We start from the raw sequence: 72,089 nt of genomic DNA, 5'->3' as shown, positions 1-72,089 counted from the left end.
AAACGTCAGACAGAAAAAGACAAGTATCACATGATTATCACTTATATGTGGAATCTAAAAAATGAGACAAATGAACTTATTTACAAAACAGAAACAGACTCACAGACAGAAAACAAACTTATGGTAACAAAGGGGAAAGAGGGGTGAGGGATAAATTAGGAGTTTGGTATTAGCAGATACAAACTCCTATACATAAAATAGATAAACAACAAGTCATATAGTATATCACAGGGAACTATATTCAATATCTCGTAATAATCTATAATGAAAAAGAATATGTATATGTATGACTGAATCACTGTGCTGTATACCAGAAAGTAACACAGCACTGTAAATCAACTATACTTCAATAAAAAAGAAAAAGAAAAAAAGAAGTACAAATCTACTCCATTGAAAAGTATACACATTATTGAAAGAAATTAAAGGAAATCTAAATAAATGAAGAGACATCCCACGCTGATGGATCAGAAGACTTTACTGTTAAGATATTTAGATTCAACACAATTCAACACAAATCAATAAGATCTATAGATTTGATACAATCTGTATCGAAATCACAATGGCAGCTAAGCATTTTGCAGAAATTAGTGAGGCGATCCTAAAATTTACATGGAAATGGAAGGGACTCAGCTTAGTCATAACAATCTTGAGAAAAAACAAAGTTAAAAGACTCACTTCAAATTTCAAAACTTAATTTCTGAATTAGGATTTTCATTTCCTTCAGGTATATACCCAGGAATGGAATTACTGGATCATATAGTAGTTCTATTTTTAACTTTTTGAGGAACTTCCATGCTATTTTCCATAGTGGCTGTACCAATTTACATTCCCACCCAAGGATGTAATGTACAGGGAATATAGCCAACATTTTTTTAAATTGAAGTATAGTCAGTTACAATGTGCCAATTTCTAGTGTACAGCATAATGTTTCAGTCACACATATACATACATATATTCTTTTTCATTATAGGTTACTACAAGATACTGAATGTAGTTCCCTGTGCTATACAGAAGAAATTTGTCTTTTATCTATCTTATATATAGTAGTTCATATTTTAGAACAATTTTATGCGGAGTATAATCTAGAAAAATATTGAATCACTACGCTTTACGCCTGAAACTAATATAATACTGTAAGTCAACTATACTTCCAAAAAAAAAAAAATCTTACTACAAAGCTACAGTAATCAAGATAGTGTGGACCTGACATATGCATATGTGGCAGACAGAAAAACAGCCTCTCCAGAGATGTCCATGCCCTAAATTCCTCAACCTGGGAATACATTACCTAACATGGCAAAAGACAATTTGCATATGTGATTAAATTAAGAATCTTGTGATGGGGAGAGCATCCTGGATTATACAAATGGGCCCACTGTAGTCACAAGGATCCTTACACATGAAAGAGGACAGCAGAAGAGTAAGAGTCGGAGGAGGTATGGTGATGGAAGTGGAGGTCTGAGCAATGTGACTACTGACTTGGAAGGTGGAAGAAGGCAGCAAGCGAAGGTGAAGGAATACATGCAGTCCCTAGAAGCTGGAAAAAGCAAGACTCTCTCCTAGAGCCTCCAGAAAGAACACAGCCCTGGAAACAGGTCGGTTTTAGCCCAGTGAGGCCATTTCAAATTTCTGTCCTCCAGAACTGCAGAGCTGTAAGATTATAAATTGTGCTTTAAGTCATTAAGTTTGTGCTAAGTTTGTGGTTACAGCAAAAATAGGAAACTAATAAAATAAACAGATAAATGGAATAAATTGAGAGTCCAGAAATAAACCTTATCAATTTATTTTCAACAAGGTGCCAAGACAATTCAGTGAGGAAAGAATAGTATTTTCAAAAAATGGTTTTTGGGTATCTGTATATCCAAATACATAAGAATGAACTGAGATGCCTACCTCACTCAGACACACAGATTGACTCACAATATATCATACCATAAATGTAAGAGCTAAAACTATAAAGCTCTTAGAAGAAAACAAAGGAATGAATTTTTGTGACCTTGAATTAATCAATAGTTTCTTAGATATGACATCAAAAGCACAAGAAACAAAAAAATCAGATTTAAAAAAATTTAAACCTTTTTTTATTCAGAGAATACAACCTAGAAAATAAAAAGACCACTCACAGATGACACAAAATACTTACAAGTCATAAATCTGATTAAGGATTTGTCACCAGAATACGTAGAGAATTTCTACAGTTCAAAAATAAAAAATAAATAACCATAATGCTAAAATGGGCAAAAGGCCTAAATAAGACAGTTTTTTCAAGATATATAAATAGCAAAAAACCCCACATGAACTGGTGCCCAACACCATTAATCATTTAGGAAATGAAAATAAGAATCACAATGGGACACCACTTTACATACTCGTTTAGGATGACTATAATCAAAAAGATAGACAATAACAGCTGTTGGCATGGATGTAAAGAAATTGGGATACTCATACACTATTGGTGGGATTGTGAAATGATGTAACCACTTCAGAAACCAGTTTGAGTGATCCTCAGAACATTAGACATAGAGTCTCCATATTATCCAGAAATTTCATTATTTCCTTATTCAGCAATCCATTTCCTTACTCAACAATAAAAAGAAACAATGTCCTGAGACATGCCACAGTGATGAAAGATAAACCTTGAAAACATGCTAACTGAAAGTAAGCCACTCACAAAAGACTACGTATTATATGATTCCATTTGGCAAATCTCGAAGGACCTGAGAAAGGAAGCTTATGAAAGCTATAGGTAAAAATTATGGACAGTGCTAAGTTCACAAAATTGAGCAAGACCAAATTGCACGGATGTATGGTTTAAACTACTAGCCTTCAACCATTCACGTAGAGGTCTCAAGAACAGGGATTTGGGTTCTGATTTTGGATTGAGTTACTAATTAGTATGGTGGAAGGATAGGGACACATGGGAATTAGGTACTTAGAGGGAAAATAGGTCATATGCTATTCCCTCCAAGGAGTGAGACTGAGTAAGAAAAGTGAAGTGCCCTGGAGAAGGTTGGATGATGGGAAAGAATGGGAGAAATTAAAGACTAGCGTGTCCTATGAGCAGCTATAGTGGTAGCAAGTGTAAGGAAGCTTAACAGGTAAGAGATCTTTGGTCACGGTGAGATAAATGAAATTATAATTTTCAAATATCTGTCTATTGAAAAAAATTTATGTTGTAGTTATAGGAATGAGTGGCTCCAAAATATCAGATAAAATTAACTGGAGAAAAGGAAGACCAGAATTTTAAAACCTGATTGTTTTTTACAAGTGAAACGAAACATTCAACTCTGGCAGGAGATGAGTAGAGAGGACGATCATGAATGTTGTCTCAAAAGTTGCCAAAGACTTCAGTGAGTGAAGGGAAATGATTAGGAAATCAGTAAATAACATCAGAGAATGGTACAGCCTGCTGGTATGAGACTTAAAAGGAAATGTGCTTTTATCAAAAGACTGGAAGGGAGATGCTCTGACAGCTGCAGTGAGGAGGCCGGTGGTTTACAGAAGGGTAGTGAGAGCTCTATTTGAGACATGGGAACTCTCATAGTGTTTTGAACCTGCACAGAGCCTTATTATGAAGAGAAACATCTCACAGTTTTTAAAAAATGTTTACTTGAAGAGTTTGTAGAATTTTGATAGGGAAAAAATTGTTAGTGAGTATAACCCGAAAAAATCAGACTTGGAAGTGAGAAGCAGTCTTTCGTTTTTGTTTTGTTTTGTTTTGTTTTGTTTAGAAAATAGTGAGGGGAACAACAAGATCTGAGTGGATCTTTTATTAGTGATAAACTTGATTGAATAAATTGGGTGAAGCCAGATTTTGTAGATCTTTGCTTTGAAAGCTAGTAAGTTTTATTTTATCCTGAGGTCAAAATAGTCATCGAAGATTTTTTATCAGGGAGGTAATGTACTGAAACTAGTGTTGAAACTTGGTTTGAATGGAAAGGAGGTATGAACAAACCACTTCACTGGTTTCCAAATCTGTTCAACCAGAACAAACCTAAAACATCAAAATATTCACTAAAATAAACTAACACTGCTTTCGACTCATTCATTCATCTGGTTGCCATCTATTGAGCACCTACTGTGTGCAAAGTTATCTGCTCAATTCATTTTTCCATTATCCGGCAAATTACTGGTGACGTATAATTTCACTGTTCCTTAACTGAGAGTCATCAAATCCTAGTCTCAACACTCTAGGTGAGAACTGTGGAAGAACCTCTCTATATTTATGGCAGTCATTTTTAAAATTGAGTAATAATGGGTAACTGTTAATGGGCATCAACTGCCTTTGTTCACAGAAAACAAATTGAAGATGACAGTAGCATCTCATTGTAATCTTGTTCAGTGCATTTGTTTTCCTCATTCAATTTTCATCCCTTGATCAATTATAGAATTTACTCTAAGAAATGATGATCTGTAAAACTAAATCAAAAAGGCAAGTTTGGGGATGTTCTTTAAAGCTCTTCTTACTCAAAACCCAGCAGATTTATTTTATCAAATAATTTTGCCTCTAGGGTAAAAGTGAGTATTGTTTTGTTCTTTGTCAGTATATAATTCTTCAGCAGAATCAAGCTGTTTCTGTAATTAAACAAGCAAAAGACATAAGCAATAGAATGAAGAAATTATACTTTAGAATAGAAACTAGTAAGTGACTTAGAATTCTTAGGTATTCTAGTCATCAACTACAAAAGATTCAAATGGATTCAGTTAGAAATCAAAGATCTGGCCTCCAGCCTAACAACTGGAGCATTAAAAAGAATTCTGATGACTTTATAAATTGTAAATATATCTGCTTTCCATAATTCCCGTACTCCATTCTCATGAAACTTTAAATAAATATTTCAGTCTAGCAAAATCCACTAGAGAAAATCATAAGCTAATATTCAATTCGATTCTAATTAGATCCTAAGATTCAAGATGAGTTTTTGCTTCAAAGTACATTTCCCATCCAAAAATAGAGTTTTCCTTTAAGGGGTCTTCTCCCACCTGGACAGCAGTTGGTATTCTAGTGTAAATCTCTTGCTACAGAAATCTTAAGTGCTATTTCATTCTCCTTTACCTCATCCTCAAGCGGGAAAATCTACTCTGAATCCAAAGGTCAGGAAACAGAGAGAACTACACTGGATGCAGTCAACTTTAACTTCATGATTGCATCTGTTATTTAATAGCCAATACTGACTTCATCATCCACTGTAGTTCTTGACCCAGAATGGCTCTCTAGATACTCACAATTTTGTTTCTAGTATCTGTTTTAGGATGCAAATGAAAAAGACAATGAACACTTGATCATATGGCATGGTAAAGGAATGGGATGTTTCACTTAATTAAATGACTAAGCTAATATAGCACTGCAATATGTACTAATAAGTGCAATGACATAGAATATACGCTAAAAATTAATATTGATCTAAAGATTTAAAGGGCATTTAAAAATCTTTCAATAATGTTACAGTTATTGGACAAATCATTAATCACTTAAAGATAGACTGCAAGATCAAAAGAAAAAGAAAACCTTTTACTACAGTGTTTGCCTACTGCTGACAAGGCAAATTTCTGAGCAACAACTAGAACTTGTGAGGGCAGAGTACACGCAAGTATATCAGTGTGATTGGAGTAAAGGCCAGAAGGTTGGATATCATTGTGGATAAATTATTAAAGTACAGCCAAAACATTATTGGCCTTGCCTCTACTTACTTCAAGAAAGACCCTAACTCCTTCCTTCCAGGAAGGCTCCTGAAGATTCCAGGAGGTACACCCAAGAAATACACGTTGATATTCAATATTATGACTTCTCTGCTTGTGACAGTTGTCACGGCCCTTCCTTTAAGTGTAAGATTTTTTTCCTCCCAATGTTTCTCTAGGTTAAGGTAAAATACGGAGTAATAACTGCTTGATTCCTTTGCCAGCTTTCTCAAAGCCTCTAAAAGATTTCCTCATTCTATGGTGTCAGATGCTTGTAAATGATCCTCAAATCAAACAAGCGCCATAAGCTACATAGTGATTGGAGTATGGCACCCTCCTGCATTGCTGAGATGGAACCAGGTCTTGTCACGCCTTCTCTAAGACCAGTGCAGTGAGTTGCACTGACCTGCTAGGTTTCTCTTCACAAGAGAATAAATGTCTTATGTACTTGGAAACCATGGTGACTGAGTTCTGGAGAAGGGTCACACTTAAGAAAAATTAGTCCTAACTCTAAGAAATTTAGAAACAACTTCAAAAATTTTAAATTAAGACTATACCCAAACATATAGTACATGTATTAAAATTCTTTTCATTTTCCTCTTTAATTCTCTGCCCTAAATTTTCCAGAGGCTAAAACTCCCCCAATATGGAAAATTTATCTGCTCCATTTCTTCTCCACTATCATATCTCCACTGTTCATGCCCATAGACAATCTTTATTCATCATGTGCCTACTAAATGTGGCACTCCCCTCCCACACAGCCTATTAAACATGCACTTGGGCCTCCATTAGCACAGTTCTCTTGAGAATAAGTCACAATTTCAACCCCAGTCAACCCTCTCTTCTCTCCATCCTAGAATCTGAACAATCACAGCTTAATATTATTTCAATAATTGGATATATTAGTAATACACTCAATGTGGCAGACTTTGGCCACATTGATGAACATAACCTTTCATACTCATTACTAAGAATCCAAGCTTTTCCAAAATGATTGAATCAATAATTGGTGTGATCACATATTCAGGAATAACAACATGTGCCTATATCCACTTTACCACAACTGCTCTTTTTAATGCTAACTCAGAGGCCACAGGAAAAGGAATTTATTTGAAACCTGCTTCATTTAAAACATCTTTTAAAAACTCTTTAAAATGTCCCTTTTCAAGATGTATAGGGAAGGGGAAGGGGGTCATTTAATCTGCGGCATGAAGAATTTGTCGTGCTGAGAAGATGAAAACGATCTCTGCTTTTCTCAGTATCGTCCATGCATGCAGCTGACTGGCCATCTCCCTCAAAGTAGTTGATTTGCATGATGAAGTACTTACTTGGCTTTGGTGGGGTTTTTTGAAACTCAAAGGACTTCTTATGTTGAAAAGCTATTTTGTTTGCTTTTGAGTGGAATGCATTTATTTGAGGGATGTAAACTTCTGGGAATTGTGGTAAGTTTGAAATCTTAATTCTGCTACATGCTCTTCAATGGGTTGTTTAGTTGGATGATTATATTTAGTTTGAGAGTTAATCACCTCAATTGTAACAATTTTTTGAGTACTAATTTCAAATCTAAACTGTTGGTGCATAGTCCAGATATCTGAACACCTCAGGGACTGCACATAGGGTAATTAGTATGGATTCGTTTTTAGGGATGGAATAGTTTCATTTCTTGCTTGAAGCTATTCATTGGCAGTCATTAGATCCATGGGAATGATGTCTGTGTACATTTTAATTTTTATCAAATGCTTTTATGTCATTTATTTTAAGATTACTCATTTACATTGCTAACAATATAATAGTTCGATATAATTGTACATCTTCCGATGATATCCAAATAGATAACAGATTCTTTACTATGTTATTCAGCAAGAGCAGCTGATTAATGAGTTGGTTCAAGATTTCAGAGAATGATCTTGATGAGCTCAACTTTATCATTTAATATTTATTTCAAGAAAGAGAATGATAACAAAGTATTTTAGTTGTCTTTGGAATTTTTTACTATAGTATTTGTTGCACTAGATTCACTTTTTAAAGAACATCTGATATTCAAAAGTAAAAGTGAACCTTCATTTAGTCATGTGCTGAAGCGGAGAAGGGAAGTGCTGGCAGGTGACGGGCACAGAATATTCTGAGCTGAATCCTGAACTGTTTGTTTAACCAGAGGCTATTGATTCCTTGAGAGTCTATCAGAACCTTTTCATGTGTCTTGCCACTTGGATGTATCTCTACCTTCCAACTGTACCCAGGGTCTGCAGCTCATAAACAAGAAGTCTAGGGAAGAGTGTTCAGAAATAAGGATAAAAAACTGACCTGGACCTGGACCAGACTTGACACTAAAGGATGGTATCTGTGGCATGGAATAGGCAGATTCTAAACACTGAACTTCATCCACCACTTTTGCATCAATAGCCATAAAAGATCTTCCTATAATTTCCTTACATCAGCATTTCTTCTTGCTTTAGAAGAGTTTAGCATTATCTGCAGATTTGAGATCTTATCGTTAACATATTTTGCGGTTGTTCCAGCACTGTTTATTGAAAAATCAACCATTGTTCAGGGATCTGTGATGAAATCTGTTCCATATTAGCATAGGATTCTTTGGGAGCTCTCTATTCTGTCCTGTTGGTTAATTGTCTCTCCCTGGGACAGTGCTACACTATCTTAATTATTGTTACTGGATAATATGGATAATAACTTATAGTACATGATAGAGCAAGTCTTCTTGCCTTGTTATACTTCCTCAGCACTGTCTTGACTATTCTTGGGCCTTTTTCCTTCCATACAAATTACAGAATCAATGTGTCAAATATTTGAACTATAATTGCACTTGTATATTAGTTTAAACCTTTGGCATTGACATTAAACTGTTTTTAGCTGACAAAGATGATACATGGTTCTACCTAACAGACTGAAAGTGAAAGAAGTAACAGCCTTCTGATAAAGTCTGTACTCATGAACATGATGTATGCTATGGTCTGAAAGTTGGTGTCCCTCCCAAAATGTGTATGTTGAAATCTTAGGAAGTGGGGCCTTTGGTTGGACAAGGTTGGAACCCTCATAAATGGGATTAGTGCCTTATAGAAGAGACCTCACAGAGATCCTTAGGCCCTTCCACCACATGAGGACACAGTGAGAAGGCAAATCAGGAAGAGTAACCTTGCCAGAACACAATCATGTTGACTCCTTGATCTTGGACTCCCAGCCTCTAGAACTGTGAGAAATAAGTTTCTGTTGTTTATAAGCTGATCAGTCTATGGATAAGCTACACAGTCTATTCTGTTACAGTAGTCCAAACAAACTAAGACATGTATCTGTCCATTTACTTGGGTCTTCTTTAGTATATTTTCAAGAAACTCCTAATTTTTCCATGCAGGACTTGAACATACAAGATTTACTCTTGGACATCTTTTTCTTTTTTTCTTGTTGCTGTTGTAAATGGTATCTTTTTCTTATTACAGTTTCAGTTTATGCATATGTATAAAAATGCAAATTGATATTTGAATGCTGGCCTTCTGATCACTTCTTAACCACTTAATGTTCATAATAATTAATCTGCAAATCATTTGTGGTTTTCTCTATAGATAATTACATCATCTATGAAAAAAATATATCATTTATCTTTGATGTAAAAATTGATACATGATTTTCGGGGAGGAGGAGAGATTACTATTCCTGGTAAATTGATGTGACATTTTATCTTAAATTAGAAGCCCAGAGGTTTGAGGGTTGTTTTTGTTTTTTCATTTACAATCAACCTTTTTAATGCAAATGCCTGACTTTTACAAACCAGAAACTTTATGATTCATTTTTAACCCAGTCTGATCATCTCTGCATATCATCAGGCAGGTTTAATTGTTTACAGTTCTCTTTGGACTTATTTTGACCATCTATTTTAAATATTTAACTTTTGTCTTTATCCATTTATTACTATTACTGGTTTCATCCAATTTTCTTCATTTTATTTTTTCTACTCTATATTTTGAAGTTACATATTTTTATTTCTACTAAATCAGCATTTCTATTGGATTCATCCAATTTTCTTTCATCTACTTTATTCCTAGTGGTTCTGAGTCACATACCTTCTTCCATTTCAATGCAAGGCCCTTGGAATGTTTTATTTTAACCATTGCCTCCCAAATTTCATATTATTGTCATTTAGTATTTTAGTTCCATGTTTTAAAATCTCCCCACTAGTTAGACATTATTTTATTACATTCTTGTCAATGTTTACTTGGATTACAAATTTCTTTACATGACATGGTTCTTAGTATTCTACTTCTTTATTGATTTCATTCAGAATGAAGATACTTTAGTAGACTTTCAGAAGGTCTACTACAAACCTTCTCATAAAATTAAATGTGCTTATTTTGCTCCCAGTCTTGAATGATAGTTCGTATGGTTGAGAATTCTAGCTTGTTGATTGCTTCACCTCAGGACTTCAGACATGTAATTGAATGCTCATCTAATGACCATTGTTAGTATTGTTAATGAGAAATCTGTTGTCAGACTAATTGTATTCTTTCTAGAAGAAATCTCTTTATCTCTCTGGATTTTGTTTGGGGTTTCCTGTTTTTATTTTGCTATTTTTGTTTTACCATAATGCGTCATAGTGTGGGTTTGCATTTTTGTTTGTCTGTTTATATTTTGGGTTTTGTTTTGTTTTTGCTGCTGAAGGCTCATTATGGTTTTTGAACTTGAGAATTCATGCCTTTCTTCAATTCTGAAAACTTACCAGCCATTACTTCATGGAAAACTTTTTTTCCCCTAAATCCTTTATTTTCTCTTTATGAAATACATCGTTGTATTTATTTATTCCATATTTTTAGTATTTTAACATCTCTCATAATATTTAAAATCATTTTATTTCTTTGTAATGCATTCTGGGCAGTTTACTCAGCTGCATCTTTCAGTTCTCTGATTCGCATTTTAATTGACATTAATTTGCTAATGACCTCATCCACTGAACTTATTTTTTATAATTGTATTTTATACATCTAGAGGTTCAATTTGGTTCTCCTTCAGAACAGTGTGATTTTTTCAAGCAGCCCTGATGTTATTATTTTTTATATTTTCCTTTATCATTTTATCATTTTAAACATATTTACTTTCTAGTCTTTTTCAGATTGTTTTTTGGTCTTCAATTTGGGGATAGCTAATCCTCTTGAGAATAATGTCTGCTAACTCTATTTCACAGTGTATCTTTTCTCAAGCTCTTTGAAACACTCTTATTATGAGTTTATGTTCAGTGGTCCTTGTTTGTCCTGTGGTAGTTGTATTTTTCATATCTTTTCATAACTATATTGTAAGCTCCTTAAATATAGATATTTTATCTCATAGACCTTCTCATTTCTGTGCACCTAATAGGTAGTAAATATTTAAATGAATTAATGCTCTGAATTTTACCTCTCAAACCAGACCGCAAATTTACTGAGGAAAGATATATTTTTTGTTCCTTTGATTCCTTCTCAGACCTTTCCCACCTCAAAATCTCTTCACTGAGTATTATCAGCAAGTTATTGAAAATATTTACAAAATGTGTAGATCAATAAATAAATGAGTTTGTTAAATTATCTAATGCAGAAGAATAAGAATAACTCTTGGGGACACAAATCCTTCCTCAGAAGCCAATTAAAAAGTGCTAAAGGAGATCTGATAAAATTTACGGCAACAAAGTATGGTTGCCACCTGTTTTCAATTATACATTATTATCTTACATTTCTGTCCCAATTGGGTATTTTACAGTTTCAACTTCTTTATAATAGAAACTGTATGTAAACATAACTATGGTTTTTCATTTTTATTTTTTTGCACATTAGTGCATAGCTGCCATGTCAACAGTTGAAAATACTGTTAACAAATAAGTGTATCAGTCCTGGGGGGATCTCTCCCAAGGAGAATAATAAAATGTGAGAAAAGCACTTTTTTTAAGTTAAAAACCATCACCTCATTTGGTCTCCATATTTCTGAATATAAAGGAGTTATAAGATCTTAAGAATCAAAGACTTATCCATTCAGAAACTTGTATTATGCCTTGGAGCCACAAAGATGAATAATCAAAATTCATCTCCAAGATTCACTGTCTCTTAGGAAAAGCAGACACACTCGCAAGTAGTTTGTACTGAGAGCTGAGATGGATACGGGCAACATGCTAGGAGACTATGGTGAAGTTAAAAAGAAGGAAAGACTCCATGGAGGAATAAGCCTCAGGCAGGGAAGATCTGAAAAATGAACAAGATCTGATCTCCAGTTCAGTTATGACAGGGAGTTTCACGTTTATGAATAAGCTGTTTTTGGATGTGATATGGGGAAATGTCTATGCCACTTATTCTACATATTGTGTGGCCTTCCTGGTCGACTTAGGAAAGCTGAATAGTGTTTACACCTATTGCTAAAGGTGAATTATGTGTATATGGAGCATGGATTCACTGAGCTGCAGTCAAACTTACCTAACCGAAGTGACAAGAAGCCCTCAGACTTCCAAAGAATCTAGTAGTTGATCCCTCCTTCCCAGCAGAATTGCTTTAAATTTTCCTTCTGCCGAGATAAAGTAAAAAGTGTTTGATGTTTGAATGAGAGACCTTCTGCCTAAGGTAAGACAAATAACTCATCGTGGCACCAAAATCCTGATACTGACCTTGGAAGAAGTCTCTTATCACCAATTCTCTGGATCCTGTTTCTTTGTCTTGCTTTCTGGGTTGTTTTCTGGCGGGTTCACTGTTTTGTTTTTAATATATAAGAACTATTTTTTGGAGAAGAGGTAGGGTAGAGAAAAATAAGGAGATTTTTGTGATTAAAAGTCACTCCAGGAAGAAAAGTCATAAATGCAAAAGATCTGATGCTTAGAGACCAAGGCTGGAGTTCAAATTAGAGTGCTCTAAGCAACCAGTCAGGTGACCTGTTAAGTCAAGAAAGGTCCTGATGCTATAATCTGTATGCTATAAAAATGTTGTAACGATTCATTCATTAGTTTATAGGCTAGGCTACCATGAAGACTGTATTAGGCTACATAAAGAATTATATTGCTGCTTCTTTGTTATCAGTGCATGAATCATTATACCTGTAAATAAATACGAATTTTTCCAACAAAAGAAAGTTTAAAGAAAGAAAAAGAAAAAAAGGTCCTGATGGCCTTGTGTGCCACACAGGGAGATCTGACTTTACCTAATAGACAATGTGGAGCCATTGAAATGTTTTGAGCCAAAAGGTAATAATGACATAGCAAACATTAGGTTGAGGTAGGAGATAGGTAAACCATAAGTGAATTCAATTAGAAATTGTCATAGTAGTCCAGAAAGGAAATTACGTTGGTCTCGACTATGGTAGTAGTAGGAGGTATGGAGACTGGTACATTGCTTCAGAAGATGTGGAGAAGATACACTCATTGAGACTTGAATTTCAGAAGTTATTTATTTTTAGCCCCGTATCTCATTTCTTCTTTACCAATTACCAGTGTTACTCAGTGTACTTTCACACCTTTCAACTCTAGTTTCTTAGGAATCTGTTTTTGAGAAGTACTGACTACTTTTGTTGTGAGAGTTTTCTGGGGGTTTGTGTGCGTGTATGTGTGCATGTGTGTGTGTGTTTTATCCATGTGACAGGAAGAGAAGTAGATAGAAATGTACATGAGGAGGTAAATGTGATGGTGTCAATGCACATTTATTTAAGTAGCTTGAATTGGCTATAGGCATCTGACCTCAGGAAATTGTATCAAGCATTCTATCTGTCCTCCTACCTCTAGGAAAAATTGCACCCAGAGGATTCCTCCAGAGCTTGAGTAAGAGAAATCTCCAGTCTCATAATTTACCCACCCCCAGGAAATGAGAGAATAGGAAATTTACAGACATAGGCCAGACACCTCACCTTATTGATACTTCTTTCCAGAAAGAACCTGAGGGATCTGGGTCCTTTTATTCCTTAGGGATTATGACAGGTTCCTCCATTTAGGAATGAAATATACAACACAATTTATTTCTAAAATGCAGCATCCTGGATTATGCAATGTCACCACTAAAACTTGTACCTTGCCATTAAAATACTTTCACAACGCCTCAAATCCTTCTTTTATTATTTTGATTAAAAACTGGAAACATTTGAATCACTTTTCTCAGGTGATTTTTTTTTCTTCTTCTCTCTTCTGGCTTTCCCCTTAACTTAGGATAACCCAGAAGAGCACTCTGATTTCTTTTAAGTCACCCTCCAACACTTCCGCCCTTCTCTGGGCTCCATTAGGATCCCCGGGAGGTGGGAGTACCTACCTGACTTTTATTTTTTATTTTACACTGGTACCAATATTTCCTTCATATAAAACAAGTCAGAAGTTTTGACCAGATTAAAACATTGAAATGATGGCATCAAGTTTGGTAAACTGAACTAATTTGTTGAATCTCTTAGGGAAAAAAAGAGAGAGAGAGAGAATCCTTTCTCCAAAAATGATGATCCATGCTTTCCTAAGAAAACTTTTGAGACAGTTGTCACATCACCAGTCCCTACTTTGGTCACACAAAAACCTCACAAAAGCTCTGCTCATGTGGTTTTGTAGCTAAATTACTGGAAACAAAAGTACTAAAGCCAATTGGCCACAAAGAGAAGAAAATAAAACTAGCCACTTACGCCTGAAGTGCCAGCTTCCACCATATGCAGTCCCACAAAAGTCAACAGGGGAAAATCATCAAAGTGAAGCACAACAGAGCTATAATCACAGAACCACAGAGATGGGATTTGCTGAAGTTCACCCAAAGCTACAAAAATGAAAATCACTCTTTTACACAGCTGTCTCCCAGACACTTTAAAGGAATGTATTATGATTTGCACTGATCTGATTAGTTTATTTACATATTGCATCTTCCCTTCTGCACAACTCCCGGTAAGCAGGGCCTCCAGTACATTAACAGGAATACAGTATGGAGTTAGAATAAAACACTGCCAAAAGTCTTTTGTCTTCTCCTATGCAATTAAAACAGCTTGCAAAATATAGTATAGCACCAAAATGAGTTGGCCTTGTTTACAAAATTACAGATTTTGGGTTTTGCCCCCCCAAATTTTGATAGTTTGTATAATAGATTAGTCCTTAAGTAAACACATACATATACACACCATACACACATGTCTTTAGTAGAAAAGAGGGGAAATTGTAAAGCAATTAGCACACTGTTTAGAAACAGTGCAAAATTACAGGGCATAATTGCCTCACAACTATCAATTAAAGCTGTTCACTAGAGTTCAAAGGATGTATAGTAGAAAGAATGAGAAATAGTAGGGCAGACACGTAAATCAGAACATGCTCGTGCACACAAGAGCTAATGAAAATCAGCCCAAGTCCAAAGAATATCCAGTAGAAGACCTACAAGGAATCAATTAAGTGTGGCCTTTCAACTATCTTTTTGGTAGACTATCAAGTAGCTTGTTTTTCTTAGGAAACTCTAAGTGTCTAGACATGGCTGGCTTGGGTGTGAGGTGAGCTGGAACCTACAATGTGTGCTGGCAGGGAGAAGGAAGAAGTCTTTCACAACCAGGATGGAAGGAGAACTAACAGAGCTGCAGAAGCAGTATTATATGGTAGAAATTAAGCACAGCTACAATTTATTTAGTACCTATTCCACAAATTAGAAAAAATGAATCTTAAAGAGATCAAGAAATTTGCCCAAAAAATTACAAGCTAATAATAAATGATAGTCTGGAATACAAGCCAGGTCTGTATGACTCTAACATCCATGTTCTTTCCACTCTGCAATACTGTTACTCATCCCAAAGAGTTTGTTCACGTATTTTACAAATTCTTCTGTTCCCCTGTTAACTGCTGGAGGCTGGCAATAGGATCCATCCTTAAAGACAAAGAATCATCAGCAGCTGGATAAGAACTGGTACTCCAATCATCAGCTAGGGTTTAGTGGGAGTACTGTCCAGTCCAAGAGAGTGAAAGGGGACAGACCAGAGAGTGTGAGACCAAGGTGGAAGCCAGGTTCTATGGGACAGCTGCAACCTGAGATTGGCACAGCCACCTGGGACCTAATTGAAGTGCCTAGGTTCCAGCCTGATTGTCTGCAGGCATTAGGCAGTGATGAGAAAAGAGAAGGAGAGGCATGTAGTGGCTTAGCATTTACAACTAAGAATTGTAGTCACGTGAGGAATTCTTATGTACCTTTACCTTAGTGCAGGAACTGTGAGAATAAATGGGTCAATCTATGCACTAAACTAAAGATGTTTCAAGGCAGGAAAGGGTAAATATATGTGTCTAACAAACAATTTTTGTAAACTAAGTGCTTCAGTTATTTTTTGCTGTATAACATATCATCTCAAAACTTGGTGCCTTAAAAAAACAATAATGTATTATTTCCCATGGCTCCATGAGTTGCCTGCGTTCACAGAATAATGGGGCAGTTATTTTGCACAACACGATATAGCTGACTTACTAGACTGATTTCAGTATGAAGCTCAGTTGAGGCTGGGGCAGCCAAGACAGCATCTCACCTTCCAAGGTCTCTCTCATCACTCAGTAGTGAAGCCCAGTCTTAAGACTATATGGGTTTAATGGAGCTATATAATTGGCTGCACTTCCTGTCAGTAAAGCTAACTTCTCCAGTTTCCCCTCTTATCTAGTAATCTTACCAACACATCTGCCCACAGGACATACCTGTCTTCACACCTGTCTTTACAATGATTAAGGGGAGGCATTTTGAGAAGGAATGGAGGAAATGTCCAGTCTTGTCACAGCTCCTGGTTAATGCCTCCCAAACAGACGTTGTCTTCTACAACCCTAACAGCAGGAATCAGGATGACTTCCAGGAGCAGTTTTGCAGCCTGTGCTTCTCCATCTAAGCAAAAGATTAGAACACTGACATTCATATTCTTTCAGCAGGGGATGGGAGAAATATTAGATATTCATTGACTTAGCATGTTCTCATTGTAAGTTTAAACAGGGAAATCCATAGTTTAATAAAACACTCAAAAGATATGACTCCTGGGTCTACTTTAGCCATTAATTTGCTGTGTGACTTAAACACATCTTTTGACCTCTCTGATCCTCAGGATCCTTGCTATGGACTGAATGTGTCCCCCATCCCCAAATTCATATGTTGAAGCCCTAACCCTCATTGTGATGGCATTTGAAGAGTAGTCCTTTGGGAGGTAATTAGGCTTAGATGACGTCATGAGGGTGAGGCTCTTATGATGGTATCAGTGTCTTTACAAGAAGAGGCAGAGAGAGAGGGATCTTGTTGTCTCCACTGTCGGAGGACACAGCAATAAGGCAGCACTCTGCAAACCAAGAAGAGAGTTCTCACCAGGAATTATTTGGCTGGAAACTTCAACTTATACTTCTCAGCCTCCAGCACTGTGATAAATAAATACGTGTTGTTTAAGCTACCCACTCTATGGCATTTTGTTATAGAAGCTCAAGCAGACTAAGACAATCCTCTTCCATAAAATGAGCCATTGGAATAGAAGATCTCTAACTTCATTTATAGCAAAATTATAGTGTACTGTGTTATTTCCTCTATAAAGTTATATTGTCAAGTAAACATTGCCTGACCACTGTTATAGGGGACATGCAAAAAAAAATTAATGTAAGTCACCTAAAGGGTAAATATAAGTTCCATTCCAAACGAAGAACCTGGAAGTCATTTCAAAACACACAAATATGTTTATGCTTATTAAAACTTCATAGTGTATCTGGGTCCATCACTAGCCCAGTGTGTGACTTGCAATATCTCTCTCTTCCCTCTTTCTCTTACACACACACACAAACACCTCCAGAAGAATTTCCTGGAAAAATGTTGGCAAGTCTGAGAGTAAAATACATCTTTTTTCATGGTTTCACTAGGAAAATGAAGTTCTGGTTTTTGACTCCAGAAACTAGAAAGGTGGCAGTAGTTTTAAACCATTTTTTATTATCCAGTTTCCTCTTCAGACAATATTAACCCCATAAGAATACATCAAGAATCAAAATGCATGCTTAAGTCCAAGTTGGTGACTTAAGAGTTAATTCAGAAGTACTTTTGATTCTGAAGCCCTCTATGACTTCCAAACTGACGGATGGAATAAGAAAGAAAGGAGCTGGTGATGATTGAACTTTTTCTGTTTTTGCTATTTCAATGTAAAGACAATGTTTCTGGTGCAAAAAAAAAAATCAGTTTTCCAAATTACATCAGCAGCAAATCCCACTGAGATCATTAAAAAACAGACTCTTCTAAGTCTGTCCAAATTTATCCCCATGGTGTCAATATAATATGGTGTCCTATGGGGATATTACACCATAAAGTACACAAATAAAATTAACTTGATTTATCAACATAGAAGGACCATGTGTTTACATATGGAGGGATATTGGCAGTTGAAGACTCATAAATCATAAGACAAAGAGTCACCCTGAAAGTCAGCTTTTCAACCCCCTTCCCCTAGCTTTGCAGAGGCATGCCCTTTAATGATTTTCCACATGGGTATAAAGTAATTAGCAAGCCTAGCCTGCCCAAAATAGAATGATCATAGAAACATAGTATTGGGATAACTGGGACAATTATCACCTTCGTCATCTTTGATTGAGCATACACAGTACATGACATAGTGGTTTACCTAAACCACCCCAGACTGACTTATGTGGGGGGTTTCATACAGACAATGAACAAAGAAAACAATTCAGATAAGCCCCCTATTTATTCACTAAATACTTGTGCCAGACATTTAGCAAGATCTAGAAGCATGGAAATGAACAAATAAAACACAATCTCTATCCTACACGGAGCTTTGAGAGACAAAGAAAATTAAACATAATTTTAATATTAAAGAGGATATCTGAAAATGTATTACAATTTACTGGTCTGCCCTATATTGTGAGCTCCTCAAAGACATGAATGAAAGTTTCTTTCATCTATTTCATGAACTATGGAAAAACTGAGTAGATGCTCAATATATCTTTCTATGTATATCTTAAGATACCTTTTTGTAAAAAAAATTTCTGGAAATAGATATAGATATAGCTGAAACAAGAAACAAACAGGACAAAGTTTAAAAGGACATTCTCCTTTGCACTTTTTATTTCAGATATCATACACAATTTTCATCATAAAGGAGGTAAAAAGACTTACGTATTTTTTGTAGTCTGCCTTCAAATATATCCAAATACAGCTAGATTGCCATGGATAGTGCACATAGGAACACCCAGTGCAGTGCTATGAACTCACCAACACTCAAAAGTTACTTGAATAAACTAAAGTACGAATCAATAAAGCAATAAGTAAACATGGGCATGGAATTCCAAAGCATCTATTTCACAACGTTGGTAGCATTAAGAAGAACTCCAGAAAACATAAATCATCAGACTTCTGGCTTCCTCTGGTCATTAGTGTATTGGCAGGCTCACTCTCTTTATAGTACGTATGTGTAAGATAGAGGTATTTGTATGCTATGTTGCACAAATGGTATATATTGTCTTGTGAAATTCCTGATTCACAATCCTTCTTTGTGCTCTACTTGTGATAACTGTTTCCTCACATCATGACTTAAAAGACTGCTATGATCTTCTCAACCAGCCTGTTAAACCACAACTGACCTCCTTAAGGTCTTTGCTTCTCAACAAGGCTTACCCTAATGACTGTTCAAAATTATACTTTCCTCACCACATCATTCTCTCTCTCCTCTCTCCTTTACTTTGCTTTATTTTTCTTCAAAGCTCTTATTATCTTCTCTTGATTTGTAATTTCTCATTGATTATGTAAGTTCCATGTAAGACAGAGATTTCATATTTGTTATTCATTGTTGTATTCCCAGCACATAGATCAGAGCTTGGTACACAATAGGTTTTCAAAAATGATTTGTTAACTGAATGACTACCTGACAAAGAAAAGTCTCTAAGTCACTAGAAGGTAATGATAGGGCTGGCTGTCCTATTAATTGTGATAGTACAATCATTACTCAGTGAACTTGAGTAACTAACTTTAATTTTTCTTTTGAGCCCCAGAAATATTCAAGTACTTGATTTTCCATAGACAGCTAGCTATTTCTCTCCTTTCTACCTTTCCTCATGTTCTCTCATCCAGGAATGCCCTTCTATCACCCAAAGTCTACCTAGATAATCCCTGCTAATTCTTTAAGGTATGTGCCCAGGGTCTCCTTATCCAAACATCCATGACATGGCCTTTAGGTAAAACAGCCCTAAAGCCTAAGGTATCATGATTCTTACTACATTGCATTGAAAGTATTAGTTACATCTCCATCTTTTCAATCAAACTGCAATTTCTTATGGGACAGAGATTGTTTTATCCATTTTTGAATGAGTTCAACACAGTAGGAACTGAACGAATAATTGAAATAAACTGAGTTCAAAGCTCTGAGGAGGCAGCATCAAGTGGTTCCAGTCAAAGCAGTTGGTATAGGGGAAATGCAGAACATCCAAAGACCTGGATTCTAGTACTGACGCTAACCACTGCTTTTGAATCTGTAGGATGAGAGGATTAAACCAGTGCTAAGACCCCTTTCAAAGCTATAAGGTAGTAAAACATGTAATCTAATAAAAGTAGTTATTAAAATGTCAGGTTTTCATGCTCCATCTGCTGGTTAAATTGTAGAAAAACCTTGAAGCCTTTTTGAAATGGAAGAGTAAAGAAATCAGAAATTTCCATTTGGGATCAATGAACAATTAAAAAAATCTGTACTGTTTGTAAAAGATCAATGATCTAGAAAAAATAGTTGGGAAAAGAAAACAAACACTGACAACTGCATGGCTGGAGTGAAAAGCCAAAGAACACCCTGCTACTTTGGGTTCCCATACATACTGTGGAACCCAGCCCCCATGGAGTCCCACCTGTGGATGTCCACACCCTTGTGAATTCCCTCTTACTTTGTACCAAGGTTGGTCTGTATGAGCAATAGTTTCCAGCAAAAGTGATGGCATGTTACTTCACAAATAAGGGTATGAAAAACCGAGGCCTTCATCTTAGGCTGCTCTGCCTCCCCTACCTCTCTCTCTCCCCTTCACTCCCCTCACCTTTCCTTTCTCTTTCTCCCTTTCAGATCACTTCCCAGAGGGGAACCAGCTGCTGTGCCATGAGGATACTTGGGCAGCCCATGGATAGGCCAACAGAGTAAAGCATCCAAATCAGAAAGGAAGAAGTCTTTGCAAATAATATGAACTTACATATAGAAAGTCCTACAAAAATTTGCTAGAATTAATCAATGAATTCAGTAAAATTGCAGAATACAAAATCAACACACAGAAATGAGATGCATTTCTATAATCTAATAATAAAATATCTGAAAAAGAAAGAAAATAATCACATCCAGGATAGCATCAAAAAATAATAAAATACTTACGGAATAAATTTAACCAAGGAAGTATACATGTTCATGGATCAGAATAATTAATATAGATCTATACAAGGAAAACTAAAAGACATGGAAAAAAACTGAAGACACAAATAAATGGAAAAATAGCTCATGTTCATGGATCAGAATAATTAACATAGTTAAAATGTCCATACTACCCAAAGCTACCTATAGATTCAATGCAATCCTTATAAAAATTTCAATGGCATTTTTTCACAAAAATAGAAAAAATAATGCTAACATTCACATGTAACCACAAAAGACCCTGAATAGACAAAGCAATCCTGAGAAAGAAAGAAAAAATAAACAAAAAAACAAAGCTGGAAGCATTATACCTCCTGGTTTCAAACTATACTACAAAACTACAATAACTGAAACAGTATTGTACTGGGAAAAAATAGACACATAGACTAATGGAACAGAATCTAGTGCCCAGAAATAAACCTCAGCGTATCTTATCAGTTAATCTATGACAAATTAGTCAAGAATATACAACGGAGAAAGGATAGTCTCTTCAAAAAATGGAGCTGGGAAAACTGGGTAATCACATGCAGAAGAATGAAACTGGACCCCTATCTTATACCACTCATAAAAATTAACTTAAAAAAGATTAAAGACCTGAAACTATAAAACTCCCAGAAGAAACATAAGGAAAAGCTCCTTGACATCGGTCTTGGCAACTGTTATTTTGGATATGATACCAAAAGTACAAGTAACAAAAGCAAAAATAAACAAGTGGGACTGTATCAACCAAAAAAAGAGCTTCTGCACAGTAAAAGAAACAATCAGCAAAAGGAAAAAGCACCTACAGAATGGGAGAAAATATCTGCAAGTCATAATGTCTGATAAGGGGTCAATATCCAAAATATTAAGAAACTCATACAACTCAATAGCAAAAAAACAATAAAATCAAAAGTTGGGCAGAGGATCTAAGTAGACATTTTTCTAAAGAAGACACCCATATGGCCAACTGATAAACGAAAAGATGCTTAACATCACTATCATCAGGGAAATACAAATCAAAACCACTTTGAGATATCAATTCACACCTTTAAAATGACTATTGCCAATTCAAACCATTATTGAATACCTACATATTCAATGAATCTGGCTTGAGTTTTTAACATGAAATTGCACACATCCAGCTTCCTCAGGAATGTTAATTGTTTATCACATATATTTGGTGTTTCACATACATTGTATCTTTTCTAACACACACATTTCACTAGAATAAGAACTCAGATTTAAAGACCGTGCATATATTTCGGAGACTTTTCACTAACATAAATACCTGAGAGAAAATTATAGGCCACAAAGAAATACAGTTTGTCACTATTTAATAGTGTGTAAGTGATGGATGTAAGACCTCAGTGGAGATCACAATGGATATTGTGGGTTTTTTTAACTCCAATTTAGCAACTGAAAAAATTCATCAATTCTGTGGTCATTTTTTAAAGTCTACTATCTTGCCAAAGAATAGATAAATATTTGTAAGATCTTATTTTCCTCTTCTTTTTTGCCATAAAGGGATTTACCTACTAAAGCTATGCTAATGCTATGCAGATAAATGATATAAAAGTGAAGAGAGAGGTATACAGGTGATTATTATATGAGATATTACCAAGGTGACGGTTGCTATGTTATCTAGAAACTTTTCATAAAATTTTCCAGTGACATTTGGATTTGATCTTTAAAATCTTAAAATAGAGATAAAAATCAACTCATCCTGGCTTAACTGTAAGTTTGAGAAGCATGTAATAAATACAGATTTCAAATCTAGTTGGTGACTTATTACGAATTAAAACAGAGGGAGGCCATAAAAGCAAACAAAATATTTTAACCATGCTCAGAAGTCTTAGAGAGTCAAGGAAACAAAGTTCTTCTGAGACAGAGGAAGGGGAAGCAAGTGATATTTCAAGTGTCTAACTCTCCATTAAATTGACTGGCAGCACCTTTCACGTATTGCGAAATTTGATAAAAACCATTAAGCAAAGGAATATTTGTTCAATGGCAACTATCTGTTTGAAAGAGGAGAAAAAAGCAAAGACTGAGACAGAGGTATAGGTGGCAGGACTGCCGGTCCTTTGAGAAGCTCCCTTTGACATTCTCACAAGGTCTTAATATCCTGTTGTTCTGAAAGTCTCAACCGCAGGCCTGCTCACCCACCAGGTACAAGCAGCCCATCCTAGTGTGCTGACTATAAGACTAAGTAGATCAAAGGCAAGTGCTCAGGCTCTCAGAGCCCAGTGGGCTCAGGCTTTAAACCTGACTGAATTGTATTTCTACAGGTCTAATAAACTTGGAGAGTGATAAGATCCCTTCCCCACAACCTCAAAGGATGAACCTTTGCACTTCTAGTTTGGGGCTTTGTTTCTAGATTTCATATATACAACAGTCAGGGGCAGAAAAGCACACTTATGTAATGATAAATCTCCTTTATCTTAATATGGGAAAGTAGACTGCCTATAAATATCTTGCCTATTATAAGCTATATATAGTCTATTACTTCTTTAACTTGCTATTGCTCATCACTTTTTTAAAGACGTAATTCCTATGAACCTTGGTAACAGGGAATGGGGTTGCGGGTGGATTACTATAAATAGTATAAAAAGCTCAGCTCCAATGAGGTATTAGGGCAAGGCCATATCTTGTCCATTGTGATATCACCCTGAGATGGCTTCCTGCCTGCAGACCCACATTTAGAGCACCATTCAAGCATGTAGAATCAGACCAACAACTTATGAATGAATTATATTTGTTTCTTCTACTATAGAACCAGTATCAAAGAGGCATATCTGCAGATTTGATGAATAGCAAGAGAACAAATAATGGGTTATTCATAATCATCTACATATGCCTAAAAGAAAAATGAAATTTTAAAACATTCAACCTAGCACTCATCTACCACATGTTTACACTAAGGTTGTCACCACCCAGGAATACCTAAAAGATCAAATCTTCAGCTCCTTACCTTATATATAACAGTGCTCAATAAATATCTGGGGAAGAGGGAAGGAGGAAGGAAGGAGTGAGTTTGCAGCAAGGCATGATCCAGCTAACAACTGCACAATAAATGAAAAGGCAGATGACTCTTTTAAGCTATTTAGTCAATTTGATTCAGTAAGGATTTACTGATCCCCCTTCTCTGGGCTCCACAGAGTTTAATACTATGTGAATTCACTCAGCTCTTTCCAAAACTTTATCACTCTTCAAAGGAACTATTCATACTTCTATGCGGTGGGAGATAATGGTAAAGATGATGGAGGAATAGAGAGATAAGGCAAGGTTAATCTCCTGACAAAGAAATACAATACCCACATTCTTTAACCTTGAAAGCCCTCTGACTTTTAGGCTGATGCTAGAGGCAAAGAAGAGGGAAAGCAGATGAGTGAGCTTGGTCATTTTTTGGCACTTGTCAAAAAAGCTAAATATTTCCTCCAAATGTTTTACGTTCAATAATACCCAACCCACACTGTGCCAAGCCTGTTTTCCCTTAATCTTTCAAACCCATGTGTATTCCAAGGGAAATGTAATCCATGTGTCTCTGATTTGCTTACACTTAAATCATTATAAAATGTTAACTTTTTTAAAAGGATGTCCAAGATATCTTTCGTTTCTTCTTCATGGTCCTTCTTCAGGATTCTCTTTAAGAATGTGGCATTCTGAAGAGCTAATGGAGACAAAGCTGTGGATAGATTAATCAGACCTCAGGACTCACAATCTCTATATGGATTTTGTCTCTGTATGCAGAAAAGTGTGAATTTGTCCAATCATTAAAAATAAAAGAATCATATGAATTCTTATAGTGAATTTGTTAAACTGACTTATTTCTTTAGAATTCCCTTTAGGTCTTTACAACTAGGTCTGGCTCCCTTGGACTCTTCTTCAGGTACCTTCACACTGCTCAAATAAGATACCTAAAATCGTGGATGTATGGATGAGATATGGAGAAGAATATAAAAGATGGGTAAGCAACATAGGCATTAGAAGAATTATGTTCCTTACTTCCTCAGATAATGTCCTCTAAGATGGTAAAAGTTAAGCACTTACGTGACAGTTTACCCATCATAACAATTTGGTGAACTAAAGGTTGCAGAGCTTCCAGACTGTGGAAGCTAAATCCATGAGTTTTCAGGGTGTGAACGTGGTGCCTCTAAGCCAGGACAGTCCTAAGTTAATGAAAAATCGCTGTAACCCACTTTGTCCTTTCTTTTCTTTTCTTTTTTTTTTTTTAATGCAGGCTTTCTCTCAATGGTGGGGTTGTAGTAAAGAAAAATACAGGTTCACAATGAGTCTGCAGCTTTAAAATAAATACTAATAAAGGACTTAAAAGAAAAATTTTGCATTTCTTATTCCAAATGGAGAATAACAAAGCAATAAATCAAAACCTAATTTAAGAAACAAAAGTAAAGAGCATAAAAGCTATTACCTTAAAAGCACCCAAAAAGGAGGCTAGCTTCTTCAAACTGAGAGTAGACAAAGTGCATCTGATGTTTGAGGAATAAGCACAGAGATAAAAAAACAAAGTAAAAGCAATGTGCCTGATTAGTGCCTATTTGCTCTAGTTTGTCATTTCACATTCCCAACAAACCATACATTTATGCCATCAGTTTAATCTCAGGTTGTGGCAGTTTTGCCTTTGTAGGGCAATGCCTCCATCTTTCTTTCCTCTCCCTGGTCAATGAGGATGCAGTGTGTGGTTTGCAAACATTCTTGGAGACCTCGTAAAGCCTCGGTACAACTGAACTGATGTCTGCCCAGGAGGAGAAGCAGTGGGAGGAGCAGCTGCACAGATTGGCAATCATCTGGACCAAGACGACTAGATTCTGGCATTTGATGCAAAGAGGAAGCTGCAGAGACATCTGGGACACCCTGTCATAAACCTAATTTCTGACCCAGCCTTGTGACACTGAATTTATTTCACTGAGAAAAAGAAGATCTTAATGTGTTCTCAATTATGTTTATCCCTATCAGGAAAAGTCTAAGATACCCTGTTGCTTCTTTGGAGTAGCCCACAATCATGAGTCATAAAAGTTAGGCAAGTTATTTGTGATAAAAACAAGAGAGCACTGCTTCTACTGGGATTATTTAACATTCCTGGACATGGTCCAGCTAAATTTCAGCCACACATTCAGCATAGTCTAGGTAGAACCTGAAAAAATAGGATATTTCATTTGAACTTGACTCTCATTTTGCACTTGAAGTTAAAGAAATTCAAATTCTACAGGCAGGAAATCGATTTTTAAAAGGCAAAGTTTGTGTCCTTTAAAAAATAAAGAACTAGCAAAAGGTCTATTCACGACTATGTGAACTAGCATTCTTTTTGTTTTCTGTAACACTGATGACTCTTCTCCTTGGAAATCTTGTCTCCAGGGACACACTGTTCTGATTCTCTTGTTTCTCTTCTCAATCTCTTCATTCTCACGACATCCCCATTGCCTTTCCCAGTTCTATAGAGATGCATGCTGACTGACAGGAAATATTTCAACAGGCTCACACTTGAACACCTTGTATCTACTCCTTCAGAAATTAATTTGTTCTCTTAGTTTTGATAGTTTAGGGATATTAAACGAGATCTACTTTTCCAGCACCATGATTTTCCAAGTTTTCTGGTTATCACTGATCCTTGAAGACTAACACTGCATTCTTATGCATGTCTAATAGTTTAATTAAATAGGCTGGACTCAACAAGGTACAGTCGCAAAGTAGTTTTATTTTTCTCCCCTACTGTCTGATTGCTCTCTGCAGAGGCAGATCAGTTGAAGGAGGCAATACTTAGCAGCAGAAAGCTCAGACCCAGGAGAACCAGACCACCAGAACTTCATTCCCAGCTCCCAGTTCCCAGAATTAATTAAAATTAATATATATGTTAATATAATATGTAAAACTAACATGTATATTTGAACTAATATAAATATTAGAATGGTATTTGGGATATATTAAAAAGTACTATACTGTATAAAGAATAATGTATAAAAAGTACTATATAAATGTTAGCTATTATTACTGCTATTATTTCAAGTAGATCCTATAATTTTTTCAGCTACTTTAAGATAAAAAAGACCCCCACTGTCTGATTTTTAGAAGTCCAGTAAAACTCCAATTTTTATCCAAAAGCTCATTTAATTCAAAGTATGGACCTAATCTGGGCTTTTGCAAACCAGTAATGGGGAAATCAGACATAATCAATGCTTTTTAATGGTTTTCTAACTTTCTCTTCAATATTTTTTTCTACTCAATGTTTTGCTTTTAGATCTCCCAGGGTCAGGGTGGGGAGGGAGAATTAGAGATAAAAGGGGAAAGGCCAGTTTTCTTAGCTGGTCCTCTCTAAAGTTTCTCCTGGTAGTGAAATGTCATCTGTCAGGGCAGACATTCAACTGCTGCCTCTTTCACTTGTCTGGTCCATCCCCAGGATCTCTTTAGATTCTCCTAACCCACATCAGAGACACCTACACTATCTAAAAACAATCATGCATCAAATTTGCCCTAGATAGTCATTGAATATGCCTGTTGTCTCAGCACAACTACTAATAGCATGGCCTTTTACTTTTAAAACTGCCCTAGTTTGTAAAGTAAGTTATATAATCCCCTTCACATTGTATAACTACTCAACTTGAGGGACATACTCTTGGCTGACCTCTTCCACCATGTGGATCCACTATCCCCCAGAGTCTTCTTGGAATCCACCACTTCAACCATCCAATCAGCAACTTTATGAAACAAGATGGTGTGGCATATTGCACAACAGATTTTTAAAGCCAAGCCTGGAACTGGCATTAATCATTTCCACCCACATACCATTGTCCATACCATATCTAGTCACATGACTCATGCCTCAAACTTCTAAATATAAAGGAAAATGAAAAATCTAATTTTATTGTCCATACAAGAAGATAAAAGCAAATTGGTACCTTGCCAGTCTCTGCCATAGTCCACTATTTGGTCACCAAATAGCCATTTTTATCTTCCTCTCACATATAGATCACATGTACCCACCCCCTAGAAGGACAACCCCAAATCCTCTCTAGTCATAGATTTCAGGTCCAAGATTTCAGGTGATACTCAATCCACTACATCAGGTCTGTAAAAGTTTTCCTTATTGTTTGCTGTCCAGTTGACTAAAATGATGTGTTTTCTGTTCCTCCCTTCCCCACATATACTCAATATATTCAGTGGTGGAACAGGGACAGGATAACTAAAATAAACATCCCATCCAGAAAAAGGAAGAATGGGAGCCATATGGTTGTACTGGCTCTCGCTCTAGGGTGGGGAAGTTTATTGATTTTATCCCAATTCTTTTCTCTGTGAGGAACTCCCTCATTCACAGTTCTCCTTGGCCCTCGGCTCTGCCCTCTGGGAGGATACCGATCTAAAGTGGGTGTTGAGGCGCACGTCCTCTGTAAAGGCTCTTAAATAATTGAATCCACTCATGAAAATTTTGGGTCCAACATTTGCACTGTCAAGATCAAAGGATTTCTAATCTAGTGTTGTGTTGTTAGAGGGAATTAACTACCTTAAATATTCAGTAGACTTCTAATCACTTTGCTTCCAGTCAGTTCCATGTTCTGTATCCCAATAACTGCACTCTCAAATTATTTCCTAAACACAGTAAGATGTGGCACTTAAAAAAGACTTTGAAGAAAAATTACAGTAAAATTTCTTTGTCGAATGAAGTGACTCAAGGGAAATACCAAATTAAAGGTGTGGTCCTCCCATTCAAACCAGTTAACTTTTAAGGTAGCCAATACTGAATTGAGAGGAGAGGGACATGTAGACCAGAAAGCAAATAAATAAGGCCAACATGAGACTTAATTAATTCAAGCTGCTTTAACAAATACTCTTTCACCTAGAACAGATTCCTGATTGCTGGTTGAGATGGTGGAGTAGTGGATCCACAAGCTCGTCGTGCCACCTCTCACAATAACAGCAAAACCATAACTGACTGTAAAAAAACCATCAAAAAAAAAAAAAACTGGAACCCAGCATAAAAGATCTTCAACTGGAAACATAAAGAGGGAACCACAGTGGGACAGCAGGAGCATGTTGATGATAAAATTGGGCATCCCAAAAGCTGGAGAAAATTTATATTGCAGAGGCCCTCCCACAGCAGTGAGAGTTGTAAGCCCCACATCAGGCTCATCAGCCCAGGGTTCCAGCATTAGGAGGAGGAGCCCCCAGAATATCTGGTTTTGAAGTCCAGTGGGGCTTAATTGCAGGAGCTCAATGGGACTAAGGGCCTTCACTCTCTTGGGAAACACACGCAGAATCTCATGTGCACTGGGACCAAGGGCAGAGGCAGTGATTTCATAGGAACCTATGCCATACCTGCCTGCCGGTTTTGGAAGGTCTACTGGGGAGATGGGTGGGTAGCTGAGGCTCACCCTGGGAACATAAAAGTTGGTGACAGGCATTTGGGGAGTGTTCATCTACATGAGCTTTTCTGGAGGCTTACATCTTGCTTGGGTCATTAGCACCAAGACCTAGCCCCCTCCAACAGCCTGTGGGTTTATGTGTTGGGAAGCCTCAGGCCAAAGAACACACTTGGTGGGAACTCAGCCCCACCCATCATCAGACTTCCTGAGCCCACAGCTTCCTCTACATATGCCCCTAGACACGGCCCTGCCCACCAGAGGGCCAGGACCAAGCTGCACCCAGCAGTGGGCAGGCCCAGACTCCTCCTGCCAGGAAACCTGGCAACCTCTAGTCCAGGCTTACCCACCAGGGGACAGACACCAGAAGTAAGAAACCAACAATCTCACAGCCTGTGGAAGGAGTCTGCATATGCAGACCAGACTCTACCCTGGGTCCAGCTGACCCCTGGCCCTTGAGTGACAAGAGAGAAATGCACTGCTGAGAAGCACAGGACATCCTATACACAGGGCCAATTCTCCAAAGTTAAGAAATGTAATTAACCTACAAAAAAATACAAATAGAAATCTAGACAAAATTAGATGTCATAAGACTATGTTCCAGGCAAAGGCACAAGATATAATCCCAGAAGAAGAAATAAATGATGAGGAGATAGGCAATCTACCTGAGAAAGAGTTTAGAGTAATGATTGTGAAGATGATCAGAGAACTTGGGAGGAGAATGCATGCACAGAGCAAAGTTTTTAGCAAATACTTAGGAAATATAAAGAATACCCAGAGTTGAAAAATACAATCACTGAAATGAGTAACACATGAGAAGGAACAAGGAATAGACTAAATGAGGCATAGGAACAAACCAGTGAGCTAGAAGACAGAGTAGTGGAAATCAGAACAGGAAGAAAAAAAAAAACAGAACAGAAAAAAGAAAAAAGAAAAAAGAAATGAGGACAGTTTAAAAGACCTCTGGAAAAACAAGAAGCTTACTAATATTTGCAATATTGGGGGCCCAAAAAGAGAAGAAAAAGAAAAGGGACCTGAGAAAATATTTTCGAGATAATAGCTGAAAACTTCCCTAACTTGGGAAAGGAAACAGTTGCAAAGGCCAGGAAGCACAGAGACACCTACAGAGGTTAATCAAAATGACAAAAATTAAAGATAAGGAGAAAATACTAAAATCAGCAACAGAAAAGCAACAAATAGCATACAAGGGAACTCCCATAAGGCTATCAGTTCATTTTTCAGCAGAAACTCTACAGGCCAGAAGGAAGTGACATGATATATTTAAAGTGATGAAAGGAAAAAACCTATAACCAAGAATATACTACCCAGCAAGGCTCTCACTCAGATTTGATGGAGAAATCAAAAGCTTCACAGATAAGCAAAAGCTAAAAGAATTCAGCACCACCAAACCAGCTTTACAACAAATGTTAAAGGAAGTTTTCTAGATAAAAAAGAAAAGGCCACAACTAGAAATAAGAAAATAGTCATGAGAGGAGGAGGGTACAAATGCAGGGTATCTAAAATGCATTTGAAATGAAGAGCTCAGCAACTTAAAACAGTCATGTATATATATATAGATTTCTATACCAAAACCTCAAGGTAACTGCAAACCAAAAATGTATAATAGATGTACCCACAAAAAAGAAAGCGAAATCCAAATGTAACTATAGTCATCAAACTTCAAGACAAGAGAATAAAAAGAAGTAAAAGAAAAAAAAAGACCTACAAAAATAAATCCAAAACAATTAACAAAATGGCAATAAAAACATACATATCAATAATTACCTTAAATGTAAATGGATTAAATGTTCCAACCAAAAGACACAGACTGGCTGAATGGATACAAAAACAAGATCCAAATATATGCTGTCTACAGAAGACTCACTTCAGAGCTAGAGACACATACAGACTGAAAGTGAGGGGATAGAAATGATATTTTATGCAAATGGAAACCGAAAGAAAGCTGGAGTAGCAATACTTGTATCAGACAAAATAGATTTTAAAATAAACACTGTTACAAGAGACAAAGAAGGATACTACATAATGCTCAAGGGATCAATCCAAGAAGAAGATGTAGCAGTTTTAAACATATATCCACCCAACATAGAAGCACTTCTATATGTAAGGCAACTGTTAAGAGACATCAAAGGAGAAATCAACAATAACACAATAATAGTGGGAGACCTTAACACCCCACTTATATCAATGGACAGATTATCCAGAAAAAAAATCAGTAAGGAAATACAGGCCTTAAATGACACATTAGATCAGATGGACTTTACTGATATTTATAAAGCATTCCATCCAAAATCAGGAGAATCCACATTCTTCTCTAGTGCACATGGAACATTCTCCAGAATCAATCACATGCTGGCCCACAAAGCAAGCCTTGGTAAATTTAAGAAAACTGAAATCATATCAAGCATCTTTTCCAACCACAATGCTATGAGATTAGAAACAAACCACAAGAAAAATCTGCAAAAACTGCAAACACGTGGAGGCTAAACAAAATGCTACTAAACAACCAATGGATATTAAAGAAATCAAAGATGAAATCAAAAAATACTTAGAGACAAATGAAAACAAAAACACAATGATCCAAAACCTCTGGGACACAGCAAAAACAAAACAAGGTTAGTAGAAGAAAGGAAATCATAAAGATTAGAGCAGAAGTAAATGAAGTAGAGACTAAAAAAGGCAATAGAAAAGATCAATGAAACTAAAAGCTGGTTCTTTGAAAAGATAAATAAAATTGATAAAACTTTAGTTGGATTCATCAAGAAAAAAAGAGAGGGGGCCCAAATTAATAAAATCAGAAATGAGAAAGGAGAAGTTACAAACACCACCACAGAAATACAAGGGATCATAAGAGGCTACTATTAGCAACTATTTGCCAACTAAAAGGATAACCTTCAAGAAATAGACAATTTGTTAAAAAGGTACAATTTGCCAAGACTGAACCAGGAAGAAACAGAAAATATGACTATACCAATTACCAGTACTTAAATTGAATCAGTAATTTAAAAACTCCCAACAAACAAAAGTCCAGGACCAGATGGCTTCACAGGTGAATTCTACCAAACATTTGAAGAAGGGTTAACACCTATCCTTCTGAACTATTCCAAAAATTGAAGAGGAAAGAACACTTCTAAACTCTTTCTATGAGGCCACCATCACCCTGATAGCAAAACCAGACAAAGATATCACAAAAAAATAAAATTACAGGCTAATATCACTTATGACTATAGATGCAAAAATCTTCAACAAACTACTAGCAATTGACTCCAACAATGCATTAAAAGGATCATATACCATGATCAAGTGGGATTTATCCCAGGGATACAAGGATTTTCCAACATCCACAAATCAATGTGATATTAACAAATTGAAGAATAAAAGGCATATAGTCATCTCAATAAATGCAGGAAAATCTTTTGACAAAATTCAGCATCCATTTATGATAAAAACTCTCCAGAAAGTGGACAGAGATGGAACATACCTCAACATAATGAAGGCCATATATGACAAACCCAGAGTTAACATCATACTCAGTGGTGAAAATCTGAAAGCATTTCCTCTAAGATCAGGAACAAGATAAGGATGCTAACCCTCACCACTTTCATTCAACATAGTTTTGGAAGTCCTTGCCACAGCAATCAAAGAAGAAAAAGAAATAAAAGGAATCCAAATTGGAAAAGAAGAAGTAAACTGTCACTGTTTGCAGATGACATGATACTATACATAAAAAAATCCTAAAGATGTTACCGGAAAACTACTAGAACTCATCAATGAATTTGGTAAAGTTGCAGGATATAAAATTAATATACAGAAATCAGTTGCATTTCTACACACTAACAATGAAATAGCAGAAAAAGAAATTGAGGAAACAATCCCATTTACCATCACATGAAAAAGAATAAAATCCCTAGGTTAAACCTACCTAAGGAGACAAATCAAAGGACCTGTACACTGAAAACTGTAAGACACTGATGAAAGAAACTGAAGATTACATGAACAGATGGAAAGATATACTGTGTTCTCAGATTGGAAGAATCAATATTGTTAAATGGGCATACTACCCAAGGCAATATACAGAGTCAATGCAATCCCTATCAAATTACCAGTAACATTTTTCACAGAACTGGAACAAAAAAAAAAGTTAAAATTTATATGGAAACATAACAGACCCCGGATAGCCAAAACAATCTAAAGAAGAATGGAGCTGAGGGAATCATAATCACAGGTCTCACACTATACCACAAAGCTACAGTAATCAAAACAGTATGGTACTAGCACAAAAACAGACACATAGATCAATGAAACAGGATACAAAGTCCAGAAATAAAACCATGCACTTATGGTCAATTAATCTATGACAAAAGAGGCAAGAACATACAATCGAGAAAAGACAGTTTCTTCAACAAATGGTGCTGGGAAACTTGGACAGCTCCCTGTAAAATAATGAAATTAGAACATTCTCTAACACTGTATACAAAAATAAACTCAAAATGGATTAAATACCTAAATGCAAGACTAGATACTACAAAACTCCTCAAGGAAAACATAAGGAGAACACTCTTTGACATAAATTGCAGCAGTATTTTTTTTGAACCAGCTCCTAAAGTAAGGAAACCCAGCAGCTGATAGAGCAGACCTCACACCTTGGGAGCAAACCAGCACATGCATGCTCCCCACAAGTGGAGTCCAGGCTTCCCACAGCCCTTCTGTTAGTCTCAGCAGTCCTCCAGCCAGCCAAGGGGGGGTTGTCTCCCCTGTGTAGCACCCCAGGACTGGGGCACTCAATCTGCGGGTTGAACCACTCACTCACCAGAGTTGGTGTCCACCTGTATATTTTCCCTTTGTCTCTGAGTCCCCTCCCAGGGGGCACAGGTCCATACCCAATCACTTTTCTTCCCTTCCTACCTGATTATATGTCTACATTTCTTATCGCCTTGGTTGTACAGGAGTCCTTTGCCAGTTTCCAGTTCATTTTCAGTGAGAATTGTTCCACATGTAGATGTATTTTTCATGTGTTCATGGTGGGGAGGTGGGGTCCACTGTCTTCTCACTCTAGCATCCTATTCCAAATCCTCCTAAATGACTTCTGAGGCAATTTCTAGATGAGTGTTTGTCCCTCAGGGAATGATTAATTAGCAGCTACATCTTGGCAATGAGGTGCTTTGAAATGCTGAGGGTACAAACTCTAAATACCAAAAAATGTTTAATTATTTAGCAATAATATATGTTGTGAGGGAATTCATATCATATATTGGTACAGGTTTATTGTGTATTTTAAGAGAAATAAATCTTAAAATATTTTTGTATTATACAATAGGGTATTTTATTTATAACCTGACAACCTAGTATAAAAATTCCAGTCTTTGGATCTTTGGGTCACTTTCATAATATATTCTTCAAAGCTGAGGGATTTGAAGCCATAAAAATTATATTTGCGTTTCTATATAACAAACTTTGCTTCCCTAGTGGTATTTCACCAGCCACTACAGAATTCATAAAATGATATGGCCCTCAAGTTTTAAAATTATATGCAGAAAAAGCATTATGTTTATATTATCCCTGTAGACTGCTTGCTTCTGAAATGATTCAACTTGTTTTGTTTTCCAGTATTGAAAAGGGTGGGAAATTGATCCATTTAATGAACATTTTTGAAAATAATAACATACAACAAATGAAAAAGAACAGATTTTAAAAGTTTAGGACTTAGAAGAAACAAAGCCAGCTTTGGGGGGCAGGGGAGGGGAGTGGGAAATGAGTCTACTGAAAAAATGAACAGTGTTTTTTCAAGCATTAATGTTTTCAGTCTAAGTGAGCAACAGAGGCCACTTTGGAAAATATCTGTCAAATATTTGACACTGACTTTAAAAACAGAGAAAATAGGTTCCTGTAAAAGGGAATATAAATAGAGTGACCAACCATAGTAATAATAATTATCATTGCCACCTATAAGCCTAATATGCAAGGTACCATGTGCATACAAAAACATTTTGCAGTAAGTCACCTTCAGAAAGCACAGTTAAGTGGCCTGGTGGGATAGAGAAAAGATCTCTGATCTCAACACATCTGAGTTCTCCTGGGTATATCATTAATTAACAGAAAGACTGGGGCCTCCATTTCCCAACTGCAAAATAAAGGAGGCAGCACTAGGTGACTCCTATAGTGCTTTATAACTCACTCTATAATATCATGAGGAAATACACATTGACAAAGTAATTATAAGGAGGATAAAATAGTGATACATCAATTACCACAGGTTGGAGAACTTTTTAGTTGAAAGCTGGTAAACTCTCCAGCAATAAAATAGCCCCACATTATGCCTCCATCCATAATAATTTGAGTCCTTGTTTATTTCTAGCCATTACTATTTTGTCACCAGAAAATTTGTTCCCTATCACCAGAATATCCAAAAATGTGCTGTAACACATTTGAGATGTAACGAAGAAGCTTCCCACATCTGCAGGAAGGTGCTGACACTTTCCACATACACACACTCTCTCTCAACAATCCTGCACAAAAAGTGTTATCACTTCAGCAATGCAGATGAAGAAGCTAAAGCTCAGAAATTCTCTCTGCTCATGAACTGAGATTTAAGACCAGCTTTAAAGCTGGTACACTTCCCCCTCTATCATCATTTAGTTTCATCACAAAAACTAGGAAAATATTGATTAATGGAAAAGACAGTTTATGCCACATGTATGTAAATAACTGCATCTTCAAAACCATTTAAGAAAATCTCATTTCATAGGTAAACAAAAAGTTTCTACTTATTCCCTGTATAGTACAGGGAACTATATTCAAGATCTTGTAATAAACTATAATGGTAAAGAAAAAACTCAGTCTATTGCCCATCCTTTGGTTGACAGACATTGTTCAGGTTAGAACATACAGATGTGCTCTGATCTTTGTCAGGGCTGCATAGTATTTCTTATGAAATGTAACATATTTTAGCTAACCATTCTTTATTGATAGTCATTGAGGTTGTCTCTTACTTCTCATTATTAAAAATAGTACTGCAATGAAGAAAGGGAAAAGAAAATACAATTTCAAAAATTTTCAATTCATAGTCATTTGTTCATCTACTACTGCTTTCCCCTAAAAATGAAATTATTTGTTTATCTCTGTTCCATTGGACTGAAAGATCATCAAGGACATGAGCTGTGTATGATTCATAGACATATTTATAACCTAGCACTCTGCCTGCCAAATAGTACTGTTTGATAAATGTAGGCCTAATTAAAAGCATTTAAGATAAAGTTATGGGATAAAACAGTAACATTGAGAAGATTCTAGTCATGATATCAGTTTGTTTCACAAATTTTCCTTTTATTACTTTTTTTTAGATTTGTGAATTAGGGAAAAGAACCTTTCTTAACTTTAAGTGATAAACCATATTGAGTGGGCCACCAGCATTCATAGTTTGAGAACAAATGGTCAAAGAAAGAAATAGAATCTAAGCTGACACCCTCCCTCAAGGTCTAGTGAGTCCTGCCTCTGGGGAAATGAGTTAAGGCTTACTGATCGCTACTTTTTGCTGCTGTTTGTTTGTTTTGTTTTACATATCATGGTGTGAGCAACTCAAACAGATCTCAAAATGTTGCTTTTCACATTTCTCCTTCTCCATTCTCATCCCCACCCCCAACCCAAGATAGGAGGAAATTAGCTCTTTGGCTGACTATCCAATCTCATGTCCACTGAGACACATTAGCAATTGTCAATGGGACAAAGGTAGTGAATCTGGCTGATGACAGCTGGGCTGAGTAGTTAGTTGACCTACCTGCTGATGAGCTCATCCCCAAAGCCATTCATGACCCTAGCAGATGTTCAGACTTCACAAAACCAATCAGGATCCCATGGAAATCAATTAAGGAATGTGGCACATACACAGCTACAACACAGAGAACAAGGAGAAAGATATCCAGAGGACCTGCTACTGTACTACTTTCTTACACCTGAAATCATACTACTGTAGCTGCAAATGACTTTGCAGTGGAGATACAGTGCACAGCTGTATGAGATGTCTGCTAGAAGAAGAATGAACAAAGAGAGGAAGATTTATACTGAGATCAAAATTTGCCTGCTTACATGAAGGGAAAATTTCACTATAGCAAACAAGTCATACTGATTCTGCAAAAGCTAAATGGACAGTTTCAAAGAACAGCACCCCTTCTTTATCTATCAGGAAAGCATTATCTAGGAATCTAGTTGTCAAAACAATTGTTAAAACTTCACTGGAAGAATTCTTTCTTTCTCCAGAGATAAATTGATATCTCACACATTCTGGTGCACAGACACTGAACGTTTCAAAGAAACTAAGGTACAGTTTTCAGCCTTTGGTGGCACTGGAGTCTGTAAACACTTGCCAAGATGAAGTGACATATTTCAATCACCTAATAATAATTTAGTATTATTGTTGAATTTGAATGTATGTGCATATACAAATATATATGCATACACAGATACATATTCATTATAAATTATGTCTGGAGATCAAAAAATAAAAAGCTCTGTGTTCAAATCCTAATTTTGCCCTCACTCTAGTTTATGATTTTCTACATATTTTGCTCTAGCTCAACGAAAAAGAAAGTCATATATTCCTAGGTTTTATTTTTATCTTCTAAGAATATTTTTCAAATGCACATTATCAGGATTTTCAAATCAAAGAATAATTGTTACACAATTGTAAGGTGTCTTAGACTGCACAACTGTAAAAATTTTAATAATTTCAGCTAAATATTTCAGTTCTGATAGATACCATAAATGAGATATAGATCAACTACATATATCCAGCTAGACATGTGTTTAATAACAAAAGAAACTCTTCTCCTACAAAAATGTTTAGGTAGTCTCTTGATTTGGGGTTAAAGTTCCAATGATTTCCAAACTTGGTTTTTGCCATATCTCAGTGAGTTTCCAGATTTTTATTTTTTTTCCAGATTTTTAAACTGTGTTATAATTTTTTCAAATAAAACATGAAATTAAATTTGGAAAACCACCCATACCTTTTAGAATAGAATGTGTACATTATAGATTTTAGTGGGGTAATTCTATAAAATTAGACAATTTCTGAAGGTTTAGAAATACTGGAATAGAGACTAAGAGCATGAACACTTTAAGTCTTCACAACTAAAACAGTAATGCAAAAAAAAAAAAAATCCATCAATGGGATTGCTGCCTAGGCCAAACAAAAGCTTATTTTAGGTATAAAATATTTTCAATTTTGATTATTACTCCTAATCCATTCTCCATTTTTCTTTAAGTAGAGCAATTTCCTTTTAAGTGGAAGTAGTTGCATCTTCACATCTATTTGAAAATGTAATTAGATGGAAATATAATACACTACAGCTGGAAAATGAACAATCCATTTTTCCTCTTCCTAGACAAGGTCACGCTGCTGAGCACACTCAAGTTAAGCGTGATACAGAAGTTAAGCCATAAATTCAATGAGATGGGAGACTCTGGCACCCAAGCCACAGCAAGGCCCAGTGTCAAAAGGGCCCACACTCAATTCTGTCAGTCTCATTTAAAAACCCTCAGTTCTCATTAACAAGCAACCCCTCTCTAAGAAAAAAAAAAAAAGTATAGCACTTTACGGACCAGATAAACAAAAGACATTGTCATTTTTAAACCAAAACATATTTAGGGAAAAAAAATGTAAGTGAAACTAATTTGCTACATATGTTTTATACATACAGTACATAAGGAGGTTTCTCCGACGCCATATGGAAAGCATCTGAACTTGTAAGACAATGACCTTCATAAATCACTCTAGGCTCCAACTCCAAATTATGTCTTGTTCCCTCACTCATGGGATAGTCACTATATCTCATATAAATTCATTATGTTATATGTGCACAATAATCTATCTCTACCTTTATAAGGAATGATGTCATAACACACAGGCATGGTCTTTTACAAAAAGGAACAAGTTCTCCCACCAGATGGTCCAACCTATAATACTGCTTCTCCAAATACAGTATGTTTCACAATGCAGAGTATCCACGTTGCTCAAAGGAAAAACGAATTAATGGAGAAAGAAATGAACAATCTAAGAACAAAATTTGTCTGAGCTTTCCTATTTTCTTCTTCTTCCAAGGTAAATGTAAAATAAAATAGTTTTATATCTTTTCATATACTTTCCTTTTACACATTGCCTATTTATAACCATTAAAAGGGAATCTATATTCTATGTGGTAATTTTTATGTGTAGCAAATCACTGGCGATGATACTAGAAGGTTTTTCTCTAAACAAATGTCTTGCTGACAAAGTTATAAATTAAGGGAACAGCAAGTTTTTGTGTCTGGTTGATGGAAGAGAAGAAGAGACTGTCCAGATTTTTAAACTGTCCAGTCTATTTTTCCATAGATAGTTGCCTTTTTGATCCAATTTTTCTTCTATTTTCTGTAGTTGAAGAACGCAGGTTTATCTGTCCCTCTGTTCACTTCCAGTCACTTGGGGACATGAGCACTGAGTTAAGATGAATACAGCTGCTTGGTTCTTCTTAGGAATTAAGGTTCTTAAATCCACAATCTGAAATGAAAACTATAAAAACCATGTGTAAACCTATAAAAGGACTATATTTCGGTCCTCTGAAACAGTCTCACTCTCCCTATTTCTAGCTCCCTCTCTCACTCTAGACCAGGGATCAAGCATGTAACAAAAAGGAATGAAGAGGCCAGGTCTAAGAACACAATAAATACCTGCTGAATGAATTAACTGAACATTAATGAACAGAATGTGGAGTTATTATGAGAAGGACAACCCGAAGAAATTACGTCCCATCTGAAGTGGGCATCCCTAAAACACTGCTGTGTGTCAGGATTGCTCTGGTAGTGAAAAGAACACTATGTATGCCAAACATGTGCAGGCTGAAAAATTATGCCTATGAAAGTATGCTCTGAGTTAGAAAGCTAAATTTGTCGAAGGAAGAAAGTATAGGATCTCATCTAACTCTAATCACTAAATAATGTTAGGTGTCATTATAAATATCTGAAGAGATCAATAAAGAATGATGAAGCAGTGGACTATAATAACATCAAAATATGAGTAATTTCTACCTTTAATTTTGCATAAGACTATCAGGAATAAGATATTTGACAGTAAAATTGATAGATGAACTTATCATCTATTATTTTTAAATATTATGGTTAAAAAATTAAGGCCATAAGAACCCCTAATTACAGAAAGAATCCTGAAAATCCTCCAATCTTATAATTATACACACACACACACACACACACACTCACAGGATACTAAATGTAAGGAAATGCCATAAAATCTGATTTTTTTATTATTATAATTTTGATGCTTCCCTTGAAAAGTCAAATTTCTAAAAATTAAATGTTTTGTTCAATTACTTGCTGAAAAAGCAGCACTTTTAGGAAGAAAAAAGTTTGCACACATATGTTATACTAAATATTATATTATAAAGATTCTGGCCCTACTATGAAGAATTTAAAATATTATAATTATACTGTATAATAAAATATCATTTCTTTATGAATAATTTTATTTTAATAACTAGGTATACATTTATAAGATCAGGCCATTCAATGCATATAACTATACATATGTTTTCACAAATGATCTCATAATTTACTTCCACAGATTGCTGCCACTTTTATTTAATCATTTGATAAAACCACTGAATCTTTCTCCATTTATAGTCATTAGGGAGTAACAAGGTCCAGAATTACACCTTCATTATAAATAGCTAGAAAGCTAGACAATATGGTGAAACAACTATTCTGAAACACGAACAACAATGCAGGAGAAACTAAAATGCCTACAATATACAGGAAGCCTACAGAAGGGATATCAAAACAATGTTCTAGAAATCTCCATAAGGGTTCCCTAAGACTTTGGCTAAATACTAAGCTTTCATGACTAGAATAAAATATCATGTGAGTCTGTAAGCTAAACAATTCTCAGAGCACACAGGACTGATAGTTATCATGAAGAGTTCCACAATTCTGAGTGAAGAAACCTTATTCCATTCGTGGGAATTGAGTAGAAACCTCCAGAAGGTTATACCTCAGTAGAGGGACTTTACTAGTCCTAAAATAAATGTTACTCCATACTGTCCCTAAAGATTTTAAAAACAGTCCTTGAAAGGATCAACCTAATCCACAGGTATCCTAACTGCCTGCTAGAACAAAGGCCAACAATATTTAAAGATCACAACAAAATTAAGCAGTCGATAATGAGAACTTCACAATGTCTGGCATCTAAAAAGAAATTTCTAGACATGTCAAAAAATTCTAGATATATGAAGCAAAAGTCAATTAAGAGAAACAGAAACAGACATAACAGAGATGACAGAATTAGCAAATAACAGAGTTAAAATGGCTACTTTCAATATGCTCAAAGATTTAAAATAAATTATGAATACAACAAGCAAATAGAACACATGAATATATAAATTCTATATATGAAAAATATACAGTATCTAAAATTTAAATAGACACAGTTCAACAAAAGATGAATTAACCTTAAGACAAAACAGTATAAATTATCCAAATGAAACCCAGAGAGGAAAAAAGACTAAAAAAAAAAAGGAAAAGAGCAATATGATGGACAATATCCAGCATTCTAACCTACATGTAATTGGAAACACAACTATACAGAAAGGTATGAGAGGCACAAAGCAAAGCATTGAAGAACTAATAGCTAAAAGTTTTTTTCCAATTTAATGAAAACTTCAAATGTACAGTTTCTAGAAGTCAATGACTTGTAAACAGGATAAATACAAAGAAAACTATACTAAGGCACATAATCAAATTGTTGAAAACCAGTGATAAAGAGACAATCTTAAAAGCAGAAGAGGGGGGAAAAGTACACTACATACAGAGAATCAAAAATTAAAATAATTACAGAATAGTTGTAAACTATGCAAGCTAGAAGACAGTAGAATGTCATCTTTAAAATGTGGGACTAGGGTAAAGGGGTGGAATCAACCTGGAATGATATACTCAGCAAACAAATTTGAGAGAATTTTCTTATAGTAAACTATCACTGCAAGTAACTGGAAGTTCTTCAGAAAGAAGGAAAATTGTACCAGATGGAAACTTGAATCTATGCAAATGAATGAAGGGTGACAGAAATGATAAATACGTGGTTAAGTGTAAAAAGACATTTTTCTTATTTTTTAAAATTTCTTTAAAAGTTAAATGATTGTTAAGTGAAAAAAATGCATTGTGTTCTTTACAATATATATAGAAGTAAAATGATTAGAACAGTAGCACAAAGGATGGGAAGGGAAATAAAATGCAGGCATACCTCGGAGATATTGCAGGTTCAATTCCAGACCACTGCAATGAAGTAAACATTGCAATAAAGCAAATTACATTAATTTTTTTGTTTCCCAGTGTAACAAAAAATAAATAAAAGTTATGTTTACAATATACTGTGGTCTATTTAAGTGTGCAATAACATTATGTCTAATAAAATGACGTACCTTAATTTAAAAATGCTTTATTGCTAAAAAGTGATAATGATCATCTGAGCCTTCAGTGAGTCATAACATTTTCGCAACAGTAACATCAAAGATCACTAGTCACAGATCACCATAACAAATATAATAATAATGAAGAAGTTTGAAGCATTGTGAGAATTACCAAAATATGACACAGAGACATAAAGTGAGCAAATGCTGTTGGAAAAATGATGCCTATAGACTTGCTTGAAGCAGGACTGCCACAAACCTTCATTTTGTAAGAAAACACATTATCTACAAAGTATAATCAAGCAACGTGAAACAAAATGAAGTATGCCAATATAAAATTAAAAGCTTCCTGCATCATATGAAATTGATTTAGTATTTCTGAAGGTAAATTGTGATAAGCTAAAGACACATATTATAAACCCTAAAGAAACTGCCAAAAACTAGAGATACATTTAATATGAAAATAATGGAAATAAACTAAATTAATGGAATACTAAAAATACAGAATAACCAAAAATCAGAAAAAGGGGGAAAGTAATAAAGAATGTATGGAGATGCGATATATAGAAAACAAATAACAAGGTGGGTTATTTAAGCCAAATTATATTAACAATCACATTAAATGTAAATAATATAAACCCTACAATTATAAGGAAAAGATTGTCAGACTGGATAAAAAAGCAAGACTTGTCTGAGTGCTATCTCCAAGAAACCCACTTTAAATATAAAATACTTCCAGTTGAAAATAAAAAAGAATGGAAAAGGACATGAAGTACAAATGGTACTCATAAGAAAACTAGAGTTGCTATATAAATATCAGACAAAATAGACTTCACAACAAGGAATATTACCAAGGATCAAGAGGAGCATTTCATAATGATAAAGGAGTCGATCCATCTAGAAGATACAACACTTGATAAAACAAGTAGATAGAAAACCAGTAAGGATAAATATAACAGCTACCTTCATTTGCAACTTTCTGACCTGTCATTTATTCTATCCTCTTCTGCCATTTCCCTTCACCAATTATCTCCTCACTGTCCTGTTTCTTCCACTGCTAGCTTACCCCTTTTCTTTCCCTTTAGTCAAAAACAAGTTCAGGACTTTTCCATCCTAAAATAAACTGTTTTTCTTTGCCCCTACTTTCTTATCTATCTGAGGCCCTTTATCTACCTTCACCCTCATAATCAAGTTTTCTTAAAGTTTAGTCTGGTGGAGGTCCCCTAGGACCCTGGGTCATCTTCTACTATTCAGACAAAAGCAGGCCATTCCATGAGACATTCAGCAGTTGCCACAGCAGTGAGTGTTCTTGCAGCATCAGCCACTGAGATTTAATTTAAATTTAATACATTTAGGTTTAATTTAAAATTAAAATGAATACTTAAATAATCATAACAATTAAAATATTGGTTACAATTTTAGGTCTAGAAGCTTTACTAATTTATTGCTATTTGGGGGATCATTTAAGGAGAACTTCTTATGGGAAATGAACCAGAAAAAAGAAATTTAACCCCAGGTCTAGAAGGATGTCTCCAGGATTTCATCCAGCTGAACGCTCCACTTTTGAACCTTCACCAGTATGAAGACCAGTGAGATTTCCATGCTTACACCCCAACTAATTTTCACAGAGTACACCTTCATATTTCAGTAATGAACTCTCAATTGTTGAAAACCAGTGACTGGTTTTCAGCCTTCATGTTACTTGACCCCTCTCATAATTTGGACACCATCCAGTTCTAAAAATACATATCTCCATTAGTCAGGTAGATTTATCACAAAGATAATGAAGTCTAAACCTCAAGGCCCTTCCCATATAGAGGATCAATATGCTGGGAGGGCCTTGGTAATGTGTTCATATGATCATATTTCTTCCTACTTGAAAAAGTTAGTTATCTGATATCAATTAATACTACTGTCTCTCTTGTCTCTATCTACTCTGACTCCCCCCTCTTTTCCAGGCTTTAACACAGTTATCCAGTTATATCACCCACTGTCACCCTGTGTGTTCACTATACTCCGTCCAAATCCATCCCCTATCTTTTCTAGACCACATCTTTGCTCATGTTCTTAATCCAGCCTGAAATGGCCTTGTTCAATCACATCAGTACTCATTTTTATTAATTTCCTGCTGATTTGACATGAAAAATTAATTACAATGAAAATAACCATAAATAATGTCACTAAACTGAGGAAAACATTGACAACCAATAGGTTAATATGCTAGTCCAGGTAGTTTAAAGATTAGTATTACTTTATGTTATCTATTGATGTGTAACAAATCATCTTAAAACATATTAGTGTAAACAACAAGTTTATATTGTATAGCACAGGGAACTATATTCAATGTATTGTAGTAACCTATAATGAAAAGAGTATGTATGTATATGTATGACTGAACTACTGTACTGTACACCAGGAATTGACACAACATTGTAAACTGACTATACTTCAATTAAAAATTAAAATTAAAAAAATGTACTAGTGAAAAATCATTTTTTAATGTGGATTAGGAAAATGGACTTGTGCAGCAAAGATGGCTTATCTCTGCTCCATTATGCCTGAGGGCTCAGATGGAAAGATTTAAATGGCAGGGGCTAGAATTATCTGGAGGCTCCTTTATTCATATGTCTAGCATCTAGGATGGGATGATTTGAAGACTGGACTCATCTGAGATTGTCAATCAAAGAGCCTACACATGGTTTCACCACGTGCCTTGAGCTTCCCCAGGACACTGTGGCCTCTGTGTAATCAGACTCCTAACATTGAGGCACAGGAATTTAGCATCAAGTATTCCTGTAACCAGGCTGGGAAGGTCTGATCTTTTTTAATCCAGCCTCAGACGTGACATAGCTTCATTTCCACTGTACTCTATTGAATAAAACAGACATAAGCCCACCCTGATTCACAACAAAGGGATATATAAATCTATCTCTAAGTGGAAGATGAGTCAAAGAACTTATGACCATGTATTAAAATTGCCACAGTAACTGTGGGAAAACTTTAAATGACTTGAAATCTTAGTGTTCACAAGCGAAAGAAATTTTATAGAATTTTTCCCAAATTTGATAATAATCCTAAACATTTCTTTGCCATTCCAATAATGAATAATAAAGCTGAAATTAATAATAAATATCTCTAATAGTAAGTATGTTAATAATAAATCATTGACAATAAAAATTGAACTTTTATCAGCCATCCTATAGGAAAGACTGAATTATTCTCTTGTCTTTCTAGAGAGAGGAGGCAATTGAATAACACGCAGTCAAAACACATAAGGAAAATACTACCTAGAGGTGTTATTTACTAATAAAAGTGTCATATTCTTTTTTTCTGAATTTTATGATATTTTTGTATTTATTTTCTCTTTATAAATAAATATATACTTTACACCTAATTTGTATTAATAATTGAATAAGATTCAGGCCTCTCAGAACCTGGATCTTCCAGGTTTCCTGTTGCCATGATGTCACTCTCTTTTTGCCTTCTCCCACTTCTTTGGCAATGTCTTCTTACTCTCTCCATTTCTCTCCCTCTTTCCATCCTTCTAATCCCTCAGGGTTCTAAACAAAGCCTTGTCACCTTATCCAACAATCCATTGCTGGCAATCTCATGCTATTATTTTAACTACGATCTGTAAGCTAACAGCTCCTAAATGTGTATATAGTTGGTACATTGGACAAGGAGCCCTCAGAGGGTACTATCCTATGACAGCTTTATGTTGGTATCCCTCGACTCTTTAAACCTTCTCTGTGGGTGGTGACAGTCTTTACCCTGCCTCTGATGGAAGCTTCAGTTCCTCAAAATTTTTTGGATCACATGATCAAGATTCAGAAATTTAGAATCTCAGATCAGTCGAATTCACAACTCCAAATTTGATGTCACTTTAAAACGCTTCCTCTTCCCCCTCCCCGGGGACTGCTGTAAATTAGTTATTTGCCCTAGGAAAACAGGGCCAGGCTTTTCTGTCCTTTCCCTGCCCAGGACATCCTGGCAGGAGAAAGAGGAGAGATAAGACGGATAAGAAACATGATGGTATCTGTCACTGTATAAGGTGCCTTCTTACCTGCTGGGCCTGGCAGATGCTTACAGCTGGTTCTGCCTCTCACATATACTTTGCTGGGTTCTTCCAAGATACTCCTGTAGGGTCTTACAAACTGTAACTCCCATAAAGACAGGCAATGCCTGTCCTTCCTATGGCTGTCCCTGCCATGTCCTGGGCTTCAGTCTCTACAGCCTCTTACTAGGTACCCATTAGCCCAAGGGCCTGCTCTCTTGGTCAGGATTGCTTTCCAAAACACCCAAGGATGCCTCTTCCTACCAAAGCTTCCACATGTTAAGGTCCCTGGAACAGCTTTGACCCTCTGTCAGAGAGGCAAGCAGCTGCCCAAATGCAGCTGTCTGGCTGGCTGCTTTCTCAAGTGACTTTCTCAAGTTCATGTCAATCAACAAGTCTCTATGTCCCTCAATTCCAGGGCACATATAGAAAGCTCACCATGTGGTCCAGTGAAGCTCCTCTCTGTATATTGAGTTTACAAGTAGCTCCCATCCCAACCACCAGCGAAGAGGGGAGACATATCACAGCTTTTCCACCAAGATTTCCTGTAAAAAAAATCTTTGTTTTCACTCTCGGAATCTTTTCATATCTTTGAAGTTTTAGCACCCCTTTTGGAATATAGCATGTGCTCTATTATGATGCTTCAGCTGAAAGTTCAGAATGTGCTGCAGAGTTCAGAACTAAACTCAACTCCCAGCTTGTTCACCCTACCGTGTTCCCTCAATTAGTAGCCCAATGTAGAAAGCTCAGTTATGCTAAAACCCTTCCATCAAGAAAATTTAATCCTTATACCTCAGAAATGTAAAAATGTGCACATTTTTCCCTTGCTTTGGATCAGGAACCAATATCCTCTCACCTGGATTACTACAAACTACTTGAGGAACCTTATAATTATTTGCTCATTTGGTAAACAGCTGTTGAGGATCCATGCACTTTGGACAAAAAGATTAAAAATGCAACCCCTGTACTCAAGGATTTCACATACTAGTGAAGAAAATGATAATGCAACATTCACAATATATTATAGTGTTATAAAATATGAGGGCCGGACTTTTGTCTATTTTGTTCACTACTCTACACCTAAGACTTTACTACAACCTGGTACATAATAAAAGTTCAATAAATAAAGGAGTAAAGTGGCATTTGGACATGGATACTATCAGAGCACACAGTGAAGGCTTGTACAATGAGGAAGAGACCAAGGAATGCAATGCTTCAGCTGGGTCTGAATATAAGCTTCCATTCTTAGTCAAGCAATTAGAACCTACAAAGGCATGGACGCAAAAAGAGCATGGGGCAATTGGGAAACTGCAGACTGTTCAGTATGATGTGTGTGCTGTGAAGGAGGAAGGGATGGAGGAAATCAGGCTACAGATTTTGATAAGCCAGATCATAAAGAATATCCTTTGTCATGCTAAGGAGTTTGAATTGTAACTTGCAGGTGGTAGGGAGTCACTGAAGGGCCTTAAGCAAGCACATGCCCTGATCAGATCTTTCACTGAGAAAGCATATTCTGAAAGCACTTTCCAGGTTAAACTGGAGAAGAACAAGTCTGTAGACTGAGAAGCCAGCTTGATGGCAATGGTATTTGGGGGTTTAAATAGTGAAATAGAAAAGATGCCACTCTTTTCTCCTTCCAAAAATTGTTCCTGAACCAAAAAGATAAAGAGACACACTAACACCATTTGAACAAAACTGTATAACTTTGACCACAGTATAAGACAAAGGCTCCCAGATGCAGTGGGTGTCATAGTGAGGGACACTCCAGGGGAGGCAGATGTCTGCAGCTGCACCTTAAACAAGCCCATAGAGTGATATTCACCAAAAATAGGTGATACTCCCTAAGGGGAATACTAACAAGACCTTATTTGCAACAATGTCAGGTGTGTGCATGGACTGGCAGAAGGATTTCCCTTGGACTTGAAGGAAACAAGAAGTCACACAAAAACTCTGCTCTCCCAGGAATGATCCGCTGGTGAAACAAGAGTCAAATAGGTGGATTACACATGGCAAGTAGTCTTGCAGAGGCTGATATTTGTTGGCTGGAAAGAAAAAAAAAGACAGAAAGAAATCACAGAAACAACTTGAATCACAAGGAAACTTTGAATAAACATTGAGACTCATATGCAAAATACAATTATAAGGGGGAGGGTATAGCTCAGTGGTAGAGTGTGTGCTTAGTATGCACAAGGTGCTGGGTTCAGTTCCCAGTATCTCCATTAAAAAATCAATCAATAAATAAAATCTAATTACTCTCCCTCCAAAAAAGACAAAATACAAACAATACAAGGACAATAGGCTAATTATTAATAGTCAACATTTTATTTCACCTTTCTCTGTCCATAGAGGATCAAGTGGACAAAAAAAATTAGTATAGATAGGAATGACCTAAATAACATAATTATTAAGGTAACATAATTGTTATTTAAGTGATAGGTATCCAACTTTATAATCTAAAACCAAAGGTTGCACTTTTTCAATGTTAGTAGCACACTGTCAAAAATTATATATATATATATATATATATATATATATATAATGCCACAGAGAAAACCTTAGAAAAATCTCAAAAACCAGGAGTAGCAAAGTTGAGTCTCTGATCAAAAGTGATAAAACTTAAAACACGTAAGTAAATCAGGAACTCTACCATTTGCCTGTATAATTTAGCACAAAATGTAAATGCAGTAATACAGGTAAAAACCAATGATGGCCTAAAATAAGACAGAGAAAAAGGAAACAATCAATTGATGGAACTATAGTCATCAGAGATTGGAGCTGAAGAAGATGGAGGTGTCTTTAGAAACTTCTAGGCTTTTTACTTGGGAAATGGGTGGATCACGCTTCCATTCATTAACATCAGGAGCATATTTGGAGAAACAGCTTTTGAGGAAAAAATGAGTTCATTTTCAGTCGAGTTTGAAATGCTGACTAGACCTCAGTGGGTAAAGTCAAAACAGGCAGCTGAATATATCAGTCTAAATCTCAGGAGAGAAACAGAGCAAGAGATGCATATTTAGCAAACATGTATAGTGGCTGAGTGACTTGGATTTAGATGAGATTCCTAAGAGAGGTTTTGAATGGAAAGGTAAGAGGACACAGGAGAAAGCCCTAGGGTTCACAGATGCTTAAAGCAGAGTAGACGGATTTAGGGAAGGAGCTCCAGAAACATGTTTTTCTTTTCATAACATTTATCACACTTGTAATTACTGGTTTCATTTTCATATTTCCTGCTACACTCTAAGCTTCATGAGGATTGGGACCCATGTCTATAATATTCACTGCGTTATCATGACTCTGACAAGGGCCCAGTAAATAGTAGGTGATCAATAAATATTTGTTGAATGAATAAGTCAATGCATTAATCCAAAGTAATGCCCCCATTTGAACCCCCTTCAGCCCTCACTTCCTACCCTATGAGTGAATCTGATCTTTGACTCCTCTCTCTTTCATACATTCAGCCTCCCTCTTTTTGTTAGCATTTCTCTTTGTTCTGTGGAAGGTCTATAAGAAAGGATAAGATTCATGAAACATCAATATTTAAAAATACTGTGACCAAAAAAAGAAACTTGAAAACTAATATTGGGTCCAATGGGCCCTGATGATATACTAGTAGTTGATACTAGCACAGAAAAACCAGTAGTTCTTGACCATTTTCATCTCATATTACACAGAAAATAACGCAGCACGCATGGGTAAATTGAGGTATCCACTCATGGGCCAAGAGAAGCCTGCCCGTAGACTGATAGAATCACTGTACAAAGAGACCTGTTAACCACTTGTGATGCACATGGTTGGGAAGCTCTGAACAGCCCTCTCTAAAGGCTTGTCCTACATTTTGAATACTGCTGTTTTCAGAATGTTACAAGATCTGTGGGCATATGTTTAGGCTGTTTATTCTTATAGAGAGTGAGGGTAGTGCTTAAGAGAAGATTGCCTGGGTATGAATCTGGCTCTGCCACTCACTAATTATGGGATCTTGAACAAGTTACTGCTCTTCTATGTACCTCAGTCTACTCCTTCATAAAATGGGATACTGATAGTGCCTACTCCATACAGTTGCTGTGAAGATTAAACGATTAAATCGCAACACATTTAAAATGCTTAGAACAGTGCTTGACAATCAGAAAATATGATATTCTTATCCAGCTAATCACTTAACAGGAAAGACAATAATTGCCATAATTCACAACAAGAACCTAGACCATACTGTTATTCTAAAGATACAAGTTTTCTCATTTGGGGATGTTCATGCACTAAAATTTATTTTATGATTCATAAATGAAAAAATACTAGAGAAGCTGTGCATACAAAGATAATTGGAAGGAAATATATAAAGTATAAATTTAAAAATTCATTGAGATAATCATCCTAATTGGTATTTATAAAGCTAAAAATAAAAATGTTCTGTAATTATGGAGGAAGGAAGATAGCAATTCTCTCTTCAACAAAATTAAGTCATTAGAGTTTTCAAAAATATTGTATTTGACAATGAAAGTGATGTTTAAATTTTTATTAAAATTTTAATATCACTACTTTTCACTATCTACCTTATTCTTACTTCTACAATTTCTTTGTTAAATGACCTAAAAATTTTTTTAATAAAAGTGATCCATTGGACCCAGAAGATAATCATAATGACTCAGCTTTAAACTCAGGATCTTAAAAATAAGTAGACTCAGGATCTAAAAGAAAAGAAATAAATAGAAACATTTTCTCCTTAGGGTTGACTGTATTGCTGTATTCGCCATATTGAACAATTTGTAGGGCTGAAGAAAGCAGTAAAAATAAACCTAGGTTAAGATGAAAAGAAGAATAAATCATCAGTTCAGAGACAAAGTTGAAGGATATGAAATGACTGAACATATACCAATGGTGACTGAATTATGATTCCACACAAAATCCCCTTCAGACCTGTCTTTATGGAGACAACTAAGCTCATGAACCCAATTGAGTTTAAATAGTCTGAGCAAAGAAAACTCGGCTTAGGGATCTCACTTAGGGATCTCACATTGAACTATAATATCTGTTGACGATGTTATAGGATTAAAACACATGAGGATTGCTGCACATAAAACTGCATAAGATATATAAATTACTTTTCTGAAATGAGTATCCAACAACCTTCATAATATGGAATTTTAATGTTAAAAAATAAATTTTATCCCTTCTCTCATTTAAATAAAGATTTATGTATCTGCCAGTTTTCTTCATTGTAATCATGAAAACCAACTTTGACTGTTTTAAGGAAAGGAAATTTATTGGAAGGATATTGTAGGATCAGAGAATGAATGGGAGGCTGAAGCAGCAGGTTCTAACTTTCACTAAGATGATAATCAATAATGTGGGGAAAAAACAGGTGAGAGGATTCCTTGAAAGCAAATTGGGATGCTATTCAGAAAAAAATATGTAATGCAGCTATCATGAATTAAAAAGATAGTCTATCATGTTAGAGGAGGAAAGGAATGAAGATCAGTTAGGAGAAGTTCTAAGTATGAAATCAGTAATTCCAAGAGACCATATACAGGTCCTCAGGATTTCACAGAGTCAGACTCATAAGAGGTCAATTACAAGAAAGTTGGATCATTGCCATTACAATAATGAAGTGAGCCAAGAACACCCTAGAGTCCAATGGGGACTGAACTGTGCATGCATCACTCCTAATTTCCTTGCTGATGGAGCCACTAGCTCAGGCTAATTATATTATAATGAGAAAATTCACTTGGAAATGAATAACATACACCCCCAAAAATTTACTCTCCCTACAGTTTTTCTTATTTTATTGAAAGCATCTCCATTCTTCCAGATGTTCCAGCCAAATTTATGGACTCAACCTTGATTCCTCTCACTCTTTCATACCCTACATCTAATCTATCAAAATTCTTGCTGACTATACATTCAAATTACATACATAATACCACTTCTTCTCATCACCTCCACTGACCTCCTAGATCTGAGTCAACATTATTTCTAAATTGCAACATCTTTTTAACAGGTCTCTGTTTCTATCTTTGCTCCTACCCCCACCACCTCAAGAGCCCATTCGCAACACCATAGTCAAAAGGACCTTTTAAAAATTAAGTCAGAATATTTTTCCCCTGCTCAAAACCCTCTAAAGTGTTCCCTCTTTTACCCAAAAGAAATACCAAATCCTTACAATAGCCTAATGAGTCCTACATGCTACCCACTGAACTTCTTCTCCTACCATTTTGACCCTTGCTCACTCTGCTGCTGTAATTTTGGCATCTCACACACACCAGGGATGCTCGCACCTGTAGTTGTTCTACCTGAAATGCTCTTCCCAAAGATAACTTGCCTGGCTAGCACCTCACCTCCTTCAAGTCTCTGCTCAAATGTCATCTTCTCAATGAGGCCCACTCTGACCACCTTAATTAATACTACAACCAGCTTTTCACCCCCAGTACTCCACAGTTCACTTACGCTGCTCTACTTTTCCTGTGCTCCATAACACCTATTAGTCTATTATATGCTCTATTATTTATAGTTATTATATATTGTCTCTGCCTCGACAAGAAATTAAGATCTGGCAGAATAGAGATCTTTGTTCACAATGTGTCCCAAGAAAAATATTGCATTTTATAATCATATAGATATGACTCTAAAAATATCTGTTGAATAAATGAAATAAATAGGAATGACATGTACAGCAATGTGTGAAGGAGTTATTTCCATCTTGGAGTAGGGTTTAAGAAGATTTTGGACAGGGTTTGTCACAGACTAAGGATAAGAACATGGGAAATAACGTGAGTAAAGGGTTCAACTGAACTACAGAATAAAGTGCAAAATGACCATCCTTTTATAGGAAGGAGTATCTTTGTTTCTATATGAAGGACCTTAGATTAGAGTAATTCTTTCGGCCTTTCAAAAGGTAAATAGGAGTGATTTATATAATCCACGCGATTTAGGGGGAAAAAAGAGTGTGTTAGTTTTTTACAACTGCCTAACAAATTACCACAAACACAAGACAGAAATTTATTCCTTGACAGTTGTGGAGGTCAGAAGTCCAAAATCAAAGTGTCAGCAGAGCCACTGAGGGCTCTGCCTCTGAAGGCTGTAAGGAGAGAATCCTCCCTCACTTTCTCCAGCTCCTGGTAGCTCCATGCTGTCCTTGGCTTGTGGCTATCTCACTCCAATCTCTGTTTCCTTCTTCACACGTCCTTGTCTTCTGTATTTCTGTCTTCTCCTCTTTATCTCTAAGTGACCCTTGTCACTGGATTTAGGGCTTACTCAGATAATGCAGGATGATCTCATTTAAAGATCCTTGATTACATCTGCAAAGACTTTTACTGCAAATAAGGCTGTATTCACAACTTCCAGAGATTTAGATAGGGACATATCTTTTGAGGGGGCCACCATTCAACCCACTAAAGGGGACATATTTGGATCAATATATTTTCTCTTAGGATCTCTGCATTTAGGTAAGTTTCTGGCCCTGAGGGAACTCTATGGCTTTCACCTTGTGCCAATGACAGTCTAGCTCCAATAGACACTCAGAACCTCAATATCCATGCTCTGTAGTTATTTCCAAGTAAAACAATATTTGCTGCTTTTATTGTTTCTCAGCAAGGTTTGTATTGATTACATGTTAAATCATAATCAATATAAAAATATTAATACACTATTTTACTTTCTTTTCATGTGCTATCTGTAAAATCCAGTGTGTATTTTGTACCTAGAGCATATCTCAATTCAGATTGTTCATATTTCAAGAGCTCTGTAGGCACATGTGATGGCTTCCCTACTGGAAAGCACAGGCCTGTGACAATGTCCGGCACAAAGTCCATATTGAGTAAATATTACTGAATAAATAAGTGATTGAATGAAGTATCCTATCTGATGCCAATGCTACATAGAACAAAACCTTCAAGGGAGCAGAAAAGGTGAATCAAAAAGGGGATCTGTGCTGTGCATCCAAAGAACAATGGGAGAAGACTCCTACAATGTCTACCTCATTAAACAGAAAGGACTTAGTCTTACAGAAATAGGACCATGGCCAATTTCCTGAATATCATTTCCTTGGGAGGGAAAGCTAAATGTAGTGTGATAGTGGTTTGGAATTAAATAATTGCCTTACAAGACATTTATTTCTAAAGAATGATCCAGTTTTATCCTATAATATCTTCTAGAGATTGAAGTCACAAAACATGAGAATGGGCTCCTGCAAATCTATACAGAAGAATATGGAGTAAGAAAGAGGCTTAACCCAGCAAACACTGTAGTCCAGCTGTTACGCTTTTTCAACTTTTTATGTTCTAAAAACAACAAACAAACAAAACGAAATCCATGGGTTTGTGTGACAGATGCTGGAGAACAGCTTCTGCTCTTTGACCTCAAATACACGTACAAATTACAACACAAAAGGTAGTCAGTGTCTTTATGGCTTGATTACCTCCATGTTCACCCCCTGGGTTCTTGTATGGCTATTTCATACTTCCCCAAACCTGGCATGTTTGCTTAGTGTCAGGAACATGATTGCATAAATTAAGTTCTCTGACACAAACACACCATTAGCTCATTCTAAATTGGATGATCACTAATCACTTATAATTTACTGTGCATGAATGCTATAGTGCTTCTTGAAGTGCCAAAATAAGCCGTCAACAGTTTTAAAATATAGCAGCCCATTAATCTATCTAAACCAAGTCCTAGGATTTTCCTTTGATTAGCATTATGAATGAGGAAGCAGCTTCACTTCCTGAACTCTCACTTTGAGCAGGGCCTCTACCTTGTGCAGTTTGTCCAACATGTTTCCCCTTTCAAAATGGCATTTGAACCATGATTTGTAACCGAACTTAGGTTTGCTAGCCAAAAGCCTCTCACTTAGTATAATAAGTTATTACTGAGTCACGTCATACAATTTCTGCCTTGATAGAGCCTTCAGAGAAAGTATTTTGAAGAAACTTCTGAAGTTTTAGATAGACCCCCTCTTACAAATAATTTCTCTTATGAAATTAGAAGTTAAGACCCCAGCATTGACTAATGAACTGTTCAAAAGATTAACTATCAACCCTTGCTCTGCCTTCACATTTAACTCAGAAAAAAATTGGTTTTGCACAGCTTAATTTTTCCTCTAAGATCAATGAATGTTTTTACCTCTCTTAGTTATTACAATCAAAATCATCCTTTGAACTCCAAATATGTCCTTTGATGAAAGATTTGAGAGTATAAAGAAAATATAAAATATTAATTGAACTATCATCAGCAGTCTACATCTTGTTGGAACACACTTCTGCCCTCCTCAGTGCTTTCAGTCTCATAAAATAGCCAGCTGTATGACAGATCTTTTCAAAGAAAACAGCCCAGAAAATGATGAACTGATGAATGGTCCAGTGGCGGCATTATGTTAAACATGATCTTCATTTTCTTTTACTTTCTATTTTTGCTTGAAGTCTGAGTCAGGGCTCATACTGTAAATGGTAATGCTTTTTATTATTTAGAAGCAGAGTTAGGGAGGTAGTCTGACTTTAGGAAACCTTCCTGTAAAATAAAGATACATCTTAAGCAGTTAGATCCAATCTAATTTCCATATAAGTGAAAATTCCTTAAGTATTATATGAGGGAACCTGAGCCACTCAAACTTTTATACTTTTCAAATACAGACATTTTATGGTTAATTTTATATTTTATTTCTATTGTTTAAATAGCTCTCTCTCTAAAATGCTTTCCTCCAAGTTCATTAACTCTGTTTGATGGTAGACTATTTAGAATTATATAAGTAATTATCTGCACTTACTTCTTATTTTTATATTACTTTTCGCTAGAATGGTTGCATTTTTCCAGAAAATTATCATCTGAAAAGAATAAAAGTATCTTGCCAAAGACTTGCCAAAAATACAAAGTTCTCTTATGGGCTACTACTTATAGCCAAGTTATACGATAGCAATAAAATACCCTGAAAGAAAGAAAATTTGTAAATTTTTGAAATAGTTTTCAGTCTAATCTATTCCTATCCAGTTTATATGGATATTTTATGGTATGAGATTTGAACCGTATTTTTAGTATTTTTATTGAAATATAGTTGCTGTACAATGTTATGTAAGTTGTAGATGTACAATACAGTGATTCAATTTTTAAAGATTATACTCCACTTAGAGTTATTATAAAACATTGACTATATTACTCATGTTGTACAATATATCCATGTAGCTTATTTTATACCTTATTAGGTATACCTCTTAATCCTCTACCCATATATTGCCCCTCCCCCTTCCCTCTCCCCACTGATAACCACTAGTTTGTTCTCTACATCTGTGAGTCTGTTTCTTTTTTGTTATATTCACTAGTTTGTTGTATTTTTAAGATTCCACATATGTGACATCATACAGTATTTGTCTTCCTCTGACTCATTTCACTACATATAATGCCCTCCAAGTCCATCCATGCTGCTGCAAATGGCAAAATTTTGTTCTTTTTATGGCTAAGTAGTATTCCATTGTATATATATACCACATCTTCTTTATCCAGTCATCTGTTGATGGACACTTAGGTTGCTTCCATATCTTGGCTATTGTAAATAATGCCGTTGTGAACACTAGGGTGCATGTATCTTTTCAAATTAGTGTTTTTGTTTTTTTCAGATACACTCTTGGGAGTGGAATTGCTGAGTCATATGGTAGTTCTGCTTTTAGTTTTTTGAGGAACCTCCATACTATTTTCCACAGTGGCTGCACTAATTTACATTCCCACCAACAGTGTACAGGGTTTCCCTTTTCTTCATATCCTTGGCAGTATTTGTTATTTGTGGTCTTTTTGATGATGTCCATTCTGACAGGTGTGAGGTGATCCCTCATTGTGGTCTTAATTTGCATTTCCCTGATGATTAATGATGTTGAGTGTCTTTTCATGTGCCTGTTGGCCATCTGCATCTCCTCTTTGGAAATATGTCAATTCATTCTTCTGCCCATTTGTTAATTAGGTTGTTTTTTTTTTTTTGATGTTGAGTTGTATGAACTGTTTATATATTTTGGATATTAATCCTTTATCAGTTATATCATTTGCAAATATCTTCTCCCATTCAGTAGGTTGTCTTCTCATTCTGTCAATGGTTTCCTTTACTATGAAAAGATTAGCTCCCATTTGTTTACTTTTGCTTTTGTTTCCTTTGCTTTAAGAGATGGATCCAAAAAAGTATAGCTGTAGTTTATGTCAAAGGGTGTTTTGCCTATGTTTTCCTCTAGTTTTATAGTGTCCAGTCTTACGTTCAGGTCTTTAATCCATTTTGAGATTTTTTGTATATAGTGTTAGAGAATGTTCTAATAAATAACAGTAACCTATAAATATAGATTTAAACATATTCATATATATACATATGTTTAGGGGCAAATATCAACAGATACACTTTATTACTTTATAGCAACTGCTCTGTAACCTTCCTTTCATCACACCATCCCCATTCCCTTCACTCTCTCTTACTTCCATATCGTGTAGATTCTTTTAACCTTCAGCAAATTTCATCACAAACATGTAGGAGTTGATCTAGGATTGAGGAGCATGTTAAAATTATGGATTCTTTTTAGTAGTTTGAAGGAAGAAAGAAGTTTATAAAGATTAATGCAACCACACTCATGAATTATATTCTACAGAATCAAAAAACTGTCATAAGCATTATTTTGAGAGAAAATATAGATGGAGGTAGAGAGTCTGAGAACCCTTTTCTGTAGAAATTCAATTTGAGCTGAGCTGAGACCTGAAAGATAAGTCAGTTTCCATGCTCAAGATTTTCACAGTTGGAATAACAGGCCAATAAACACAGTGATTAAATGTTCTGTCAATTAACTAAGAAAATGACCTGCATGGCGGGGGAGGATACAGCTCAATGGTAGAGTTCTGGATTCAATTCCCAGTACCTCCATTAAAAAGAAGGAAGGAAGGAAGGAAGGAAGGAAGGAAGGAAGGAAGGAAGGGAATGACCTTCATAACTTTACTCCCCATATTTCACATTTCCATTCAGAGAATCTCTTAGAAATAAAACAAAACCAAACACACTGCTGTTTCACAAACTATTAGGCATAGGAAGTTGCTGATAATCCAAAACACTTCTTACCTCTAACAACCCAATAAGGAAATTCAAACAAAACCTCTCCTTGCAGTCCATTTACATGCTTTTCATCACTACATTAACAGTGATCATAATACCAGAATAGTCTGTGGAAATTCTTTGCCCTGTAAAATCTTAGTTAAAAAAACATCAACTTATCCCACTGCCAAAGGTATACAGTATATACAGTGACCCAGATCCCAGAAAGAGTTCATAGTTTGGAAAGGAACCTCATTCTCTCACCTAGGAGAGAAATTATATTTTGTTGCCCACTTAAAGTTTAGGATGATAACTGACACTCAGAAAGTCTGAGAAAGTAAAAATGTTTCCTTCAATAATTGTTGTTACTGGTCCCACTCCACTCTCAATTATTTTTTTCCTTTTTTGATGTTCAGTATGAATAGGTTGTAAATGTATACGTTAGACCACAAAGAGTAACAACTCTAAAATTAAGAATATTATCTATGAATGGGTTATCTTACTTTTCTGTTTGGTTACATTTGGAAAGCTCTAGCAATGAAAATAAAAGATAAGAATTTTCCCTGTAGGTATATTAGCATGAATTAGCCTTCTAAATGGATACAAATAAGCATAAAATTATAAAGACATGAATGGAAAAGAATGCTTCTCTTAACGTTTGAGGACTTAAAGCTTTATTTATTTTTTTTACCTTGAAGACTCAAGTAAGTACAGATAATTTTGAAAGTTTTTTCTTGGATGCATAGAAAGGTTTGGGACTAATAAGCTAATTTGTTAATGCTTCTTATATTCTTTACTAGGTCTTGTTTTGTATTTTGGAAAACTGGTCACCAAAAATTAGGATGGTAATCAGCTAACACCTACCACTTCTGGGATCATGGTAGGCATAGCACACATCCAATTCAGTTTGTATATAAATTAAATGAAAACTAATGCCACTTTCTAAAAACAATGACTATGTCACAGAAAAGATGAAATTGCCAGAAATAGTAAGACCTTTCTTAAAAAATATATTACTAGGTCTCCAGGACTTACAGTTTGACATCTTTGCCTCAAAGCACATTAAAAACAAGAAACAATATACTTCTTTGAAAACAATAATGCTTATTATCCCTATTTAGTATCTTTTCTATAAAACACAAGGGCTTAATTCCCATTGGGGAGTCTTTCCAGTTTCCAAAGTCTTTGCTCCTCTTTTACTGCATAGTGACAATGGCTAGAGTTTTCTGCATAGTGTTGCCACCAAACACAAAGAGCACTTTTCCTCTAGGGAAATTTAATTCTAGAGATAAAAAAATGAAGGCATATCAAGACTGAAGCATATGACTATTCACTGTTATGGTTATTACGTTAACAATTATAATTAAAGCTGCCATTATTTAGAGGTAACCAGATGCCAGCTAATATGCTAAGAATGTTACATACATTAACTCATTTTACTCTGCAAATAGGTCTGCAATTTGGATGTTATTTTTCCTATTCTACAGGTGACAGAAGAACCTTAAGAAATGAATGACCGTATTTAGTAGTAAAGCAAGGACACTGAATCGCTCCATTATACTAATTCTTAAATAATATAAATCATTTATTGAGCACCTACTCTGTACCAACCACTTACTACACTGCACCTTTTATAACTCGTTCCACACAATGACTTTAGTAACTCCACTTGATAGCTGTGGCAATTGAGATTAAGGAAGGTCAGTTATGCAGTTTCTTCCATGCCACCATGTCTCTCCAAGGGACAGAGGAACTGACTGTAAATTCATGGAGCTTGATTAACACCCCTCCTCATTAATGCTTATTCATCCATTAGTCATTAGCACACTTATTTATTCACACACTTAATCTTATTCCCAGTCCTTCAGAGGTAATTATTTGTCCCCTGTGATCATTGTAAATGGCCCTGATATACAATTACCTATGCTCTGTTTGATTATATTAAAATATCAGCAAATGCCCAGGGACTTGAGCTCCCACTTTTAACTGTTGTATCATTAACAATTATTAATGTGAGAGACAGAGTGGGTGTTTCAATATAAACAGCTTCAATGACTGTAAAATTACCAAAGCAAAAGTTCATAGATCCTAACTACCAGAGCAGACATGGGCTCTGCTAAGAATAGCTCTGATCACAGCCAGAGAGAGTTCCTGGAGAGTTTTTGATTTGATATATGATATAGCAGTTTAAGACACTATATTTTTGACAGTTAAATTACTTACCTCATCAATGTCCCAAATTTAACTTCTGGTTTTAATTCAAAATCATCATAAACTATTTGTAATTAATCAGTAAAATGTATATTTACAGAAAGTCAATCCTAGGTCGTAGAATAATTCTTTGGTTTTGTAAGAGGAGGGAAAAAAAAGAGTCCAGAGAATCAATATAAAAGATTGTTAATTATGTATACACATCCTCCTCCCCACACCTGAATCCCAAAATGGAGATGTTTTTTCTCACTTCAGTTTGTATATTTTATAGTAGACTCAAATTTGGATCAACTTTTTGTAAAGACTTACTGGCTTCAACATAGACTGTCTGCCTAGTAGTCAAGTTACCAGCCTACAGGAACCTGATGTGAATCACTTCCCATCCATGGCCCACAGTCAATCTCTTTCTTAGATAAAGTTATATGAAATAGTTAAATTTTAAACCTGAGCTCAATATATGACTAGCTGCAGAATAAAGTTTTTGGATAATTTTTGTTTAACTGATAGTCAGGTGTGCATTAGTCTTTCAGGGGCTTAAAATGAGCTCAGAAGAAAAATACAACAGCATATACATTTCACCAATTCTTGGACTATATAGCTGTTCTCAATTTCTAAAAACCAATACTACACTCTGGATCACAGAACTTTGGTTTCTAAATTAAAAAATACACTAGAATGAAAAGCAAAATCACAAGGAGCAGAGTACAACACAGCTCAGGATCAAAATAACTTTTTTTTAGCTACAGATAAAAGAATACTTAAATTTTGGTAAAATACCTGTTTGGACAGTTTCAAATGTGGTGGGGTAAGGATCGCATTATTTATTTATACAGGTATACCTGGGAAATATTGTAGATTTGGTTCCAGACCACAGCAACAGAGTGAAAATCACAATAAAGCAAGTCACACAAAATTTTTAGTTTCCCAAATCATATGAAAGTTATGTGTACACTATACTGTTGTCTATTAAGTGTGAAATAGCATTATATCTTTAAAAACATGTAAAGAATATTTTATTGTTGAAAAATGCTAATCATCATCTGAGCCTTCAGTGATTCATGATTTTTTGCTGTGGAGGGTGTTGCCTCAGTATTGATGGCTGCTCATTGATCAATGTGGTGGTTGCTGAAGGCTGGGGTGGCTGTGGCAATTTCTTAAAAATAAGACAACAAAAAAATTTGCTATATCAATTGACTCTTCCTTTCATGAATGATTTCTCTGTAGCACACAATGCTGTTTGATAGCATTTTACCCCCAATAGAATTTCTTTCAGAATTGGAGTCAATCCTCTCAAACCCTGCTGCTACTTTATCAAGTAAGTGTATGTAATATTCTAAATCCTTTGTTGTCATTTCAACGATCTTCACCCATTAGAAACAGCTCTTCATCCATTTAAGATCCATCATGAGATGCAGCAATTCAGTCACATCTTCAGGCTCCACTTCTAATTCTAGTTCTTTTGCTATTTCCACCATAGCTGCAGTTATTTCCTCTATTCAAGTATTGAACCACTCAAGTCATCCTTGAGGGTTGGAATCAACTTCTTCCAAACTCCTGTCAATGTGGCTATTTTGACCTTTTCCCAGGAATTATGAATATTCTTATCGGCATCTAGAATGGTGAATTCTTCCAAGAAGGTTTTCAATTGACTTTGCCCAGATTCTTCGGAGGAATCACTGTCTATGGCAGCTATAGCCTTTGAAATGTGCTTCTTAGGTAATAAGACTTGAAAGTCAAAATTACTCTTTGATCCATGGGCTGCAGAATAGATGTTGTGTTAGCAGGCATGAAAACAGCATTAATCTCCTTGTACATCTCCATCAGAGCTTGTGTGACTAGGTACATTGTTGGTGAGTGGTCATATTTTGAAAGGAATCTTTTTTTCTGAGCAGAAGTTCTCAACAGTGGGCTTAAATATTCAGCAAACCTTGTTGTAAACAGATGTGCTGTCACTCAGGCTTTGTTCCCTTTGTAGAACACAGGTAGAGTAGACTGAGCACAATTCATAAGGGCCCTAAGATTTTCAGAACGGTAAATGAGCATTGGCTTCAACTTCCAGTCCCCAGCTGGGACTAGCCTCTAACGTGAGAGTCAGCCTGTCGTTTGAAACTTTGAAGCCAGGCACTGACTTCTTCTCTCTAGCTGTGAAAGTCCTACATGGCATATCCTTGCAATAAAAGGCTGTTTAATCTACATGGAGAGTCTGTTGTTTAGCGTGGCCACCTTGATTAATTATCTTAGCTAGATCATCTGGATAACTTGCTGCAGCTTCTATATCAGCACATGCTGCTTCACCTTGTACTATGGAGATGGTTTATTTCCTAAAACCTCATTAACCAACCTCTGCTAGTTTCCAACTTCTCTTCTGCAGCTTCCTCACCTCTCTCAGCTTCATAAAATTGAAGAGAGGGCCTTGCTCTGGATTAGACTTTGTTGTAGCTGGTTTGATCTTCTATCCAGACAACTAAACATTCTCCACATCAGCAGTAAGGCTCTTTTGCTTTCATACCATCCATGTGTTCACTGGAGTAGCACTTTTAATTTCCTTCAAGAACTTCTCTTTTGCAGTCACAACTTAGCTAACTGGGGCAAGAGGACTGGCTTTCAGTGCATTTCAGCTTTCAACATGCCTTCCTCACCAAACTTAATTATTTCTAGCTTGATTTAAAGGGAGAGACATGAGATTCTTCCTTTCACTTGAACAGTTAGATACCAGTATAGGGTTATTAATAGGTCTAATTTTAATACTGCTGTGTCTCAAGGAATAGGGAGGCCTGAGGGGAGGGAGAAACATGGTGAAATGGCTAATGGGTGGAACAGTCAGAACACACACATTTAACCATTAAGTTTGCAGTGTTGTATGAGTGCAGTTTGTGGCACCCCAAAACAATTACAAAGTAACATCAAAGATCACCAATCACAGATCACCATAACAGATATAATAATAATGAAAATGTTTGAAATACAGTAAGAATTACCAAAAGGTGACACAGAGACATGAAGTGAACAAATGCTGTTGGCAAAACTGTGCTGATAGACTTGCTCAACCCAGGGTTGCCACAAACAATAAAGCAAAGCACAAAAAAACAAGGTATGCCTGTACGTCTTACATCCCTATGTGTCAAGGACTGAATCAAGAAATGGGGACATTTGCAGCAAATATGACAAAAATTCTTTCTAATTCTGATGGAGCATATAGTCTGTTAGAAAAGATACATATCAATAAATCAAAAAATAAATATAACAAGAGAATGTAAAGTCTAGGGACCTGTGAGAAGGTACAAAGGGAGAATCTGACCTAGCTGGGCTGGAGATGGGTGGTGGGGATACAGGGTGGGCTTCTCTGAGGAAGTCTCAAATGGGAAGGGAAGTAGCTAACTGGATAAAAGGGGATGGTGAGCAACGGCGCACTTTCTCCCATGACTGTGATACACTAACAAAGGAACAGTTTAAACAGCACCCCTAAGTCGGCATTTATTCTGGATGCATAGTGAAAATAACTACTCAGAAATCATGGCCACAGAAAAGAAACAACTGGTCTGTTAATTCCATCAGCACATTTTACCACTGGTCATATATTTTAATTAAAAATGTAACCCATTCAATCTCTACCATTCATACAATGATGATGAATTTATTTTAAAAGACTTAGTTAAATTGTTCAACTTTCTTCTTCTCCCTGTGGGGGGCACAACTTATTTCCCCCTTTATATTGCTCTTGCCACCATTCCTCATATGGAATCACCAACCTCTGAGACAAGTTAGCCCCTCTCCCTGAGAAGAGCTTATCCCCCCAGCCCGTGCAAAGGCTCTTCTTTACCCTGGCAATGAGCACTCACCTATGAGCTCTCCCCTGATTACCCACAACGAAGAGCATAAAACTCAAAGAAAGAACAAATGGCTTTTGTGAAAACAGGTCATATCTATCCCATTTTTTTTGTTCCAAGGTCATTAATTAGGTTGGAATTTGCCTATGTAAATACATATTTTATTAAACTGGAAACAGAATCTTGATAATGATACTTGGGCCCCAGCATGAACAAAGGATTATATGTTCCTGTCAGTAAAAGAAATAAAAATGATTGCAAACAAAAAAACAAACAAACTATAAACATTGCAAAATATCCTTTTGACTTGGAATAGGAACTCACATAATGATGTTTTATTTGAAGTAGCTTCAGTCTGGCACAGTGACTATTAATTTGTTTGTATATTCATCTTAATAACAATGTAAGAAAGAGGTAGAAAGTACAAATGACTTATTCTAAATGCCTCTACTTATTTCCCAAACTAAGAGTATTAACAGCAAAATGTGTTTTTTTCCCCTAGTACTATGGGGATTCATAGTCCTTGATTCAATGATAGTTGTCTTATTTAAAACTGGAATAAAGTGAATACGTAGGAAATTATCTCTTTATAATTTTTAAATGATAAAAAAATGTGGAGATATTATTTTAATAGCTGTTTAGTCCACTGAGCACTGCTAAATTGAAAAAGACTTGTTATTTTCCTCCAGCCTGCCCTCCAGTCACTGATAAAGAGCACTACCCTCTCTCAATGTTTCCTGGAAATCCCATTTAAGTTTTCAAACTTCATTTTAAGGAGTTTGATCGCATTTAATGTTTTTACTTCCTTTCCCACAGTTTTTTGCCCTTCAAATCCCTAACAATAGTCAACTCCGTAAAAATATTTCAAAAAAGCACTTCATGCAAGGTTTGTAGAATTCACCAAGTACCCAGATCTCATGAACTAGGAGGAGACCCTTGGTATGGTAATCTTTTGGCAAACCAATGGCAACCACCTGAAGCCAATTGTAAATTTAGATTTAACAGAGGAATTGGAAGATTGGCTTTTACCTAAATCTTGAAATGAATTAAACATCCCTGAAGATTGATCGTTATTCAGATGGAGTCTTTTATAGTTATATATTTCACATATATTGTTTTTCCTGGAACTAGAATAAGATATGTGAAAATACCACAAGAAACACTTTTATTTGTGATATTTCCAATCCAGTTGGCAAGAGAAAGTAAAGACACATCATAGGAAAATTTATTCTTATGAGATTTCCAGCACAGATTTGCATCCTCCAGAAAAACATAGAGAGACATTTAAACTGGAGCCTCCAGACCTTTCGCCATTCACCCCTTAGTATGGTACTGTGTCCTTTGTCACTTCTGTATACTTGTGATTGTTTAATGGGCAGGTGGATATTACACAATAAGTAGCCTCAAAAAAAAAAATCCCAACCAAAAAACTGACTGAAAAAATTCAGTACAGATCCAAGCCAATCTTATTAACTTGGGATAAAAGGTTTTGGTATTCAGAGCATGTTTTAGAATGCAAAATGCAAAAAGAAGACAGCTTTTATCCATTGCTACAAATAATCCCTGCTTCCCCCTGACAATAGTTCAACTACCTTATACTAATGTTTTTCTATAATCAAGTTTAGGATGAGACCTAGTCATTCAAAGTTGAAGGAACATAAAATTGAGTCTTTTCTAGGCTTAGGACTTCCCTCTAATGATTTAGTTTGCATTTAAGGGCCCTGCACTACTGATGGAATCAACCTTCAACAACCGAAAAAAAAAAAAAACTTACCTACCAGCTCATTATTCAAAATGAAACCAAAGCCACCATTATACTGATCATGGACTTTATATGCTGAGACAACCATAATTCATTTATTCATTCAACATATACTACTGAATGCCTTAATCTGTGCCAAGTGCTGGGATATTGCTTTATAATTCGCAAATTTTTACAAAGATTTTACTCCCAGCTAACTAAGAAGAAATACTACTAGGCTCCAGGTTGGAGAGGGTGGGGGGAAAAAAGAAATACTAGCTACTTGTATAAACATCTCCACCAACATCACGCAACTGCAACACTATCATCTCCTTCATAGAACCAATCTCCCTGTATCCACTTGTTACCCTCTACACTCTGCTCTCTACAAACCAACAATTGTAGTTCTAAAATGTAAATCAGATCATATTGTTTCCTGTTGAAAATACTCTAAATCAGTAGCTCACAACTATGGATAATTTTGTCCCTCCAAGGACATTTGACAACATCTGGACACACTTTTAATTGTTACAATTGGGGGTGAATGCTACTGGCATCTGGTAGGTAGAGGCCAAATGCTGGTAAACACCCTGCATGCACAGCACAGTCTCCACGACAAAAGACTACCTGGTCTACATGTTAATAGTGCTGTGGTTGAGAAACCCCGGTCGAAATCCAAATTCTCTCCCCTGATTTGCAAGCTCACATTGTCTTGCTCCAGCATCCCTCTTTTTTGCTTTCCCCCTTGTTACACTCTCCATTGCACATTATGCTCCAGCCAGTCAGGCTATACTTTGTATTCCTTGAACAGACCAAACCAGTCTGTACCTCAGGACTCTTTAACTTGCTAATCACTGGTTCCTCTTCTTAGGTTGCTCTACCAAAACTCTGCATGCCTGTCTTCTCAACAGTTGGATGTCTATTCAAATGTCATTTCAAGGAACTACATGCATCTCAGCCTCAACTGAGTCTCAGTGTCATCACTATTTTATTTCCATCTATGTAGCTGACACTCTGAATTTACCTTGTTCTTTTATGTCATGAGCTCCCCTTAGAATGTAGGTGCTAGGAGGAGCCAGTCTTATTCACTCTTCTGTTCCCTGGAGCTGGAACTATTTCCCACTCTTCATCATCCGCAGGGCCCAGTTATAAAGATAAAACACAGGCAAAGAGGGTGAAAAAGGAAACTGTAAAACTGTCAAAAAATGAAAAGAAAATGGGTGCAAATAGATAATTTCTAAACTAGAGGAAGTAGTAGCAGGTAATTTTAGTGCTTGCTTCATTTTTGTTTAGGGTACTGTTTTAAATGGATTAACTCATTTAATCCTTACACACCACCACTCTCTAAAAAAAAAAAAAACTTACATTAGCATTATTACTGTCCTGATGTCAAACATAAAGAATGGCAGCACAGAGAGGTTTCATAATTTGCTCAGGCTCATGTAGCTGTTGAGTGGTGCTGCTGGAATTTAAACATGGCACTCTGCCTCTACAGCCCTGTTCTCCTGAGCACCATACCCCATGTCAGGCAAAAAACTGCCTGCTTAGAAAAATTAAAAAGTGGAACCTAATTAAACTTAAAAGATTTTGTACAGCAAAAGAAATCATCAACAAAACGAAAACTTACCTACAGAATGGGAGAAAATATTTGTAAATGATGCAATCGACAAGGGGTTAATTTTCAAAATACAAAAACAGCTCATACAACTCACTATCAAAAAAACAAACAATCCAATCAAAAATGGGCAGACAACTTGAATAGATATTTTTCCAAAGAAGACATACAGATAGCTTACAGGCTCATGAAAATATCAACACTGCTATTATTAGAGAAATGCAAATCAAAACCAAAATGAGGTATCACACTAGTCAGAATGGCTCTCATCAAAAAGTATGCAAATAACAAATGTTGAAGAGGCTATGAGAAAAGGGACTCCTTGTACACTGTTGGTGGGAATGTAAATCGGTGCAGCACTATGGAGAACAGCATGAAGGTTTCTTAAAAAACTAAAAATAAAACTACCACATAATCCAGCAATTCCACTCCTGGCTATGTATCCAGAAAAAACCCCACTAAATTTGAAAAGATATATGCACCACAATGTTCATAGCAGCACTGTTGACAATAGCCAAGACACCCAAATGCCCGTCAACAGATGACTGGATTAAGAATATGTGGTATACGCGCACGCGCGCACACACACACACACACACACACACACACACACACATAGAAAGTGGAATATTACTCAGTCATAAAAAAGGAATGAAATAATGCCATCTGCAGCAATGTGAATGGACCTGGAGATTATCATACTAAGTGAAGTAAGTCAGACAAAGACAAATATCATGTGATATCACTTATATGTGGACTCTAAAAAAAAATGACACAAATGAACTTATTTTATAGAACAGAAACAGACTCACAGACATAGAAAAACTTGTGGTTACCAACGAGGAGAGGGAAGGGGGAAGGACAAATTAGGGGTATGGAATTAATAGGTACAAAGTACTATATATAAAATAGATAACCAATAAGAATTTATTATATAGCACAAGGAATTGTACCTATTATTTTGTAATAATCTATAATGGATAATAATAGGCAAAAAACACTGAATCACTATGTTGTACTCCTGACTACAATACTGTAAATCAACTATACCTCAATAAAAAAAATTTTTTAACTGCTTAGGTCCACAGGATTCAGTGGGCTCACTTTTCATTTCTTTCTCCTTTATTCTTCCACATTCTTTCATGTTCTCTTTGAAGTCACTGAAGCTATGGAAATAAAGGGAGCAGAAGAACTGGGAAAAATAATGGACATAAAGAAAAGAGTGGATTCAAAGACTTAGTACAGGGACAGTTACACCAGTTTATATGTAAACTAGTACCAACACATGCTTTTAAAATGTATGTGAAAGGAGCAACTTCTAACAAACATGAGAAACACTATGGTATGCTAGTCCTGATGCCCATGCTTCGGTACCCATTTCTCTTGAACGTGCTTTATGATGAGATCTTAATGGGCTTCACTAAATAGTTCTCTTTTTAAATGAGTGAAAATATAGACCTACTTTATCCTGGTTTGCTTTGAAGCAAAGAGTCCAATAAAGAGTCTCCACCATGTTTTGAAATGAGAATATAAATCCCCCACCAGCACAGAGCACAGTGGCAAATGAATGTCAAAGTGTTCTCCTTTTTCAAATTCTTGCTTTTCATTCTTAAAACCATGCTACAGTATTAGGATGTCCCTATCCCAAGGGTCCAACATACTATATTTAAAACACGTGGGTTTATTTGTCAGGGCTCATCATATCCTCTCTTCATATTAACAGGAAGCAGGGCTCAAAGTCTCTGATCCCTGTAATATTATTATGGCCAGAGGAGAAAACCTGGGGAAATAGTTGTCCCAGCGGTTGTCAGGCCACATATTTTATCTTGCAAATGTTGGCAGTGAGTTCAGCTCACCATTCACAGATAATGTGTATTGAAGCAATCATATTAATGATGAGAAGACATTGCTTCCTCCTTACACAAACAGACCAGTTACTGAAAGTTCTGTGTTCCTTGAAGTTTACTATCTTAGCACAGCAGTTCCCTCAGCACCTTTCTATCTCCATGTCTAAAGCTTCAATCAATGTTTCATCTCTGTGATTAAGTACCAAACTACCAACCTTGCCAAAAAGTGGCTGAGCGGGTCCCTTCTAGTTTGCCAATATATGAGTGTGTGAGTGTGTGTGTGTGTGTGTGATGACTAGGAATGATTTTTGAAGTATTGAATAAGCATGAGATACCTCAGCTAATTCCTCTACTTCAAAAATATATTACCTCTAGAATTCACTTAATAATAGTTTAGAGGAGACACCAGGCCGACGAGATAGAGAACACTATCTCACTGCTAAACAAAGTATTTGCAGGTTACTACTCTTGCAGCTAGAATACTCCTGAAACTGGGATGCCCATATAGTTTTTAAATGATTAGTAAGTAAAATGGAGGTGCTAAAGGAGGTACTAGAAGGCTCCGCTTTGTCATGAACTTTTAAATAATCTAGAAACATTCTATGCCAAAATATACGTTTGCGTATGTATATACACATACACAAAAACACACATTCATAAATACATAACACATACATAGTCATGTGATTCACTTTTTAAACATTATCATGCTGATAAAATGGGCTTAATATTTTTTAATATTAAATTGAAATATTTTCACTCCTGGTAGTCTCTAATGCTTGGGGAAAATGGAACCCAGCCTCAGAGAAAGAAGTTGTTATAGACTGAATATTCTACTCCCCCAAATTCATATATGGAAACTAAACCCCAAGGTGATGGTGTTTGGGGTGGGGGTGGGCCTTTGACAGGTGATTAGGTTATGAGGGCTGGGCTCTCATAAATGGAATTAATGCTTTTATAAAAGGGACCCTGCAGAGCTCCCTAGCCCCTTCCACCATATGAGGTTATAGTGAGAAGATGGTCATCTATCGGAAGCAGACCCTCATAAGACACCAAATCTGCTGACACTTTGTTCTTGGACTTCTAGCCTCCAGAACCATGAGAAACAAACGTAGGTTGTTTATAAACCACCCAGGCTATGGCATTTCATTCTAGCAGCCGTGCAGAGTAAGACAGAAGTCAGTATTAAGCCTCACTCTGTTTTATTCAAATAGCAGACTCCTGTACAGCATATATGGATTCATCTTAAAATATTTCACTGTAAGTCATAGTGTAGCATGGGAAGACAATATGACAGAGAAATCTCTGCTGAGCTGGGGAAAAAGGAGTCAAGAGGAATAGACAGAAAGGGAGACAAAGAGGCAATGTCCTTGTTTTCCTTTTCCCAGACAGGCAGGTACCTGTGACGGAAAGGTCTGGTCGAATCACCTGAACTCACTTAGTAGAAAGCCTGAGGTTAGCAGCTTGCCATCCCCTCCACCCCTCCACCTCCCTAGAGTAAGCCTAGGAAGCCTTCTGCCTCTCTGAGAGGCCAGCCTTCACAGGGTGCTATGTGACAGTGACGTCAGAGCAGCAGAAAGGAAGTGTCCCCAAGAGGCATGTAGGCAGTCAATTCCACAAAGCTCTGAAAACCTAAAGTGCTTTTCAGAACGCATCTGATGGCAAAATATGACTAAACTAACACAAAGCTATTTATAATTTATATTATTTACCCACCTACAGTAATGTGATGATGCTACGCTGGCTGTACATGATATACAGATGATATGCAGTCTATGCAGCTAGTGCCTTTCTAAAATGTAGAAATATGTGCAGGTTTCAAAACATACCTGGCCCCAATGGTTTCAGATAAGGGAGATGGGACCGTATTGAAAACTGAGAGTGATTTTACAGGCTCTTCTTCCGTAGTACTTGTATGCATTCCTGACAAATCCTGCATCCTG

Source organism: Vicugna pacos, chromosome 2 (assembly GCF_048564905.1).
Source record: "Vicugna pacos chromosome 2, VicPac4, whole genome shotgun sequence".
Taxonomy (NCBI): domain Eukaryota; kingdom Metazoa; phylum Chordata; class Mammalia; order Artiodactyla; family Camelidae; genus Vicugna; species Vicugna pacos.
Note: the sequence above shows the minus strand (reverse complement) of the source record.